The sequence below is a fragment of the Bubalus kerabau genome, chromosome 11, assembly GCF_029407905.1.
Source record: "Bubalus kerabau isolate K-KA32 ecotype Philippines breed swamp buffalo chromosome 11, PCC_UOA_SB_1v2, whole genome shotgun sequence".
In the NCBI taxonomy this organism is placed as follows: Eukaryota; Metazoa; Chordata; class Mammalia; order Artiodactyla; family Bovidae; genus Bubalus; species Bubalus kerabau.
In genome coordinates, this window is record NC_073634.1 from 66,116,872 (window position 1) to 66,188,960 (window position 72,089).

Consider the following 72,089-nt stretch of genomic DNA (forward strand, 5'->3'; position numbering starts at 1 on the left):
GAAAAGAAAGGGCAGGGCTACAGACCATCTAGATGGCCTTTGCTGCAGCACGACTGTTGGGCTGGGGAGGGAGTGGAGGGTGTGTCTAACCTGATTTTTCACTGGCCATTCTGACCAGGCTGACCTCGAGGAGTTCTGTTTCCATAACTTTCTAGAAGGACAGCAAAACCCGGGGACTGACAGGTCATGGCACACTCCTCCTGGGCCAAGAGAAGGCAGTGGGCAGTGGTTAAGAGCAGAGTTTTGGAGTCAGCTCTCCCTTGGTTCAAATTCTGGCCTCCTCTTTTGGTAGCTATGTGATTTAGGGCAGTTATTTAATCATTCCTGGCTTCAGTTTTCTCATCTATAAAACGAGGACAAAAATACTTATTTCGCAGGATTGAGAGCTAAGCCATGTGAGAAGCTTAGCGTGGTGTCTGGCCATGTCTGACTCACAGCTGAAGTGGCCACACTTATATGTTTTATTTGGGTCTCAGCTATCCTGATATTTTTATCAGAAGGATCTATTTTCGTTTGATGACTGCAGATAATGAATACATTTTGGCTTGAAACTTTTGGATAAATTGGATCCTTTGGATAGGCTGCCAACCTGTTCCATAGTCTTATTTTTAATGCTCGAACCATAGAAAAAACATTTTATTCTCTAGTCCTATTCAGGGATGGCCTTGAACGGTACTTGATAGTGAGTTAAATTGTCATGTCTGGGTTTTAGTTCTTATGTTTTTAGACAATACAACACGACTCACTCTCCCACCCTGAACACTTATATAATCTGTCCTGGTTTGATTTTCTTACTTCTCTCTCCACAGAGGACCTCCCCTCATGCTTCCCTGAGAAAACAGAAGCCCTTAGGAAGGGACTGCCTCAACTTCCTGCTTCCAGATGTCCAGTCTCCTGTGCCCAGATCTCCCACCGGCCATTCCCCTTGTCTGAGTGGAGTGGTGTCCCTCCCACCATCAGGGCCAGCCCCTCCAGCCGGGCCCTGCGCCCTCTTCACACCTGCCTTCTCGGGACCCTTGCACTTAACCGTCATCCTGGATCACTCTCTTCTTCTCCTGGTTTCTTCCGATTGACCTTGGAACATATTCAAAATTCTTTAAACGCAAAAAAGTGAAGACCCCTCTCCCCCCTTTATTATTAGAAAATAGGCTTGACTGCTATGAAGTTACCAAATTATGGAAGCTTATAAGATGAGCATTTATTCAACTGTCCGGTCAATGTTCAGGCCTTACCAGCCCAGGGCTGGCGGGGCAACCTCACCCAGAGAGGTGTCATGACCTCAGCCTCTCCAGGCTCCTTGCTCCCCTGTCCCCAGGGTGTGGTCCTTGTCTGCAAAGTCCTGCTGGCAAAGTGGGGAAAGAGGGTCAGAGAACACAGAAAGCTTGTCCTTATAAAAGGATAAACCTCTACTCACATCCCAATGGCCTAGAGCTAGCAATATGGCAACACTTAGCTGCAAGGAAGACTGGGAAATGGAGCCATTATTCTGGTACCCAGTTCAACACAGAGGCTCTATGACTATAGAAAAGGAGGTTCAGTTCAGTTCAGTCTTTTAGTTGTGTCCAACTCTTTGTGACCCTATGAACTGCAGCACGCCAGGCCCCCCTGTCCATCACCAACTCCCAGAGTCCACCCAAACCCATGTCCATCGAGTCGGTGATGCCATCCAACCATCTCATCCTCTGTCGTCCCCTTCTCCTCCTGCCCTCAACCTTTCCCAGCATCAGGGTCTTTTCAAATGAGTCAGCTCTTTGCATCAGGTGGCCAAAGTATTGGAGTTTCAGCTTCAACATCAGTCCTACCAATGTTACTGAGTTGGTATAAAGGTGACCGCTTTAATATTATATATTAAAACATTTTGTCCAACTTGAAAACTCACTGTTTTCCTCCTAATTTAAAAAAGAAATGAAATTTCTCCTCTGGTTAAAGTTGCTTCAGGAATCTTGGGCTTCTGGTGCAGACATGGCTGAGGCCAGGACCCACATCATGTACCAACCAGATGGCACAGATGGCATCAGGTAACCCTGGTCACAAAGATGTGAATCTCTTAAGGGGGTGGACACAATTTCCTGAGAAACACATGCTTTGCTAAGAAGCACAACAAGAAAGCTCAGAAGAAGATATAGGTCAACAACACCAAGGCCCTGGGTGTGGTGCCCAGGTTGTTAGTTCAGTTCAGTCCAGTCGCTCAGTCGTGTCCAACTCTTTGCGACCCCATGAATCGCAGCATGCCAGGCCTCCCTGTCCACCACCAACTCCCAGAGTTCACTCAGACTCACGTCCATCGAGTCAGTGATGCCATCCAGCCATCTCATCCTCTGTCGTCCCCTTCTCCTCTTGCCCCCAATCCCTCCCAGCATCAGAGACTTTTCCAATGAGTCAACTCTTCGCATGAGGTGGCCAAAGTACTGGAGTTTCAGCTTCAGCATCATTCCCTCCAAAGAAATCCCAGGGCTGATCTCCTTCAGAATGGACTGGTTGGATCTCCTTGCAGTCCAAGGGACTCTCAAGAGTCTTCTCCAACACCACAGTTCAAAAGCATCAATTCTTTGGCGCTCAGTCTTCTTCACAGTCCAACTCTCACATCCACACATTACCACTGGAAAAACCAAAGCTTTGACTAGACGGACCTTTGTCGGCAATGTCTCTGCTTTTTAATATGCTGTCTAGGTTGGTCATAACTTTTCTTCCAAGGAGTAAGCGTCTTTTAATTTCATGGCTGCAGTCACCATCTGCAGTGATTTTGGAGCCCCCAAAAAGGCCCATATAAAGCCCGAGGGGAGAATGGGAAAACAGAATTCTGCCAGGGCCACACATTTCACAGGCAACAAGGAGGACTGGCAGAGTTGTCCTCAAAATAATTAACTGGACTCACCCAAGGGTGGAAAAGAGAGTATTCTGTACAATGTCCCTGTCACTGAGCGAGCAATGGGTGAGAACCCTGAAATGGACTAGCTTGTCTGCATCATCGCCCCTCCTGTTTTAATATTAAGCCTCTGTAACCTTGAGTAGGTTCATCCTTTAAAAAAAAAATTAACCAGTTAGTGTATGCTGTGGTAACAAACAACGTCCAGATCTCAGTGCTCAGAACATCAAAGATTTGCGGGTTTTCATTTCTGTTTTGTTTTTTTAATTGGAGGATAACTGCTTTACAGTGTGGTCTCTGCCGTACATCTACATGAATCAGTCATATATATATATGTATATTCTCTCTCTCAAGCCACTCCCCCCAACCCACCATTCCACCCCTCCAGGTGGTCACAGGGCGCCAGCCTGCGCTCCCTGTGTTACACAGCAGCTTCCCGCCAGTTCATCTGTTTTACACACGAGAGTATATATATGTGTGTGTGTCAATGCTACTTTCTCAATTTCTCCTAGCCTCTCCTTCCCCCACTGTGTCCGCAAGTCCAACCTGTTTGTATCTCCATTTCTTCTCCGTGAATAGGTTCATCGGTGCTATTTTCCTAGATTCCATATATGCGCTTTAATACACAATATTTGTTTTTCTCTTTCTGACTTACTTCACCCTGTATAACCGCCTCTAGGTTCATCCACCTCACTACAACTGACAAAGATTTTTTTTTTTAATTCATTCCAGTCGCCCATCTTGGGGTGGCGGCGGGCCTCCTCTGTGGGCCTTATGCAGGGACCGGAGCTGATGGACTAGGCACCGTGTGGAGCGGGGACAGCAGTGGTAGCAAGAAGAAGGAAAATGTGGCAAGTTATGGATTGGCTCATAGGGTCTGCCACCTGATAGTGACCCATGTCACTTTCACCCACCTTCTTTGGACTCCCGAATCTCATTGAGAGACCTCACTGAGAGGGCGGGGAAGTGCAGTTCCACCACGTTTCCAGCAGGGGGAGAATGAGAACGTGGGTATCAGCCTTTTTTTTTTTTTTTTAATTGAATTCACATAAAACCTGTAATGGTAACTAATTGTCCATTTCAGGGTTGAGGAAACAGCCTGGGTCGCTGCCATCCCTGAGCACAGGAAATGCATCCACCTGCCAAGCTGCTGGTGACATCTTGTGGTAGCCAAGAAGCAGCTACCTCCTCCCGGGGGAGGAACAGGTGTCCCTGCCTCCAGGTGAGTCACCGGAACTGGTCCCGCCTGCTGGGTGAGAGGCACAGCGTTGAGGGGTTGAAGTTATGATAGATTAAAATAGGGCCAAGGGCTCCTGGGGAGAGGAGATGGCTTCCCTTGATAGATTCCCTGGGGCATGGGGTCTTAAGACGAGTGAAAGGAATGTGGCCTTGAGCTTTGTAGGTGAAGCAGAACACGCAGAGATGTGTGGCCCTCTCCACAGGAACTTTGTGGACGTTTTGGGAGTGTCAATGATGTTATTGAATCATGTTCATAATATAAGGCAAGTGAAAAGCAGGATACAGAGGTATGACTAGTCTACTTTTAAAAATTTTGCTTATTAAATTTTTATTTGGCAGCACTGGGTCTCAGATGCGGCACACGGGATCTTAAATCTTTGTTGTGGCATGCAGGATCTTTACTTGCAGCATGTGGGATCTAGTCCCCCCCGACCAGGGATCAAAGCCGGCCACTCTGTGAGGGGAGCTCCAAATTTTAGCCACTGGACCACGAGGGAAGTCCCCTAGACTACAGTTTAAAAAGTGTGTGTAGCAGGTGTGAATCCCAGCCTGCAAGCTATATGAACAAGAAATATTTAAGTCCTTTTTTTTTTTTAAACTCAACTTGATTCTACCTCCAAACCCACACTCCTCTTGGTGGGAATTTACCCTCAGTGATTCTCAGGTCTTCCCTTTACCACAGTTGTGCTGGGGTCCCCTGGACCATAGCAGCAAAACATCAGCAGGCTCCTATGATCTGTGACCATATGGGGCGTCCCAGGTGGCGCAGTGGTAAAGAACTTGCCTGCCACTGCAGGAGATGCAAGAGATGCGGGTTCAATTCCTGGGCTGGGAAGACTGCCTGGAGGAGAAGATGACAACCCACTCCAGTATTCTTGCCTGGAAAATCCCATGGACAGAGGAGCCTTGATGGCTACAGACTGGGGTCACAAAGAGTCGGACAGGACTGAGCACATATTCACCTCCCCTCATAAGCCCACCTACCAGTGCAGCCTTCCTCTCCCCTGTGTGCTCAGTCCCTGTGGGCTTAATTTTTTTTAAGTGTTTTAAAAATATTTATTTGGCTGCTTCGGGCCTTTGTTGTGGCACGCAGGATCGCTCATTGGGACACGAGAACCCTTTAGTTCTGGTGCACCAGCTTAGCTGCCCCTCAGCACCTGGGATCTTCAAGGACCAGGGATCTAGCCCACGTCCCCTGCATTGGCAAGTGGATTCATAACACTGGATCACCAGGGAAGTCTCCCTGTGAGCCTTAGTGCCCAGTCTGGATGCAAGAATCTTGGAGAGCTTGGAGAATTGCTTCCTCACACCCACCCTCTGAAGCATCACTGCTGAGATCTTGCCACTTCTTTCCTCTCATCCCTCCCTTTCCTTTCTCCCTTCATCTCTAACTCCTTGCCACCTCAAGACCTCTCTCCCATCTTCCTTTTTCAGGACACATAACCTCATCAGTGGGTTTAAGTTTTTCAAAAGGAAGAAGTATATTAGCTCTGCTACAAAACTTGAATATAGGGATTACCAGCAACATGGGAATTACATGTTTTGAAAATCCTCTTACTACAAACTCCTAGAAATGCTGAGCTTTCAAGAACAAAAAAAAAAAAGAAAGAAACCTTTAGGTACCAAGTCTAGAGCCAAGATTTTGTCTTGCTCTGGGATACAAGAAGCATCCATGAGTAAAGAAACAGGTAAACCAGGGGATAAATCTAAAAATAATACTTTATAAAGCTAACTTAGGATATGCAAAAGTGAGACAGGACTAAAACACTAGGAAACCCACTCCAGTACTTTTGCCTGGAAAATCCCATGGATGGAGGCGCCTGGTAGCCTGTAGTCCATGGGGTCGCTAAGAGTCGGATACGACTGAGCAACTTCACTTTCACTTTTCACTTTCATGCATTGGAGGAGGAACTGGCAACCCACTCCAGTGTTCTTGCCTGGAGAATCCCAGGGACTGGGGAGCCTGGTGGGCTGCCGTCTATGGGGTCGCACAGAGTGGGACACAACTGAAGTGACTTAGCAGCAGCAGCAGCAAAACACTAGGAAATAGTCAGATATAAAATGGAAGTGTAATGATCTGGTTTAATGTTTCAATGTCATTGAATTGTTTAGGAGGAGAATAAAGAAATTGATTCACTTTATATTTTGTGGCATCAAAGAAGCATGTTCAAAATTTAGGGTATTCAGTAAAATGATAAAAATTGAGTGTATATCTTCCATGCAGGAAGGAGGTTAAACAAAGCCTGGATTTCCAGCTGAAAGGAAGCTGGAGGGAAAATACAGAAACTAATATATATGTTAAGAGTCAGAAAAAAAATTCTGCCATTTATATATACACAGGAATTACCTCCCAGTGCAACAGTGACCAAACGGAGAGTGAGGGTTCAGGTGAATTTTATCTTCTTTTTTCCTGTTTGGATGGGTAATCTCCAAGATGACCCCCAATGGCCTTCACCTGGTACTCACACCTGGGCAATTCTTCTCACGATGTAACAGGGTTACTCTGTGTGACCAAAAGACTGCAGCAGAATGGATGGTCCAGCACATTGTGCTGAGGTTACAGAAGTTTGCAGTTTCCATCTTGGGCTCTCTCTTTTTTGTTCTCTCATCATTTGCTTTTGAGGGCAGCCTTGTCATGAGCAGCGCTATGGAGAGGCCCACTGTGGCCTCTTGCCAACAGTCATGTGTATGACTTTGGAAGCAAATCCTCCAGCCTCAGTCAAGCCCTCAGCCACCTCCCTAGAGTTCCTGAGTCAGAACCACCCAGCTAGGCCGCTTCTGGGAGCTGTGAGATGACAAGAGCTTGTTGGTTTAAGCTGCTTAGGTTTTGGAAATAATTAGATATATTTATATAGATAGATAACTTATCTGTATGCAGCAATAGGTAAGTTGTACAATACTTTTGGTGCAAGTTTTAAACTGTACACAATGGACATATATTCCTTTTCAATCAGAAAAGATTTTTTGAATGAACAATCAATTAAATCATTCATTTTGGTGTGATAAAAGACAACCTGTTTAGGCATCTTGTCACCCAGTTGGTGCCTGGCACACTTGTACCAACTGAAACAGCCACATCACCTGTGCAAAGACACTGGTTCCGCCAGGGCACCTAAACAGGGGCTATCCTTAATTTTGACTTGGCCAAGGACCCTGGCCTTGCAAAGTATCCCATAAAAGGGGATGATTCTTTTTGTGTGATCCAGGTCTTATAAATATAACCAAAAATCAGTTAATTGACTTGCCAAGTTGGATATCTTTTAAACTTGGTTAACTGATTCATAGTGAAGTGAAGTTGCTCAGTCGTGTCCAACTCTTTGCGACCCCATGGACTGTGGCCTACCAGGCTCCTCTCTTCATGGGATTTTCCAGGCAAGAATACTGGAGTGGGTTGCCATTTCCTTCCCCAGGAGATCTCTGTGACCCAGGGATTGAACCCGAGTCTCCCGCATTGTAGGCAGATGCTTTACCGTCTGAGCCACCAGGGAAAATGTTGTATAAAATAATAAATAACATTTGATTTCAGTATATTATTTATGTTGTTGTACCCACAGAGAAGTGTCTCAAGTTGGGACTATAGCAGTAGAAAGAATGCTGGACCAGCTCTGTGACTCTGGGACAAGTCACTGAGTCTCTGGGCCTCCATTTCCTCACGTGCAAGATGGTAATGTCAGAGTAAGTATATATAAACATATATATTTTTTTCCCTCTTTTTTTTTTAAGAAGTATAGTTGGTTTACAATGTTTAGTTTAAGGTATACAACAAAGTGATTCAGTTATACATACATACGTCTATCTTTTTCAGAATCCTTTCCCTTTTAGATTATTATAAGATATTGAGCATAGTTTGCTGTGCTATATATAGTGGGTCTTTGTTGGCTGTCTATTTTATATATAGTAGTGGTATACTTTAATCCAAAAATCCTAATTGATCCCTGTCCCCCTTTCCCCTTTGGTAGCCTTAAGTTGTTTTGTTTTTTTTTTTTTTTTTCTGTGAATCTATTTCTGTTTTGTTCATAAGTTCATTTGTGTCGCTTTTTAGGTTCCACATATAAGCGATAGTGTGTGACATTTGTCTTCACCTGGCCTACTTCACTTAGTATGATAATCTCTAAATCCATCCATGTTGCTGCAAATGACATTTCAATTTTTTTGATCTAGTAATATTGTATGTGTGTGTATATATATATATATCTCACATCTTCAAGGATTGGAGTATGTTAATTTCCCCCACTTCCTTGTGGCTCAGTGGTAAAGAGATATGGGGTCAATCCCTGGGTCGGGAATATCCCTTAGAGTAGGAAATGGCAACCCACTCCAGTATTCTCGTCTGGGAAATCCCATGGACAGGGGAACCTGGCTGGCTACCATCCGTGGGGTCACAAAAGAGTCGTACATGACTTAGCAACTAAACGACAACAAATATTAATCTCCCATGGCTCTAAACGTCTGCTAATCAATCGTACCAGCTTAACTGTGGAATTTTGGCTCTTCCATTACAAGCTATTTGAAGCCCCCTCCATGAGGGACCCTGCTCTGGCCAGTATGGAAGATACTAGCCACGGAGGGACTATTTGAATTAGTTGAAATTAACGAAAACTTTAGTTTCTCACTTGCAGTGGACGTATTTCAAGTGCTTGATGATCACAGGTGGCTAGCGGCCAGTGTGTTGGACAGTACAGAGTCAGACCTTTCTGTGTTCTACCGGATCTTGCTCTGGGTCTTGCCTTTTAGTGTGGTCCATGGCCCAGCATCAGCATTATCTGAGAGCCCTTAGAAATATAGGATCTTGGGCGCCTACCCAGATCTGCTGAATCAGGGTGTGCATTGTAACAGGATCCCCAGGTGCTGCCTGCACAGGAGGTTGAGGAGCCGGACTATAAAGAGCATTCCTCACTAGAATCTGAAAGAGCCTGAAAGGACAAAGTGATACTTAGCTGTGTGGCCTCGGTATAGACTCTGGGGACTCATCGCCAGACTCTCTTTTAGCAGCTGTGTGACCTTATCTACCGCGTAGGTAAATCTGAAGCTATAGCAAGATAAAGCAGTGACCACCGAGCTCAGTTCAGTTCAGTTCAGTCGCTCAGTCGTGTCTGACTCTTTGCAACCCCATGAATTGCAGCACGCAACTGTCCATCACCAACTCTTGGAGTTCAATCAGACTCACATCCATCGAGTCAGTGATGCCATCCAGCCATCTCATCCTCTGTCGTCCCCTTCTCCTCCTGCCCCCAATCCCTCCCAGCATCAGAGTCTTTTCCAATGAGTCAACTCTTCGCATGAGGTGGCCAAAGTCCTGGAGTTTCAGCTTCAGCATCATTCCCTCCAAAGAAATCCCAGGGCTGATCTCCTTCAGAATGGACTGGTTGGATCTCCTTGCAGTCCAAGGGACTCTCAAGAGTCTTCTCCAACACCACACTTCAAAAGCATCAATTCTTCGGCGCTCAGCTTTCTTTACAGTCCAACTCTCACATCCATACATGACCACTGGAAAAACCATAGCCTTGACTAGACGGACCTTTGTTGGCAAAGTAATGTCTCTGCTTTTCAATATGCTATCTAGGTTGATCATAACTTTCCTTCCAAGGAGTAAGCATCTTTTAATTTCATGGCTGCAGTCACCATCTGCAGTGATTTTGGAGCCCCAAAAAATAAAGTCTGCCACTGTTTCCACTGTTTCCCCATCTATTTCCCATGAAGTGATGGGACCAGATGCCATGATCTTCGTTTTCTGAATGTTGAGCTTTTAGCCAACTTTTTCACTCTCCACTTTCACTTTCATCAAGAGGCTTTTGAGTTCCTCTTCACTTTCTGCCATAAGGGTGGTGTCATCTGCATATCTGAGGTTATTGATATTTCTCCTGGCAATCTTGATTCCAGCTTGTGCTTCTTCCAGTCCAGCATTTCTCATGATGTACTCTGCATATAAGTTAAATAAGCAGGGTGACAATATACAGCCTTGACATACTCCTTTTCCTATTTGGAACCAGTCTGTTGTTCCATGTCCAGTTCTAACTGTTGCTTCCTGACCTGCATATAGGTTTCTCAAGAGGCAGGTCAGGTGGTCTGGTATTCCCATCTCTTTCAGAATTTTCCACAGTTTATTGTGATCCACACAGTCAAAGGCTTTGGCATAGTCAATAAAGCAGAAATAGATGTTTTTCTGGAACTCTCTTGCTTTTTTGATGATCCAGCAGATGTTGGCAATTTGATCTCTGGTTCCTCTGCCTTTTCTAAAACCAGCTTGAACATCTGGAAGTTCGTGGTTCACATATTGCTGAAGCCTGGCTTGGAGAATTTTGAGCATTACTTTACTAGTGAGAGTCAGTTCCTAGGCAAGTTGATAGGGAGTCTAGAGGTCCCCAAGGAGAGAGGGGTCTGGAATTCTCAAGGAGGAAGAAAGGACAAGCTTTTTTTCTTTCTCCACATTCCTTAGGATTATTTAACAATAATGTATCCTGCCTAAGGACAGTCTTTGGATTCAACCTTTTGTTATCTTAAAATGTTAATTATGGGAGTAGACCTGGTCTTTACAAGGATGTATCTTGCCCGAGGACAGTGTTACCTTAAGATGTAAATTATGGGAGTGGGTCTGATGAGGTCTTTGCAACCTCCAGACATTCTTTGGATTATATAACCTCATTGTTAACACTAGCAAGCGGGTACTCTTTCTGCCCCCTTCTGATGCCTATGTCAGAAGCTTTCTCTATCTCCTTTATACTTTAATAAAACTTTATTACACAAAAGCTCTGAGCGATCAAGCCTCATCTCTGGCCCCGGATTGAATTCTTCTCAATTCACAATTCTTCTCAATACACCGGGGGCCAAGAATCCTGGTGTAGTCGCGTGATTCAACAACAACCTTTCACTAGCTTGTGAGATGAGTGCAATTGCGCGGTAGTTTGAGCATTCTTTGGCATTGCCTTTCTTTGGGATTGGAATGAAAACTGACCTTTTCCAGTCCTGTGGCCACTGATGAGTTTTCCAAATTTGCTGGCATATTGAGTGCAGCACTTTCACAGCATCATCTTTCAGGATTTGAAAAAGCTCAACTGGAATTCCATTACCTCCACTAGCTTTGTTCGTAGTGATGCTTTCTAAGGCCCACTTGACTTCACATTCCAGGATGTCTGGCTCTAGGTGAGTGATCATACCATCGTGATTATCTGGGTCGTGAAGGTCTTTTTCATACAGTTCTTCTGTGTATTCTTGCCACCTCTTCTTAATATCTTCTGCTTCTGTTAGGTCCATACCATTTCTGTCCTTTATCGAGCCCATCTTTGCATGAAATGTTCCCTTGGTATGTCTAATTTTCTTGAAGAGATCTCTAGTCTTTCCCATTCTGTTGTTTTCCTCTATTTCTTTGCATTGATTGCTAAGTAAGGCTTTCTTATCTCTTCTTGCTTTTCTTTGGAACTCTGCATTCAGATGCTTATATCTTTCCTTTTCCTGTTTGTTTTTCGCTTCTCTTCTTTTCACAGCTATTTGTAAGGCCTCCCCAGACTGCCATTTTGCTTTTTTGCATTTCTTTTCCATGGGGATGGTCTTGATCCCTGTCTCCTGTACAAAATCATGAACCTCTGTCCATAGTTCATCAGGTACTCTATCAGATCTAATCCCTTAAATCTATTTCTCACTTCCACTGTATAATCATAAGGGATTTGATTTAGGTCATACATGAATGGTCTAGTGGTTTTCCCTACTTTCTTCAATTTAAGTCTGAATTTGGTAATAAGGAGTTCATGATCTGAGCCACAGTCAGCTCCTGGTCTTGTTTTTGTTGACTGTATAGAGCTTCTCCATCTTTGGCTGCAAAGAATATAATCAATCTGATTTCGGTGTTTACCATCTGGTGATGTCCATGTGTAGAGTCTTCTCTTGTGTTGTTGGAAGAGGGTGTTTGCCACCGTGCTCAACACCCAGTAGATGCTCTTTAAATGGGCATTTCGTTGTGTTTGTACTTGATAAGGTTTAAGGTCCCTGCCAACCCCAAGCTCAACGCACAGACCGCGGGGCCGAGCGGTTATTTCACTTGCCGCCACAGGGTGGCGCTGTGCCACCAACGTCCTTTCGTCTCCAACAGGCTTCCTGCCGGCTCCGCTGCAAGAAGCCCGAACAGGGCCCTGAAACATCCAGGTCTCTGTTTCGGATTACCAGGCACGCTCGGGCCGCCGGACACCGATCCAAGCATTCATCTGAAAGATAATGGGAAAACAGGCCTCAGCTTTGTGCAAAGTTGGAATGCAAAAGCAAGGTCGGCATAAAGAGTTGAATAAGGACTGTGTGAACGTCGTGGCGGAAGCAAGGGGGTTCCTGTTGGAAGGCTAGGGGGAGGGACGGCTTCTGATTGTGCAAGTCAGCTTCCGACTGACCCGGCTCCTCGGTCCACAGATGAACGCTCTGGCTCTTTGCCAGTGGAGTGTGTATATGTGTGTGTGTGAGAGAGAGAGAGAGAGAGAGAGAGAGAGAGAGAGAGAGAGAGCGAGAGAGCGAGAGCGAGAGAGAGAGCGAGAGCGAGAGAGGGAGGGATGAGGTGATCAGGAGTGGGCTGGTGGGCGATTTTTTTAAGGAGTCGTTATCTAAGCTTTCTCAAACTTTAGCCTACATCACCATCACCCAGAAGGCTGTTTAAAACGCAGATGCTGGCCTCCACCTCAGAGGTCTGGGGTGGCTTGAAAGTTGGCATTTCGATCAAGTTTCCAGGTGGCTGGGAGACGGCTGACCCAGAGACTGCCCTCTGAGAACCAGTCAGCCCTCAATCCCTGGGTCAGAAAGACCCCTGGAGAAGGAAATGGCAACCCACTCCTGTATTCTTGCCTGAAGAATCCCATGGACAGAGGAGCCTGGGGGCTACAGTCCATAGGGTCACAAAGAATCTGACCCAACTGAAGGGACTTAGCACTCACTCATGGGCCCTAAAATCCTGAAAAGCTCACGTGCAACAAAGTATCTGAGCCCAGTTCTAGAGAAGGACTGTGACTTCAAAGGATATTAGTCCAAATCCCCACTGCCGTCTCCCCACTGCCTCCTCCATGGCCCCCCACCACATCCCATGATGAGGCCTCAGCTGTGGCAGTAACTTTTCAAAGTACCCTCAGGCTGTGGCAGGTACTGTCTAGTCAGAACCTGGTGTGGTCTGGAAGGCAGGCTGGGACCTGGGAGCCAGAATTCTTCACAGGTGATCACCCCCCCTCCCTCTTCTGCTACAGGCTCATAACTCAATCCATGCTCTGTCCCAGGAAGGGTGATTCAGACTCTCAAAGCAAGCTTAGACCCACTTCAAGCACAAAACCTATGGAGACCACACTCCTTGCATGGTGCCATCAAGGCAGGGTCACTTCCCCCTAGAAATAGGTGGAACTGTCAGGGGCCTAGATTTTGATGGAGGTGTTGGATATCTCAGAGGAAGTGCAGAGAAATCCTTTGGGCCCCTCCAGTGGTTGATACAGGCTGACTGCAATTCTTATCACTAGAGGAAGAGTCATAGGAAAAAAGCCTGGGTCCCTCCTCTGAGTTCCTACAGCACCCGGGCCTCTGCAGAGGTTCATTCTCTTCCAGGAAGCCAGCCACTCTGAGTTCATTCTCTTTCTTCTTTTTTTTTTTTTCCCATTCTCTTTCAAGAGCTGGGCCGGCCTTTCCCTGGAAGTCCAGTGGTTAAGAATCCTCCTGCCAGTTCAGGGAACATGGGTTTGATCCCTGATCCAAGAGGATTCCACATGCTGTGGGACAACTGGGCCCATACAACCACAAGTACTGAAGCCCGTGTGCCCTAGAGCCTGCACTCCACAAGAGAAGCCAATGCAGTGAGAAGCCCACACACCACAGCTTGAGAGTGGGCCTTGCTCGGTACAACTAGAGGGCCTGAATGCAGCAGCAGACTCGGTGCTGCCCAAAATGTAGCCTTTCCCTTCTCCAGGTGATCTTCCCAACCTAGGGATCAAACCCAGGTCTCCCGCATTGCAGGCTGAGCCACAAGAGAAGCCCAAGAATACTGGACTGGGTAGCCTATCCCTTCTCCAGAGGATCTTCCCAACCCAGGATCAAACTGGGGTCTCCTGCATCGCAGATGGATTCTTTACCAACTAAGCCATCAAGGAAGCCCCAAAAAATACTTTTTTAAAAAGACCTAGGCCAATCTGTTTGGAGGCTTCCATCTGGGAGAGGAAGTGGAATTTTTAGACTACACCTCTTCTGATTTTCTGTCTGTGCAACCATACCTTATTTGTTGTTTGTGTTTTTCTATGTATCATTTTGGGATGAACCACTCTGTCTCTTGTGGGATGGGAAAATTCTACTTGCTTCATCTGGACTCACTTCCCTTTCAGGCTTTGCTTATTGCAAACCACTCTGGGTCCTTTCTCTTTCAAGAGCCAGACCACGTTGGAAGCCTGTTTGTCCATAATAACTAAGTAAGAGTGACCAGAGCAAAACGGTAAGATTGCTATGTCCATGTAGATACATGAACATGCGTGCATGCTTAGTTGCTTGTCGTGTCTGACACTTTGGAACTCTGTGGACTATAGCCCGCCAGGCTCCTCTTCCATGAGATTCTCCAGGCAAGAATACTAGAGTGAGTTGCCACGCCCTCCTCCAGGGGATCTTCCTGACCCAGGGACTGAACCTGCGTCTCCTGTATCCCCTGCATTACAGGTATATTCTTTACCACTGAGCCACCACGGTAGCCCCATAGATGTATGTATGTACCTTATAAATATGAGATGTCTCTGCCTTCTAATGGCATTGTCAAAACTGGTTTGTGGATGAGCTCTGTTTAATTGGCTTAAGAGAAATTAAGTGCTTATATGAATTCTCAGGAATATAAAAGAAACTGATCAGAATGAATTTCAGGTTCAAGTGATCTGGGAAATATTCAGTACTGAGTCGATATCTGGTATTGAAGCTAGCTGAAGCTTGTTGGTTTGACTAATACTGACATGTCTTTAGCATCATCAGTGTTAAGTAGTACTGTTGTACCTAGGTTTGCTGAAGATCAAATAAGACCTTATTATATTTGTTGAAACTGTCAGCGAGGAAAATAACTTGATAACTTGAAACTAAATTTTTATTATCTGATTTTAATTTTTTTAAAAAGGAATGACCTGTTGATGCATACATGGATGGACGGCAGAGCAATTATGCTAAGTGAAAGAAGCCAGATTTTAAAAGTACCTACTGTATGATTCCATTTATATAAAATTCTGTAAAATGCAAACTAACTTATGGTGAGCAGATTACTAGTTGCCTGGGGAGTGGGTGTTGGCAGGAAGAGGAATGGAAAAAGGATTATTAAGTAGTGTGAGGAAACTTTGGGGGGCAATGGATATGTCCATTACCTTAATTGTGGCAATGGTTTCATGGGTGTAAGCTTATGCCAAATTTATCAAGCTATCCATTTTAAACATGCACAATATATTGTATGTCAGTTAGTATTAATAAAGCTCTTAAAAATAGTACTGCAACTCAACTATAACAAAACAAACAATCCAAAAAAATGTGCAAAAGATTGAATAGACACTTTACCAAGAAAAAGAGCAAAAACATTAAGTACATGAAATAATCCTTAATACCATTACTCAGTAGGGAAATGCAAATCAAAACGACAATGAGGTTTCACCATACACCTACTGGAATGGTTACTATCAACAACACTTACCATATCAAGTTCAAGTTCTGGAGAGGATGCAGAGCTGCTGGAACTCTCGTACATTTCTTTATCTCATCATGCAAGATGGTCAGTCAGTCCAGTTCAGCTGCTCAATCGTGTTTTGACTCTTGGCGACCCCATGGACTGCAGCACGCCAGGCTTCCCTGTCCATCACCAACTCCTGGAGCTTGCTTAAACTCCTGTCCATCGAGTCGGTGACGCCATCCAACCATCTCATCCTCTGTTGTCCCCTTCTTCTCTTGCTTAAAATCTTTCCCAGCATCAGGGTCTTTTCCAATGAGTCATTTCTTCGCATCAGGTGGCCAAAATATTGGACCTTCACCTTCAACATTAGTCCTTCCAATGAATATTCAGGACTGATTTCCTTTAGGATTGACTGGTTTGATCTTCTTGCAGTCCAAAGGACTCTCAAGAGTCTTCTTAAACACCACAGTTCAAAAGCATCAATTCTTCAGCATTTAGCTTTCTTTATTGTCCAACTCCCACATCCATACATAACTATGGAAAAACCATAGCTTTGACTCAGTTCAGTTCAGTTCAGTTGCTCAGTCGTGTCCGACTCTTTGCGACCCCATGAATCGTAGCACACCAGGCCTCCCTGTCCATCACAAACTCCTGGAGTCCACCCAAACCCATGTCCATCAAGTCGGTGACACCATCCAACCATCTCATCCTTTGTCGTCCCCTTCTCCTCCTGCCCTCAATCTTTCCCAGCATCAGGGTCTTTTCAAATGAGTCAGCTCTTCGCATCAGGTGGCCAAAGTATTGGAGTTTCAGCTTCAACATCAGTCCTTCCAATGAACACCCAGGACTGATACCTTTAGGATGGACTGGTTGGATCTCCTTGCAGTCCCAGGGACTCTCAAGAGTCTTCTCCAACACCACAGTTCAAAAACATCAATTCTTCAGTGCTCAGATTTCTTTATAGTTCAACTCTCACATCCATACATGACCACTGGAAAAACCATAGCCTTGACTAGACGGACCTTTGTTGGCAAAGTAGTGTCTGTTTTTTAATATGCTGTCTAGGTTTGTCATAGGTTTTCTTCCAAAGAGCAAGCATCTTTTAATTTCATGGCTGCAGTCACCATCTGCAGTGATTTTGGAACCCCCCAAAATAAAGTCTGTCACTGTTTCCATTGTTTCTCCATCTGTTTGCCATGAAGTGATGGGAGCAGATGCCATGATCTTATTTTTTCGAATGTTGAGTTTTAAGACAGCTTTTTCACTCTCCTCTTTCACTTTCATCAAGAGGCTCTTTAGTTCCTCTACACCTTCTACCATAAGGGTGGTGTCATCTGCATATCTGAGGTTATTGATATTTCTCCCGGCAATCTTGATTCCAGCTTGTGCTTTATCCGACCCGGCATTTTGCATGATGTACTCTGCATATAAGTTAAATAAGCAGGGTGACAATATACAGCCTTGACATACTCCTTTCCCAGTTTGGAACCAGTCCATTGTTCCATGTCCAGTTCTAATTGTTGCTTCTTGATCTGCATACAGATTTCTGAGGAGGCAGGTCAGGTGGTCTGGTATTGCCATCTCCTTAAGAATTTTCCACAGTTTGTTGTGATCCACACAGTCAAAGGCTTTGGCGTAGTCAATAAAGCAGAAGTAGATATTTTTCTGGAACTCTCTTGCTTTTTCGATGACCCAACGGATGTTGGCAATTTGATCTCTGGTTCCTCTGCTTTTTCTAAATCCAGCTTGAACATTTGGAAGTTCTTGGTTCACATACTGTTGAAGCCTCACCTGGAGAATTTTGAGCTTTAGTTTGCTAACATGTGAGATGAGGGCAATTGTGCAGGACTTCTCTGGGGGCTCAGACAGTAAAGTGTCTACAATGTGGGAGACCTGGGTTCGATCCCTGGGTCAGGAAGTTCCCTGGAAAAGGAAATGGCAACCCATTCTTGCCTAGAAAATCCCATGGATGGAGGAGCCTGGTGTCCATGGGGTCACAAAGAGTCGGACACGACTGAGTGACTTCACTTTCACTTGAACATTCTTTGGCATTACCTTTCTTTGGGATTGGAATGAAAACTGACCTTTTTCAGTCCTGTGGCCACTGCTGAGTTTTACAAATTTGCTGGGATAATGAATACAACGCTTTCACAGTATCATCTTTTAGGATTTGAAATAGTTCAACTGAAATTCCATCACCTCTACTAGCTTTGTTCATAGTGATGCTAAGGCCCACTTGACTCCGGATTCCAGAATGTCTGATCCTAGGTGAGTGATCACACCATTGTAGTTATCTGGGTCATGAAGATCTTTTTTGTACAGTTCTTCTGTGTATTCTAGGTATCTTTTCTTAATATCTTCTGCTTCTGTTAGATCCATACCATTTCTGTCCTTTATTGTGCCCATCTTTGCATGAAATGTTCCCTTGGTATCTCTAATTTTCTTGAAGGGATCTCTAGTCTTACCCATTCTTTTGTTTTCCTCTGTTTCTTTGTATTGATCACTGAGGAAGGTTTTCTATCTCTCCTTGCTATTCTCTGGAACTCTGCATTCAGATGGGTATTCTGATGGGAACCTGTACGGTACAAGATGGTATAGCTATTTAATATCTCATCAAATTAAACATACACTTAATATATGATCCAGCAATCCTATTCCTAGGTATCTACCCAAAATAAATACATGTGTGTGTGTGTACACACACATATATCCCACCTCTTCTTTATCCATTCACACTTAGGTTTCTTCTATATCTTGGCTGCTGTAAATAATGCTACAATGAACAGAGGGATGTATATAACTTTTTGAATTAGTGTTTTTGTTTTCTTCAGGCAAATACCCAGAAGTGAAAATGCTGGATCATATGGCAGGGATGGAACTATGTTCTAATTGGTGGTGGTGATTACACTGATCTATACATTTGTTAAAGCTCATGGAACTGTACACCTAAAAGAGTGAATTTTACTGTATATACATTTTAAAATAATTTATATTGTTATAAAAATATGGAACAATATAGAAGTATGAGACGGAAGAAGTGTAAGGGCCTTCACACACACACAGCAGAGCCATGAACCTGCTCCCTGAAGCTAACCATGGTTGCAGTCTACCAAGCATCCTCTCAGACAGTTTTCTATGAAAGTGCATGAAATTATACAGAGATTTTAAAAAATAGAAACAGTATTATACCATACATTGGTTCAACAACTGCTTTCTTTGTGCAATGTTGTTTGAAGAAATAGAGCATAACTCCAAAGCACAACTGGATGTAACTTAGAATTGTTGCATCATTTTCAAGGTTACACAAACAATTATGCTATACCAGTGGTACCAGTTTTGGAAGACGTTAGTCTAAGTCAAACCAGGAAACACTTAGGAAAATGTAGAATTAACAACCCGGCCCCCTACTTTGTTAGAAAATTCCTTGGTTGATCTTCCATTTGGAGGGAGGCATAACCTCCCCCCAGAATTGGGGGTGCGAGACTATTCTTTGGGGGAATCTGATGAGCCATGGCAGGGGCTGACTCTGTCAGGGTGGATAGAACCAATGCCAGTCTTCCAAGTTGAGGAAGAGAACTGTCATGAACACAGCAGATTGTATGAAATCTGTTCCTATGCATTTATCTTTTAAAGCTCTCTTTGTCTGATAACAGAGTCTAAATCATGTTCTCATCATTGGACATTGGCATTGTGGGAAGAACCAAGCTCTGTAGTGGGGCAGGTGGGCTGGAAGCACAGCTACCAACTTGACCATCTGGTTGAACCCGGGCAAGTCACAACCTTCCCCTATTGGATTCACAGGCTTGTTGTGGGGATTAATACTATAGAAGCCAATGCCTGATAATCCGTAGCCACTCAGTACCATCAGTAATTTTACTATTTAAATCCTGTAGAGGTCATTGACCTCAGACCTAAGGAAAATTAAATTCTTCTCTTAGGGGGCTTCCCTGAATGGTTACTAAATGTATTCTGTCAACAACCTGCCCCCACCCCACCCTGCCCAAGGCAGCTGGGCCCCTCTCAACTCTTTCCAGTTCAGCACCAATAAACAGCTGAACCTTGCTGGGAAATCTTGGCTAACAAGGCCCGTTTTTTATTTTGTTCTCCAAGCCTTTCAAGTGGTTGCAGCCTCTGTGACTTCTTTGTAATGCCCAGTTACAAAACGTGGCAGCTTTCCTGAACCACTGCCAGAGACTCATGACCTTCTGGAAAGAAACCCAGACCCCTGGGCCTGCAGGCTCAGCCTTGCCTTTGTCTCAGAGCCCCCAGGTCTCAGGCTCAGCCCTTTCACTGGGTTATTTATTTAACAGCTGTAGAGATAATGGCGAAGGGACATGGCCAAGACACCTGTGACTTATCTTAAACTTCCTTCAATCAGCTAACAAATACTGATGATCCCTGCTCAGGGCAAGTGGGGAGCAGAACCCTAGCCGATGTTCTCAGGACTTTCACAGCCCAGCACCGTTCGTTTGCTAGGTCAGCGGTTAACAAAGAGAAGACAACCTTAGCTGAGCCCCCGCCACCCTTCCTGCCAATATTTAAACCAGGTCAATTCTTCCAGCCTAGCGCACAATTTAACTCTTGCTGTAGCTAAACCATTTGATAGTTCTGGTAGCTCAGCTCTCTAGTAGGGCCGAGAGAGCAGGAGGTTCTGAAAAGAAACCCAGATCCCTGGGCCACTGGGATCAGTCTTGTGTTTATCTCCAAACTCAAGTTCTGAGAACTAAATATACTGAGGCAAGGCAGGATAATAGTATAATATAATAATTTCAAATTATTTTGAAATGTGACTTTAGCAGTTTAATAAAATTCTGCAGGCAAAAGTGAAGGGAGGAGTCCGCAACCTAAAAGGGCTAACTACTTTTTCTCAGTGTTTAACCCAGAATTTTATGAATGCTCATTTATATAAAAGGGCCCCCCAAGGCTCTAAACAGACACCCGCAGCCCTCATACCCACTTCCAGAAATCATGTTGAGATTCATGCAGGAGGGAAGTCTTGTGTGTGCGTGTGTGTGTAGTTACTTCAGTTGTGTCTGCCTCTTTGGGACCCTGTGGACTGTAGCCTGCCAGGCTCCTCTGTCTGTGGGATTCTCCAGGAAAGAATACTGGAGTGGGTTGCCATTTCCTCCTCCAGGGAATCTTCTCAACCCAGGGACCAAACCCAGGTCTCCCACACTGCTGGTGGATTATTTACCACTGAACCATCAGGAAAGCTCTGGGAAGTCTTGTACTTATAAGTAAACAAACTTTTATTTGACATTTTAAAGACAAGTTTCAACAGATATTTTGAAATTAGGTGGAGTAATTCTAAATGAAACTAGGAGAATCTCAGTAAACAAGGTAAAGTGAAAGTGTTAGTTGCTCAGTCGTGTCCGACTCTTTGTGACCCATGGGTCATAGCCCTCCAGCTCCTCTGTCCATGGAATTCTCCAGGCAAGAATACTGGTGTGAGTAGCCATTCCCTTCTCCAGGGGATCTTCCTAACCCAGGGATCAAACCTGGGTCTCCCACATTGCAGACAGATTCTTTACCACCTGAGCCACCAGGGAAACCCCAAAGAAGGTAAAGCAAACATCTAAAGAGTTAAGAGACACAAGTCTAAATTTAACTTAAAAAAAAAAAAATGTGGCCATACCCCACAGCATGTGGAATCTTAGTTCCCCTGCCAGGGATCAAATTCATGCCCCCTGCATTGGAAGGTGAAATCTTAACCCCTGGACTGCTGGGGAAGTCCCTATAAATTTAATTTTTAGAAGGGGTCATAATCAATTAAATAAGCAAATTAAGCCAAGATACTACTACACATCTCTTAGAGTCCAAAGCATTGACAACACCAAATGTTGGTGAGGATGTAGAGCAACAAGAACTCTCATTCATGCTGATGGGAATGCAAAGCAACACAGCCACTTTGAAAGACAGCTCGGAGGTTTCTTGCAAAACTAAACATACTCTTACCACATGATCCAGCAATTCTGTTCCTTGGTATTTACCCAAATTAGCTCATAGTAAGATTTACACAAAAAGTGCACACAGATATTCATAGCACCTTTATTCATAATTGACCAGTTGGAAGCAACCAAGGTGTCCTTCAGTAGGTGAAAGGTTAAAAAAAAATTGTGGTACATGCAGTCAGTGGAATATTATTCAGCTCTAAAAAGAATTGTGCTAGCAAGCCATGAGAAGACATGAAGGAATCTTGAATGCATATTATTAAGTAAAAGAAGCCAATTGGAAAGTGCTACATAGTGTAAGATTACAACTATATGACATTCTTAAAAAAGTAAAGGTTTCGAGGCATCAGAGGGAAGTGAGGGTGAATATGAGGAGCAGAGAGGATTTTTAGGGCGGCAAAACTACTTTGCTATGTGTGATCCTATAATGGTGGATACATGTTGTCACACATTTGTCAAAAGCCTTTGGATGTACAGCACCAAGACTGAATTGTGATGTCAACTATGGACTTTGGGTGATAGTGATGTCAGTGTGTAACAAATGCATCGCTCTGTTGGGGAATGTTGATAGTGAATGAGGCTATGCATGAGTGGGGGCAGGGAGTATATGGGAACTCTGTGGTTTCTGCTCAATTTTGCTATAAACCTAAAACTGCTCTAAAATAAAGTCTGTTAAAAAAAGGAGATATTCATTCAAAGTTTTTAACTTTTCTAACATCTGACATAAAGTTCTTTTCATTATGGCGGGGAGGCTTATTTTCATCATCACCATGTCTTGAAATACTCTTTTAAAATACTCTTTCAGTGCCTGCATAAAATGCTATAAATGTTCTATAATTTATTTGTTTTCCTAACATGGGATATTTAATTTACTGCCTTTATATGTGTATGTTGTTATCATAGATAACACTGCCTGCCTGCCTACTAAGTCACTTCAGTCAGTCCCACTCTTTGCGATCCTGTGGACTGTAACCCACCAGGCTCCTCTGTCCATGGGATTCTCCAGACAAGAATCCCAGAGTGGGTTGCATAACACTGCATTTATAGCAATACACAGCACTCGTTACGTGCCAGGCACTGTTGTAAGTGCTCTGCAAGTATTAACAAATATTTAATCTAGATAACAGCCCTGAAACATCTTACAATCCCCATGTAAACAGCTGGGGAAATTGAGACCCAGAGACGTCAAACAGCAGAGCCAGAATATGAACCAGGTAGTCTAGTTCTGGGGCTTCTCCAGTGGCTCAGTGGTAAAGAATCTGCCTGCAATGCAGGAGATGCAACAGACGTGGGTTCGATCCCTGGTTAGGGAAGATTCCCCTGGAGGAGGGTGTGGGAACCCACTCCAGTATTCTTGCCTGGAGAATCTCATGGACAGAGAAGCCTGGCGGACCACAGTCTATAGGGTCGTAAAGAGTCAGACACAACTGAAGGGACTGATCCCACCCACACACAGTCTGGTTCTAGCTTCTGTGCTCCAATCAAGTGCGCAAGTTTAAATGCATTGTTAGTTATTCCTTCTTTTCTAAGAGAGGAATTTCCTGGATCCACAGGTCCTCAAAACCACACTAAACTAACCCACATGTCTCCTTCAGAAGTTTCCATGGCAGCCTATGGGCTGGAGGCTCCCTTACAAGCCATGTTTGTAAGCTGGGAGCTGCTGATGTTCTAGAAGCGATTTAATAGGGACTGTTAAAACAAAAGGCATTCTCATCCTCCAAGGACCTGGACAGGCTTGAGCCTCAACCACCGTTCTCACTGTGAGAGAAGCTGGAGGAGGCCATGACCTCAGTGGTGGTCTTTGCATTCCTCCCAGTGGTCTTTGCCTCCGCCTCATGTTGGATGGGATTTCCCAAACCAAAGAAGGTAGTTCAGAGGCTGGGCGGCCAGAAAGTCAACGAATGTCTCTTAGATCGGAAAGCCAGCCAATCAGTCTCTGGGGCTGTGCTCACTGAATGGAGGTAGAAGGTGTTCATGGGGCAACTGCTGCTGCTGCCAAGTCGCTTCAGTCGTGTTCGACTCTGTGTGACCCCATGGACTACAGCCTACCAGGCTTCTCTGTCCATGGGATTCTCCAGGCAAGAACACTGGAGTGGGTTGCCATTTCCTTCTCCTCATGGGGCAACAGGGGGCTGCAACCGAGAGTCACAACAGGGGGCTCCAGGAGGAGGTCAGGGGAGCTTTACCCTGCGATTCTTAATTGGAGACAATTCGGGCAATGTCTGAAGGTTGTCACAATCCGGGGGAGGGGAGCATCTAGTGGGTAGAGGCCAGGGATGCTACTAAACACCCTGCAATGCTAATCGCTCCGCCCCCGCCCCCCCCAAACACAGAAAGAGTTATCTGAACTCAAATATCAACAGTGCTGAGATTGAGAAACCTGCTTTATACAAAGGTCCTCAAACTTCACATCAGTTCACCAGGCACGTCTGCTCACAGAGGACAACAGCCTGGGCACTGGGTCAGACTTACTCCACCCTGGTGGCTAGGACAGAGAAGTGAACAGCGTCTGGAAATCAAAGCGTTGCAAAGCGCCCATCCCAAGAGCCTGGAGCTCCCGGATGATTTATGATGACTGAGACTCAGGAACAAGACTGGGTAGGAATTTGCTTGCTAACTTAAAATACAGGATGCTGGTATATATAGACAGATGCTAGAGATGGGATGGCTCAGTAGGTTAAGCATCCACCTGCAATGCAGGAGACCCGTGTTCAGTCCCTGGGTCGGGAAGATCCCCTGGAGAAGGAAATGGCAACCAATCCTGTATTCTTGCCTGGAAAATCCCATGGACAGAGGAGCCAGGCAGGTTATAGTCCATGGGGTCGCAAGAGTCAGATGTGACTGAGAGATGGGGCAGGATGGCCTAAGGGCTGCAATTGGCTGGGACCAGAGGTGGGGGCTGACACGTAAGATCTGGGGAGGAAATGAGACAAGGCGTAAGCACTCAAGTGGGACTGCCAGTTTCCAGACAAACCTTAACACCAACCACAATTCAGTCCTTGAGTCCAGGCTCAGTTAGATTAGAATCTACTCAAACACATCAGAAGGCTAGGGCCAGGGAAATAGATTGAGATCTCTAGAGGGGCAGGAGTATGTATAATTGGTGAAACAAGACAAATATCTGTTTCTTTACATAAAGCTACAGCAGAAAATGAAGGCTCAGCCTTCTTGGTTGGTAGGATATTGTTTAAAAAGTATGGAGAAGCTTGGTATCAACTTAATTTCTCCAAGTTCCCTCTGGTTTCTGATAGGTACGCAAATAGTGCTAATTTGTAAAATGTTTTTAAAAAAACACTTTCAAGGACTTCTCTGGGGGCCCAGTGGCTAAGACTCTGCACTCCTAATACAGGGGGCCCAGGTTCAATGCCTGTTCAGGGACCTAGATTCCACACACTGCAGCTAAGAGTTCACATGCCACAGCTAAAGAGCTCACATGTCACAACTAAGACCCTGTGCAGCCAGACACATACACATTTCTTAAAAACCACTTTCAGAGTTCTCGCCAATTTTGAGCATCTCGTCAACCCTGTGAGGTAGGTGCCAGCATCCCCATTTGATGGGCAAGGAAACCAAGGCCGGGAAGGGCTGTGCAGCTCACCCACACCACAGGGCTGGCCGGTGACTGTGCTCTCGGCCCCTCACTGTCCTTCTATGGGAAATGTTTGTATCAGTTCCCGGGGGCTTCTGAGGACATTCAGGCCTGGGCACGTTTCCCTTATGGTTGTCTTGCTCTGTGGCGATCGCTCGCTCCTCTCCTGACTGCCCTTTCCTAACCAGGTTTGGCACACTTTCCACGTTGGGGAAAAACAACCTCTTAGCAGCCATCTACTTACAATTTGTCTCACGAGGCCAAGAGCTCCTTAGCAGCTGCTGCTTTTTGTGAAAGGCTGAATTAAATCAGAGAAGGAGTTTGCCTTAGAGGCCAAGATTCAAGTGCGGAAAGAAACCACAGGAAAACGGCTTCCATTCAAGGAGTCACAGACTATCCTTATCTTCATTTTACTCAACTGATGCTCATTGCTATTGTGAAAGTTTGTTTCATTTTTTTTTTTCTTTCTGAGATATATTTTTCCTAAAGTTATGTGAAAGTGTTAGTTTCTCAGTCATGTCCTACTCTTTGAGACCCCAGGGACTGTAGTCCACCAGGCTCCCCTGTCCATGGAATTCTCCAGGCAAGAATATTGGAGTAGGTTGCCATTCCCTTCTCCAGGGCATCTTTCCAAACCAGGGATTGAACCCCAAGTCTCCTGCATTGCAGACTGATTCTTTACTGTCTGAGCCACCAAGGAATTTTATATTTCTCTTAATCTCAGGTTTATTGTCAAACTGTGGCTTCCCAGGTGGCTCAGTGGTAAAGAATCTGCCTGCCAATGCAGGAGATACAAGAGATGCAGGTTTGATCCCTGGGTCAGGAAGATCCCCTGGAGGAGGAAATGGCAATCCAGTATCCTTGCCTGGAAAATTCCATGGACAGAGGAACATGGCAGGCTACAGTCCACGGGATCACAGAGTCGGAATCAACTGAGCATGCGCTCACATTGTTAAACTAATGTATAATTATCCTTTAGAAAAATAATCCATTCAAGCCTGTTCGAAGGGTGAATATTTTAGCATTGCAAAATATGTATCTTAGGGGTTTATTCTGGATGCAATTATAAGATCAGAACTATAAGAAATATTTTCCAAACAGTAATTCTACATTCTTATTGATTTTTGTCCGATCTCTTTATTTCACTTGTTTGGAGTGTTTAAGCAACAAGGTGGCACTCATTTTACATCCAAGGCAGCCAGGTTCCCTTTGTGCAACTGGTATTCCTAAAAGCTGAGACTCTTCATCTGCAAAAGTGAGTTTTTAATAGCTTTGTTAAGGTATAATTCTCACACAAAGTACATATCTTTAAAGTGTGCAATTTGACAAGTTTTGACAGATACATAGATGCATGAAACCACCACCACAATCAGGATAATGCATTCATCACCCTCAAAAGTTTTCTCAAGTCCATTTGTAATTACTTACTCCTGTCCCTCTTCACCTCCCTCCTTACTTACCAACAACCATTGACTTGTTTTCTGTCATTATAGGTTAGTTTGCATTTTCTATAGTTTTGTACAAATGGAATTGTGCAGTATGTACTCTTCTAGCTTCTTTCACTCAGCATAATAATTTTTTGAATTATCCATATTGTTGTATCAGTAGTCTATTCTTTTTTATCGCTGAAGATTAGATTCATAGCATGGATATACTCAAGTTGTTTGTGCATCCATGTCCCTTTTGAGGATCATTTGGGTTGTTTCCAGCTTTGGATTATTACAGTTAAAGCTGCTCTAGTCATCCGTGTACACATCTTTGGATGGGCACATGCTTCCTTTTCTCATGTCTAAATACCTAGGAGGGAATGGCTAGGTCTTATGGTAGATGTATGTTTAACATTTTAAGAAATTGCCAGAAAATGAAAATAGAAACTGTTTTTCTAAACATTTTACATTCCCACCAGCAGTGTATAAGAGATCTAATTCCTCCACATTCTTGCCCATCCTGGTAAGATCGGTTTTTAAACTTTTAGACATTCTAATATGTGTGTAGTGGAGACCATTGCAGTTTTAATTTGCATTTCCCTAATGACTAGTGATGTTGAGCCAGCCTCTCATGAGCTTATTTCTACCTTACTTGACAAAAGGTCTGTTTGAGTCTTTGCAAAAGTAAATTTTGCACAGTGATTTCGTGTCCTGTGACTGATTTGTTGAACACCACAGTGCTGTGACCTAGACTACTTGAGACAATGAATCAATCCGCCTAAGGGTGAAGTCAAACTCCTTGTGTGAGTAAAAGCTAACACTCCTGGGGGTACCTACCACATGCCAAGCACTGTGCTAAGCATTTTCTGCATGTTAATACAGAATCCTCACAACTGGCCTGGGGTCACGCAGCTATATCTGTGGTAGAGCAGCACTTGAAGAGTCATGTGGGGAAGTGGGAGAGAGGAAAAGAAAGACGCATTGATGGGTGGCATTGAGCATTCATCCAAGGTCTATCTACAGCCTTATGTAGAAGGGGGATAGATGCTGGAACTGATCCAGAGTCCAGAGTTTTGCCAAGGGCAGAGAACCAGAAGTATGACATGAACTGAGTTGGTTAGAGTGGTTGCTAGATAAAGAAGGAGGTGAAGACAGAAGGGAGAAAGAGGAGCGATGAAGATATTGGAGCGCTCTGAAAGAGCAAGAGAGTGCATAAGATATGAATGGTTTTGATTAAAGTAGGATGTGGAAATTTGGGAATTCATCACCTGGTGATGAAGGTATCCAGGGCACAGGGAAGCTGGATGGTAGGAGTCAAGAAGTCTCATTTAATTTTTTTTCCACAGAGAAACATTGAAAATTTGATGTATCTAGACTGTTTCCTATCTTTTAGGTCATATGTTATTTTTACTCAGTGAAATCTATCAGTCTTTTCCTTTATAGTTTCAGGTGATCAACCATCCCAATTTCCCTGACTCTGTCCCATGGTTAGCACTGCAAGTCCAACATCCCGGGAAATCCCTTGGTTCTGGGCAAATCAGGACCGTGGGCACCCTAGAAGCCATGGACTATCTTCCTTAGACGATTACAAATAGCCTCCCAAACAGTTCTCTTATTTCATTCTCATCTCTCTCTTTCACTGAATTCATTCTGAAACCCAACTTTGATTTTTCTACTCCTTGTTAACTACACACAGAAGAGCAAACTTCACAGACTGGTTGGCGACTGCGTCTTCAATCTAATTCCCATTACTCCCTCAGGTACCCACTGTTCCAGCCTATTTCCCTGAACACTCCTACCACAGGCTTGCCTGTCTTGGGCATCTGTTCAAGGTCTTTTTCTTGCCTGAATTGTCTCTCCCTTCCCACCATGTCTACAACCCATCTTCCTTTCAGATCTTTCTCTGATGTAACCTGGTCCAGGAAGGCTTTTACGATCTGAAATTTTCCTCCCTGGACCTTCATAGCACTTTGAGCCCCTCTGTTAATTATAATAAGACAGCAAGTGACAGAAGGGCTTCCCTGGTTAAAAATCTGCCTGCCAATGCAGGAGACGCCAGTTTGATCCCTGGGTCAGGAAGATCCCCTGGAGAAGGTAATGGCTACCCACTCCAGTATTCTTGCCTGGGAAATCTCACAGACAGAGGAACCTGGGGGCTATCGTCCATGGGGTCGTAAAGAGTCAGATATGACTTAGTGACTAAACAGCAGCAGCAGAAGCAGCAAGTAACAGAACGACTAACACTTACTGGCTCAAACAATTGAGCAGAAAGCAGTCTATGGGTGTAGATCTATGTTCAGGTAGGGCTACATTATGGGGCCGGAACAAAGCCACCTATCTTCTGTATCTCTTCTTCCACCTCTGGCCTGCAGATGACCTCTCTGCTCAGGCAGACTCTCCCTCTGTGGCTATACCACAGCTTCTTGGGCTTCATTATTCCAGGGAGTGGGGAAAATGTGGGAGTCAATATGCCAGCATCCCCAGAAGTGCTGAGATACCCTCTGAATGGACCACCTCACTCCATCACTGTGCCCAGGAGGACGTGAGGGCCGTGTGGCTGCACCGGTGACGGCTGTGACTGAACAACTCTAGGAGGCGCTGTCCACACAGGCTGTACTGCTAGCTCTGGGACCCTCACCTCTCTGGGTCTCAGTGTCTTCATGAGCCAGGTGAGAGTGACATTCTCTGTGGTCCCTTCCATTCCTGCCAATCGACCGTTCCAGTGTTCTGAGACTCGGTGGAAATAGTGTTTCATGGGCTTGGCTCTGTTTCTGCGAAGAACTCATGTGAAACCTCTTAATCTCTTTTTTGGTCTATGGTCATCCTCTTCTAGAAAAACAAGTGGGTGTGAGGCCCTTTTTAAAAGAGGAAGCGGAGAAACCCAAAGAAATTAAGATGTGAAAATAATACACTGAAAATTCTCGGTTCCACGGGGTCACTGGTTGTATTCTATGTTGGGCAACAAGTTTTGATGTGGCTTCCACTGCCTGCGTACTCCTTACGTGCCTGCTGCCACTGTTCCATGTGCATTATCTGATCTGGCTTCCCCTGGTGACCCCTGAGGAACAGGTAGTACTGTACTTGATGTTCCTACTTTAGAAATGAAGAAAAAAAAAAATCTGAGGCCACACATTTATTGAACGGCAGCACCTGGATTCAAACTTAATGTTTGTTGGGCTCCAACATTTCTCTCTGAATCAATATGCCAAATCACCTATTTGTCAGAGTCTATGCTGGAGTGCCCAGATTCTCAGGGTTTCTGTCCTTAGCGGGGAATACTTCTAATGCATGCGAAAACATGGGCATTTTTTAAAGGAATATTCAAGTTTACAGCATAATTTTTTAATCCTTTATTTTTTTTTTGCTGTGCTGGGCCTTCACTGCGTTGCGAGGGCTTTCTCTTGGTGTGGTGAGCAGGGGTTACTGTTTAGTGGCAGTGCTCAGCCTTTTCTCCGAGGTGGCTTATCTTATGGAGCACAGGCTCGAGGCATAAATGCTTCAGTAGCTGCAGTGCATGGGCTCATCTACCCCATGGCACGTGGGATCTTCCTGGACCAGGGATCAAACCTGTGTCCCCTGCATTGGCAGGCAGATTGTTAACCACTACACTACCAGGGGAGCCCATAATATAATTTTATATTTGGAGAATTTATCTTCAAAAGAATAGAAAATGAAATTCAATAAAATATTCTTGCAAAGTGGAAACACAGATGACAGATTCTCCTCAATGTATCAGAATCTTAGGTGGGGAGTGGCCTTGAGGTTTTTATGTTAATCTAAAGAAGGCAATGGCACCCCACTCCAGCACTCTTGCCTGGAAAATCCCATGGACGGAGGAGCCTGGTGGGCCGCAGTCCATGGGGTCGCTAAGAGTCAGACAAGACTCAACGACTTCACTTTCACTTTTCACTTTCATGCATTGGAGAAGGAAATGGCAACCTACTCCAGTGTTCTTGCCTGGAGAATCCCAGGGACGGGGGAACCTGATGGGCTGCCGTCTATGGGGTCGCACAGAGTCGGACACGACTGAAGTGACTTAGCAGCAAAGAAGACATAGTTTTTTAAAATGTAGGCAACACAGATCTATACAATTATTGCCAAGTTTTATTTCTATCACTGTATGTATTTCTCTTTAGTCTCCAAATGCTGCCCAGGGCTGTGTGTGCTCTATTAACCTTTCACAGAGAAGCCTGGTCAAACAGGAAAGCCAGCTGGAGACGACAAGGGAGCCCAGCCTCCAGAGGGGGCCGTACGTAGGCTGTGACACAGGCAGCCTCTTCTCCCAGCCTGGCTTTCTGGGTGTTTATTCAACCCTGATGTGACAGGAAGCACATAAGACAAAAGTAATCAAAGAGATCTGCCCCTGATCGCTGCAGGAAACAGGAGCTTTTCCACCTGAAAGTAACACGTTAACGAAGGAACATTTCCACTTAAAGGATGACCGTTTCCGTGGCAAAGAGGAAGCAAGTGAGTCCACGTCCCCTGAGTGGGATACCATCAATTGGTGGTGATAAAATCATGAATAGGGTTCTTGTATTCCAACTGAAGCGGCTGGTTCACAGACTTATTGATTTGTGGGCCGAGATTTTTCTGTGTAAAAATGGAGACTTTAATCTGGCCTTTGTTTCAGACCTGCTGCTGCTGCTAAATCACTTCAGTCATGTCCGACTCTGTGCGACCCCATAGACGGCAGCCCACCAGGCTCCGTCGTCCCTGGGATTCTTCAGGCAAGAGTACTGGAGTGGGTTGCCATTGCTTTCTCCCCTCCTATATTGCTAAGTGAATATAAAATTGTGCTGTAATTTTGGCAAACAGTTGGGCAGTTTCTCAATAAGTTAAATATAGGGTTACCATGAGACTCAGCAATTCCACTCATAGGTATGTTCATAGCAGAATTAGTCATAATAGCCAAGAAGCAGAAGCAACTGAAATATCCATCACCTGATGAATGGATAAATTAACTGTCATATATATCCATACAATGGGTCATTATTTGGCCATAAAATGTTCCAATACATGCTACAACATGGATAAACTTTGGAACATTATGCTAAATGAAAGAAGCCAGGTACAAAAGACTACATATTATATGATTTTATTGAAAAGAGATGTCCAGAACAGGCAGGTCCGTGGAGACAGAAAGTCAATTGCCAGAGGCTGGGGGATAAATGGGATTTCTTTATGGGGTGATGAAAATGTTCTGTGAATTAGTGGTGATGGTTACAGAACTCTATAAATATATTAAAAGCCACTAGACAGTATACTTTAAAAGGGTGAGCTATGATATATGAATTTTATCTCAATTAAAAAAAATCCTCATCCTCAAAAGCACAGATGGGCACGTCCGTGTGGGAGGCTTTTCTAGCTGCAGGACCTTTAGGTATTCATGTGTTATGTATCACTAGAAGCTGACAATGAGAGGAAGCAATGAATTCTGCAGACATGAGTGATAGGGAACATAGCCCTTCTCCAGAAGAACTGACCCCTCACCCATCCCCCCAACCCCCACCCCTCCACCCCACCCCCATTCAAAAGGCCCCTTGGAGCCTTTGGGAAGGTCTGCAGGGAGCAGCCCAGTCTGGGCCTCTCCAGGCACACGGGAGCTGGATTCAGAGGCTTTTCACCTGAAAGTCTTTGCAAACACACTCAGGCTTGACCAGAAGGCTCTGAAGGCATTTTCTTGTGTGGGTTGAAGAGGAAGGCAGGGGGGCTGCTAGAAACGGGAGGGTGGCAGGAAGCTCAAAGCCACACCAGCTGACAAGCTAGCCACAGTGAGGTTGTCTGGGAAAATAAATCAGTGGCTTTACCACTCTGAGGCTAAGCCAGTCAGTGTTCCGTGTAAACTCACCCCGCTCTGTGGATTTCACAGTGCTATGCCCCGAGGTGCCAGAAGTTCTCAAAGGACGTTCCCTGGTCACCAGCATCAACTGGGGAGCTGGTGGGGGAGGAGGGGAAGGACAAAAGTCTGGATTTTAACAAGCCCTCCAGGTGACCCTGAGACACACTCAAGTTTGAAAATCACCAGCTCATATACCATCTGGTCTGATCTTCCTCTTGACAGAATCCTGGTTTTGTCTGGAGTGACAGGTGCATGGACTCGCTTGCACCTGGGGTGACCACGTGACATAGTTCTGTCTAGTGAGATGCAAACTCAAGTCACTGAGTGGGGTTTCTGGGAAACCTCTGCTGGCCTTGTGGCTTTGATCCATTACCCTTCTCCCCCTTCTTCCCTGGACCATGGACAAATGCTGGAGGGCATGCAGCCATCTTGGGAGACAGGGCCACACACTCAGGGCAGGAGAACAGAAAGACAAAGGAGCCAGGGCCACTGAGAACATGAGGGTTGCAGCGCCTGCCCTGACCTGCATACCTCTCTCTAGCCTAGACTTGTGATAGTTGGAAACTTTAACCTTTAATTTGTGTAAGTCACTTTTGTCCATGTTAGCAACCAAATCCAAGCTCTAACTGGTGTACCTAGGAACTATGGTTTGTCCTGGCTGAAGGAGTGTTTCTTTTACTTAAACCAAGCATAAGGGTCATCATAGAGGTTAGGTGCCAAGGTGAAGAGCTAAATTTTCAGTTTCAGTTTCTCTGCGGGGGCTGGGGCTGGCTGGCCACACCAGGTCATGGTGAAGTGGGCAAGCTTTGCCCTGGCGCTCAGCACCCTGTCCCTTCTGCCTCTGTCTTGGCTTTCTCCTGCATCCTGGCAGTTGGCAACTTTCTTGTGTGATGAGAAGTATGGGCATGGGTGGCTTAAGGATCAGTGCAGTGGCTCAATAATAACCACCAAGGACCTCAGCTTTTTCTTTTAATTCATTCAATAAAGATTGATTGAACAACTACCAGGAGTCAGGCACTGTTCTAGGTGCTGGGGAATTGAACAGGGGCCTGGTCTCAGAAAGCTCACATTCGTGTGTGTGTGCATGAGTGCATAAAATTGAGCAAACAAGTCCATAAAGTGTGGGGTGCCAACATGTGCTCCAGAGAACAATAAAGCAGGAAAAGAGAATAGAGTGATGAAGGTGGGTAGATTTAGAAAGAGGGTGGCCAGAGACTATCTCTTTGATGAGGAAACATCTAAAGAGAGCTAAAGGAAGTGAAGGAACAAGCCAGGCATCTGACCTAAGAGCTTCCCAGGAAAAGCAGATCAGCCAGGGCAAAGGCTCAGACTGGAATGTGCCGGAAAGATTAAAAAATCAGCAAGGATGCCAAAGGAGGGCATGGAGGGAGGGAGGGAGCTAGTGGAAGAATGAAGTCAGAGAAGCAGCAGGAAGCTGGATCATGTGGGGCTTTATGGACTAAGGTAAAACCTTGGAACTTTTCTTGGAGAAGCAGAAAATCATTAAAGGACTTTAAGTAGAGGGGCAATGAGATCTGACTTATGAACAGAATCATCCCAATTACTGTGTGCCAGATACACTGGAGGATACAGTCAACCTCTGCTCTCCAGTCCTCAGTGTGTGGACTCAGCTCCAAGATTTGTGCTCTCCTGTTCACAGTCTGGCTGCCACAGATACAGGTGTTACACTCAAGCACCACTCATGTCCAGGGTGCTGAGATGTGCAGATAAAACTAGATAACACTGTAGATTAATGTCACTATGAATTCACTGACCCCAACCTCACCTGGTCCCTCAAGATTGCCTGGAAAACCCCCCCTTTTTCCCTAGAAAGATTTTCCCCCTTTCTCCATAGCAGCTCTTTTCAATCATCTTTATTCTCTTTAAACCTTAGAATTTTCTCCTTTGCCTCTCAGTAGGTGGCCAACATCTGACCTCACAGAGAAGATAGAAACCATCAGATGGGAATCCCCTTCATAGCCACCAAAACTACAATTATGATCGTGTGTGCATCTTTCCCACACCCTTCCCCTTCCCTCCGTGAGAGAGTTGTCCCCCCACCAGTGTGGAAGGCAGTTCACCCTGGGCTCCTCGCATCCCACCCCTCCAGCACCTTCTCAGGGTCACTTTCTGTTGATTGTGTCCTCTTTCTCTCCTGTATTATCAACATCTCCGATCTTAGCTGGCCCCTTTGCATCATCTCCTCAGTCTTAAAAAGAAACAAACAGATATTAAGCAAAAGAAACCAAACACAAAAGGTCGCATAAAGTATGATTCCTTATATATGAAATATTCAAGATAGGTGAATCTACAGAAAAAGAAAGTTGGTTAATGGATGCCAGGACCTGACGGGAGGGGGGAATAGGAAGTGACTACTTCTGTGGGTAATGAAAATGTTTGGAACTAGGTAGTGGTGACGGTTGCACAACATTGGCTTTTTTATGTTATCTTTTTAAATTGAAGTATAGTTAATTTACAATGTCATGTTAGTTTCTGGAGTACAACAGTGATTCAGTTTTACATATGTATATGTGTGTTTATATTCTTTTCCATTATTTGTTATTGGAAGATATTGAATATAGTTCCTGTGCTATATATTATGTTCTTATTGTTTATTTTATATATAATAGTGTACATCTGTGGAGAAGTCAATGAATGGCACCCCACTCCAGTACTCCGTCCAAGGAAAATCCACGGATGGAGGAGCCTGGAGGGCTGTAGTCCATGGGGTCGCTAAAAGTCAGACACGACTGAGCGACTTCACTTTCACTTTTCACTTTCATGCATTGGAGAAGGAAATGGCAACCCACTCCAGTGTTCTTGCCTGGAGAATCCCAGGGATGGGGGAGCCTGGTGGGCTGCCGTCTATGGGGTCTCACAGAGTTGGACACGACTGAAGCGACTTAGCAGCAGCAGCAGCAGCAGTGTATATCTGTTAATTTCAAGCTCCTAATTTATCCCTCCTTTCCCCTTTGGTAACCGTAAGTTCATTTTCTATATCTGTGAGTCTGTTTCTGTTGTGCAAATAAGTCCCTTTGTATTATATTTTAGATTCCACATAAAAGTGATATTGTATAGTATTTGTCTTTGTTTGACTTCACCTAGTATGATAATCTCTAGGTCCATCTGTGTTGCTACAAATGGCATTATTTCATTTTTATGGCTGAGTAATATTCCATTGTATATTGATACTGTATCTTCTTTATCCATTCATCTATTGGTGAATACTTACATTGCTTTCACGCCATGGTTATTGTGAATAGTGCTGCTACAAACATTGGGGTACATGTATCTCTTCAAATTAAAATTTTCTCCAGATATATGCCCAGGAATGGGATTGCTAGATCATGTGGTAACTCTATTTTTAGTTTTTTTAAGGACCTTCCATACTGTTTTCCACAGTGGCTGTTTTGATTTACATTCCCATCAGGAGTGTAGAAGAGTTCACTTTTCTCCGCACCCTCTCCAGCATTTATGGTCTGTGGACTTTTTAATGATGGCCACTCTGACTGGAGTGAGGTGATACCCTATTGTCATTTTGATTTGCATTTAATTTGCATTAATGATGTTGAGCATCTTTTCATGTGCTTTTTGGCCATCTGTATGTCTTCTTTGGAGAAATGTCTATTTAGATCTTCTACCCATTTTTTGATTGAGTTTTTTGGTTGTTATTGGGTTGTATGAGTTTCTTATGTATTTTGGAAATTAAGTCCTTGTCCGTCACATCATTGTTAGAACAACATTGTGAATGTACTCAATGTCACTGAATTATACACTTAAAAAGGGTTAATTTTATGATATGTGAGTTGGTTTTTTTAACCCTAATTAAAAAAAAAAGAAACAAAAAAGACTCTCAATCTCACTTTACCTTCAGACATTTCAAAAGCAACATGTTTAAAAATCATCACATCCGCTGGCCTCTCTGTCCCCTATCTTAGTCAACAGTGTCCAGATGACTGTGTGTGGCTGTGCAGGTTTTGCTGAGCCCCCAGACAGGAGGGAGTGTGGGAGATGGACCCAGATGTTCCACTCACAGGCCTTCACCTTGACAATGACTGCATCTGCCCAGAGGACTCTTTTTCCAGTTCTCAAAGATACTTGTTTTAGTCAGTGTCTCCAGAGAAACAGAACCAATAGGATGTAAATGTATACATAGAAAGAAATTTATCATAAGGAATTGGTTCACACAGTCATGGAGGGTGGGAAATCTCAAGAGGTACAGTTAACAAGCTGGAGACCCAGGAGAGCTGATAGTGTAAGTTCTAGTCTCAAAGTCAGCAGCCTGGAGACCGAAGAAGAACTGATGTTTCAGCTGGAGTCCAAAGGCAGGAGAAGATCCATGTCTCAGCTCAATCAGCCAGGCGGGAGGAGTTCCCTCTTACTCAGGGGCAGGTCAGGCTTTTTGTTTACTCAGGTCTTCAGCTGATTGGGTGAGGCCCACTCATATTAGGTACGGCAATCTGCCCTACTCAGTCAACTGGTTCAAATGTCAGTCTCAGCCAAAAACACCCTCATAAACACACCCAGAATAATGTCTGATCAAACATCTGGGCACACCATAGCCCATCTGAGCGCAGTCAAGTTGACACATGAAATTAATCATCATAATAAGTTATGGGCTGGAAGAGAACTAGAAGTGGAACTCAGTGGCCCCACCATTCTCCCACCCATCAAAAACCTGGGCCGCACCCTTGACCTCTCTGTGAACACCCAGAATCAGCACACAGACACACCACCCCCAGAGTCCACCCAGCTACTAAGTCCTGACCCTTCTCTCTGTCCTCCTGTCTCCAACTCCAACACCACTACCCTGGCCCAGGCCGCTACTTGTGACCATGGGGAAAACTGATTTCCCACCCTCATGCTTCTAAGACTAAAATCCATGGTCCTACCCCAACCTGTGGGTGCCAGATATCTGTTTCTCCATTGGGTGAGGCTACACAGTGAAAAGACCACAGTAAGTGCTGGGAGTTCAGCTTCTTCTTTCCCTCCACACCATGGACTACAGTGAGGCAGTAGAGGAAACCCAAACGGATGCCTGAGTGGGCTGTCTTAAGGCTGACTCTGGAGGACAACTGGGCAGCAAGTGCTAGGAAAACTGTTTGACCCGTATCACCAAGGCACATTCACTAACAGCTTCACCAGGAATCAAGGTGTGGTCTGACCTCTGCTAGTCGGCCTCCAGCGTCTGTTTCTCAAAGTACTTCAGAACAAGGATGGAGGGGGGAAAAGTCACTATGCTTTGATCCCCTAAAGCCCAACAGCTTGGACTACTGCTCTAGACAAGTAACAGGTTGTAGTTTTCATCTTCTCTGTGACCGAGGTGATCCTTCTGACATGCAAATCTAGTCATTCCATACTCCCTGCCTGTGAAAACCCATACTATGTCATCCTGCTGCCCTCAGGATGAAGCCCAACCTTCTGAGAGATTCTGGAGGACCCTTTAGGATCTGGGCCCTGCTTGATTCTCTAGACTCACCTCTCCCCACCGCCTCCCCTGCCCTCTCTGCTTGTTGTCAGTCATGTAATTGTGCCACAGAGATCTGTTGTGGCTGTGTGCAGTGTGTGCGTGCTCAGTCACGTCTGATTCTCTGCAACCCCAGGGACTGTAGCCTGCCAGGTTCCTCTGTCCATGGGCTTCTCCAGGCAAGAATACTGGAGTGAGTTACCATTTCCTTCTCCATGGGACCTTCCTGACCCAGGGATTGAACCCATGTCTCCTGAATCTACTGCATTGGTGAGCGGGTTCTTGACCACTGAGCCACCAGCTACAAATTTACTCAACTGAACTGCAGTCTGAGACTCTCCCCTCCAACCCTCCTTCTTTTCCCAGATCCTTTTACAGGTGCAGGCCTGCATCGTGGTTTGAAAACTCACCATGTCTCCTCCTGTTCCTTCCCCTTTATTTTTCACAGGAATTTTCTCCCAATAAACCTCTTGCATGCCTAATCCTGTCTTCGCCTCTGCTTCTCAGAGGACCTGAAGTAATAGACCTGCCATTTTGAATTACTTGCCACAATGTCCTGCTCTCTTCCCCAGCCTTTGCATGTGCTGTTCCCTCCATCTGAAAGATCTTCTCTTTCCTCCTTGACCCTTTCTTGGCCAACTCCTATTCATCCTTCAGGATCAAACTCAGAGATCCCCTCATTCATCAGAGACATTTACAAATGGTTCACTGTGGCCCAGGCATGGTTCCACACAATGGGGATACAGTTGGGAAGGAGAGGGCAGGCCAAGTCTCTGCTCTCATCAAGCTCACTTTATAATAAGTAAATGGTCAATAAACACATTTTTTGAAACAGATCCAGGGTATAGCGGTGGAGAGTGTATTATAAAGAAAGCAGGATAAGGGTATAGGATAATGAAGGTGCACTGGCTTATTTTAGACAGAAAGATCAGGGAAGGCTCCTTGGGCGGGGGGAGGTGACATTTGAGCAGAGTAATGACTAGCGGGGGCTTCCCAGGTGGCACTAGTGGTAAAGAACCCACCTGCCAACACAGGCAGATGTAAGAGTCATGGGTTCAATCCCTGGTGGGAAGATCCCCTGGAGGAGGGCATGTCAACCCACTCCAGCATTCTTGCCTGGAGAATCCCATGGACAGAGGAGACTGGTGGGCTGTAGTCCATAGGGTCGCAGAGACAGACACAACTGAAGTGACTTGGCATGCGTGCACTAACTAGTGGAGACAGTGAGCCATGTGACATGGAGGGAGGGTGTGGACTTTTCAGCCAGGGGAGATCATTCCAGACAGCAGGAGGGAGGCTGCTGGTGACTGGGAATCCAAACTCTGGGGCTGGTGCCACTCATATGAGCTCCTGAAGCACTCCCCTGCATTCCTAGCAGAGTGCACCCTGGTAGTTAAAGCATGCGGGTTAACCTGTCTGCCTCCCCTCCAGACAGCAACTCTGAGGATGGGGCCCAGCTCGCCAGGCTTTGTTAGTGCTATGTCCCCTGGCAGTCCATGGGGTTGCAAAGACTCGGACACGACTGAGCAACTGAACTGAAATGAACTGATGTCCCCTGGGGCTTCCCTGGTGGCTCAGTTGATAAAGAATCTGTCTGCAGTGCGGGAGACCCGGGTTCGATCCAGGGGTCAGGAAGATCCCCTGGAGAAGGGAATGGCAACCCACTCCAGTATTCTTTCTTGGAGAATCCCCATGGACAGAGGAGCCTGGTGGGCTACAGTCCATGGGGTTGCAAAGAGTTGGAAACTACTGAGCAACTAACACTTTCACTTTCTTCATGTCCCCCAAGCCTGGTATGGTGTTGAGTGCTCAGTAGGTACTGACAGTCAAAGCGTACTTGTGGTCATAGCTATTAGTAACTGCAAACCGAAGCGTGCCTGGCTCTGTGTTAAAGGTTCACTAATATTAATATTCCTAAGAGCAAAGTAGGTAGCATTATCATCCCCAGTGGAGAAGACTACTGTGGGCCCCATCAAGTTTTCTCTGCAGGCACAAGGAAACTGAGGCACAGCGAGTTTAAGGCACTTCCCACGGCCACACAGCTGGAAATAGGTAAAATGTGTATTGCCAGGCAGAGTGTTTATCCATCAGCCCAAACAGCCTCTCCCATTTCTGACATGAGGTAGCACCTGGAAAAGCACAAGACTCTCAGCTCAGAGAATGGGAGCGCCCTGCTCCCCATCCCCATTCTCAGCTCAGAGTGATTTCCAAGTCAGGGTCCTAAGCAGAGGCTCCTAGAACTGCAGGGTCAGGAGGGACTTTGAGAAGATCCACTCCACCCTTGACTCACGCCAAAAGACTGCGCCAGAGGGCTGGGAAAATTTTAAGGCCACCTTGCTTCGTGCTCTTTCCTGCTCCCTAGACCAGACTCAGACAGTCAGTAATTGCCAAAGCCATTCAATCAGATGCCTGGCACCACCCGACTGAGAAAACAAGTTGTTGTGAAGGCAGTTATGTAAAGAGAGGATGTGGTTCAAGGCCCAGCCCTGCCCATGCCTGGCTGGAGCCCTACCGTGATGACTTTGGTGTCCTGGTCACATGGGCCAGCCTGGCAGTGCTTGCTCACCCTTTGCCTCAGCATTGCCATTCTGCTTGCCAGGATGCCAACTGGCTCCTGGGAACCCACCACTCCCTGCTGCCTTGGCAGTTTCTCTGGCTCTCCTGTTGGTGCCAGGCACTAGGACCCAGAAGCATTGCAGTGGGAGAGGCTGCCTCTCCCCATCATTTTATAGAAGTGGAAACTGAGTCCCAAAGGGATGCTGTGACTTGTGCAAAGTCCTAAGGACTTTTGGTGGCTGATTGAAGCAAGAGCCCCTGTCTGTGATTTCCTCCTCCTTGTCTGACTGCTGCCTCCTACCAGCTCCTCTCTCCTGCAGTCCTCCATGCTGCCCAGACCTGGAGCCATCCCCCTTTGCCAAGGTCTCCACACTAGTCCTCCCCACCTTTGCTCATACCCAGTCAAAGCAGTGACCTCAAAGTTGCCTCTTAGACTCCACTCCTGCCCTTTCAATTCATCCTCTACCCTGAAGCCACAGGACTTTTCCTAAAACCAAGTCAGGTTTGGCACTGTGCTATTGGAAGCCCTGGATAGCTCCCGCTCACCTGGAGGATGGATCCTTAGCAAGATGTCTGGTCCTCCCTGGCCCAGTCCCTACCTCCCTCAGCAGGGTCATTCCCAATGGGTCGCTTGTGCACACCTGACCTGCCAGCCACAGAGCTTACCTAACTCAGAGCTGCTGTGAAGAGTAAACATCAGCTGATGTGCATGGCACCTGGAATGTAGGAAATGCTCAGCAAACTTTGACTGTCCTGGTGGGCTGGGGACTTCCTCTCCAGGAAGGCTGCTAGAGGCTGGTGGTGCTCTGGTCTCTGAGCCAAGGGACATGCTCTTAACTGTGACCCCAGTCAGGCCCTCAATTCCTTAGATCCAGGTTACACCATCTAAGAAAAGGGCAAAATGAAAAACACCTGCCCTACTATTTCTCAGAGACTATTTTTTGGGAGGGGGGAGCTGGGGAGGGATAAAAACCAAGGTAGTACATTTGAACCGCACAGATCATTATTATTTCCTGTCTCTGAGAGCAGGGGAACCACCGTCTCCTTGGGTCCCTACAGCCACAGCTGCAGGTCCTTATTCAGGACAGGGGAAAGACATGAGGAATGTTCACCCCCTGTCACCCTGCAACCCTGGCACAAGGGGGAAAATCAGTAGCAAGAGCTCTTTGTCTTCTAACTACTTATTACACATGTAGGTTCTTGTGGCCTGACAGGCAAAAGCATAAGGGTACCAATTTCATGAATGCATTGTATTAGAACCAGAGGTGAGCAGTGAGCAGTTCCACAGCCTCGGGGGACCTCCTCTGTGAGCCTTCATGAGGAAGGCAGATTCCAACTTGCACAGAGAACCTGGCAGCTGTTGCTTTATTAGTTGTCCATCCGTCCATCTGTACATCCATCCATTTAGCCAGAGGACATTAAATTTGCCTTTCTACCTCATTTGCTGCCAAATAAGGCCCTGTACAAGAACAGTATGGACTGAATATTTGTGTCCCCAAAGTCATATGTTGAAGCCCCAATCCTCAGTGTGATGGTATCAGAGGTGGGCCTTAAGGGAAGTAATTAGGTTTAGATGGGATCATGAAGGTGGAGCCCCTATGATGGGATTAGTGCCCTTATAAGAAGAGCTTACAGTAAGTTGGTGGCCATCTTACCAGGAGGAGGACTCTTACCAGACACAGATTCGTCTTGGACTTCCCAGAACTGTGAGAAAAAAATATTTGTTGTTTATGCCCCACCCAACCCCTCCCAGTCTATAGTACTTCATTACAGCAGCTTGAACTAAGACAAAGGATAAGGAAAATCAGAAAAGCAATCTAGCTCTCCCAGACTCATGATCCTTCCTTCCTCCTTCTTTTGGCTCTTTTTATATCTGGAGAATGCATAGCAAGTTGCTAAGACGATAAGTTATAAAGACAGTAAAAATAAATTTTAACCTTTATTGTGGTTAAAATTTTAGCTCATGAAGTATTTCAAACAGATGGAAAATGATGAAGAATACTATAACAGTTTCCCAAGTACCCATTCCCTACCCCCCTGAGCACTAACCTTCTGCTATATTCCCTTTGAGCGCTTCCCTGGTGGTTCAGAGGTAAAGAATCTGCCTGCCAATGCAGGAGACAGATTCAATCCCTGGGTTGGGAAGATGCCCTGGAGAAGGGAATGACAACGCATGCCAGGATTCAATGGACAGAAAAGCCTGACAGGCTACAGCCCATGGGTCGCAAAGAGTCAGATAAGACTGAGAGACTCAACGACAACAAATATTTGCCTGGAGATCTTTTTCGCTTTTTTAAGGAAACAAGCTGTCACAGATCCAGCTGAACTGTTCGGGCAGGTTTGGGGCTTTTACTACCAAGGTATAACTCCATAAGCAATGCATAGTTTTCATTGTTTGGGATTTTCCATAGATGATATAATATGACATGCAGCCTTTTGCAACTTGCTTTTTAATTTTATTGGATTTTTAAAAAAAATTGTACGTTTTATAGATGCTGGTTGTAACAAGTTGAGCCACATGGGCATGGATAAAGGAAAAGTTTAATCATGTCCACCTGCCCCCTTCAATTGCACTGCCCAAGAGGACCTCTGTTGACAGGTGATAACCATCTTTCTGCATCTTTGCTTCTGCTCACAACACACACAATGGCTCTGATACTGAGGGAAGAGCCAGGGGGAGTCTGGGATAGGCTGGAGCAGTCAGGGGTGCCATACGAACAGATCTTGGTGCTGTTGAGCGAGGGGAATGCAGTCAGAGGGTATGGAGGGAGATGTGCAACTTCCCTGACCGTTAGCCCACAGGCTGCTGGTTTCACCACCCATTCCCTCTCCTGACAGGCCCTGTGGTCTGCAGGGCATCCAGGGTCAGTTAACAAGCAGTGTCTTGAGCTGCAACATGGCGAGGATCTCCCCTTATCAGACTCGGTGACTATGGCGAGCCATGTGATGAAGGGACCATAAGACCTCTGCATCCCTTTCTGATTGATGATTGTCACTCAGATTGTTCTAGCGAAGAGCTGACATGCTGTGAGTCCCAGATGTTGGAGAAAACTTTGGGAGGCCAAGCTGGCTTTAGCTGTGACCCAGAAGGCATTCACAGATATGTGTTTTCGGTTCCTATGACCTCTCCATGAACCTGGGGTGAAGACATAGAATGCCAAGAAAATTTCCAATTTTTTTTTTTTTAATTTAACTTAAGAGTGAATAGGACCAGACATGTCATGCTTAGTGCTGGATTGGAATTTATTTTCCCTTGCCAAAAAGAAAGCTAATAATTAGAGCTTAAGTTATTTTGTTTTGTTTTTCAAAGTGAATTTCATGTTACAGCAAAGCAGACAGAGAATCTGAACGTGAGACTTAATCATTCTCATCATGAAGGCCTGCTCAACTTTTCCACCCTTGAGATTGCAATAGTCTGAAAAGAAGCATAAACCTCACTGGGGCTTGTAAACCAAGATTTGAGATTGACCCAAGAGATCCCTCCAGCTGTTAAACTCTAGAGTTCCGTGCTTTCCACTTTTTCTCATTTATTTATTCAACACAATTTTTTGAGTTCCTGCTGCGTTCAACCATTATTCTAAGAGTTGGGTCATTATAGAGTCAGACTAGACAAACCTCTGCCCTCCTGAGGAGCTAAGAACTCAACGGGTCTCAAAATGCAAAGACTCCCATTCTGCATCAATATTGAAATCATTCATTTATTCTTCAGAGTGAATCGATTCCCACAACACCCTCCTGCCAGTCGGTAGGACAGGTCTTTCTAGTCTCATTTTCCAAGTGGGCAGACCCAACAATAATAAATAGAATTCAGGAACATCAGCATGAATACTGTGGCCTTTAAGGAAACACAGAGGTGGAAATGCCTGCATCTTACTTCCCAGAATCTCTATCTAGCTCCTCTCACAGGCTGGGAAAGCTTGAACATGCACATCTTCTGAATTAATACCAAGAAGAAACCCCAGTTTCCAGACATGATGCAAGAAGCAGGTGATGAATTCTGGAAAATGATACTTGAGTAAGAGGGGCGAGAATTCCTGAAACTCCTTGAGCAAATAAATGCTCCCTACCCTGCTCCATTCTCCAACATGTTTGAATCCCCATTTGGCATCCTACAAGCTGAAAATGACAATCTCTCTCTTTATCTTTTGTTCTCTCCTTTTCCCTGGTCTGGTGTTGGCCCCGATGACATCAACTTGCATCCAGGCTGGGACCTGATGCCTCCTCAGGCCCCATGGTTGCTTCTGATAGCCAAGCCAGGGACTCTCTCAATTGCCCAGGGGGGCCTTTATAAGGTACTTAGTAACTTATGGCTCTAGTTCCCCCAGCTCCAGGCTCCTGGCCAACTTCTCCAAATTGTTTTCATTAGCAATGAAAGACCTTCTCAGCCTTGCAGCAGAATGCAGGGCTTTTTTCTCTTTTCCTTGCAGGGCTGTGAAGTCCCTTTCAGGCTGTTCTCTCCCAGCAAGGATCACTCAGAAGAAGGTGTTCAGCCCCAAATGTGGGCCTGCTGGGTGAGAAGGTGGCTCCCAACAAATTCCCCTAGAAGCTGCAAGTTGGCAGCGCAGGTGTGATGGATGACCTGAACGTATTCTGCCCCTAAAAATACCCTGGAGATTTAAAGGTAGCAAGTGTCTATATTTTGCGACTCAGTTAAATCTTTAATCAGATTCTTTTCTATAATGGGATGATTTTTAACTCACATAGTGAATTTTGAGTAAAAATGTTGCTAAATCTTTACAGCAAACATTCGGAGGGTGAGAGTTCACTTACTCTGGCTGGAAAGAAATGACGGGTCTCCCTCTTTGAGGAAACCATCTCCATCGGCTGGATGGATACTGGCCTCAGTTCTGGACCTGCCTGTGTCCAGTGGGCGCATTTCAGGAGCTAATTCCATACTCCCTGAAGGATTACAGACACTCCCCGCCCATCTGTTCATGGAATCCCCTGGCAGTTGTTTCCCCCACGCTCAACTCAGACACAGACATCACAAGTCCTTCCTTCCCACAGGTCCACAGGGAAATGGTGGGGAAGGTTTTCATTCTTTTATCTCCCCTTGGGCACTTAAATGAAAGGAGTTAACTCACTGAGTCATTATGGAGTCCTGCAGTGTCTGAGCATGGGAGGACGGAGGCGATTAAGACTGGAGTCAGTGACTTTTGTGGGCTTACAATTTAGAGGAGTTGGAATAGAAAATTTGAAAAGTCAAGTCTTTCATCTTCTGGGGAAGGCTGTATGCATCATGTAATGCCTCTCATTTAATATTATGAGTTAGAGCAAATGCTATGATTTAATACTTAATCATCATAGATAATCATTATAAAGAAAGCATTGCATTTTTAGGACACTTATACTTTGTCAAAAAACCGTCCCGTGCTCACCACTTCTGGTAGGAAGCGGCATGGTTCAGGGGTTCCTCACCCTGACAGTGCTGCTGTCAGGCGACTGCTGTAAGTGAGGTACCCTTCAGGGACCTCCCCATTCCCTTCTGTGGTTTGTGATCTGGGTGGACACTCTCCTCTCCTTTCTAGGGTAGGGAAACTGTGAGGGGCTGTGCAAATGAGTGGGCATATTTCTCTGCAGCTTCTCTTGATGAAGAAATCAACAGTGTCCAGTTTCCAAGACTCATAAAAGAATAAATGGTACCCACCTTTCTGCTTGTCCGAAATAAATGGTACCCACATTTCTGCCTGTTCATGTGCCACCCCATGCCTATATCCTGGAAGCAGAAGCTTTTCTTGTCTTTCTAAAGCTCAGGTTCAGGTCACAGGGGTGTGAGGTGAGGCCATAAAGCTTAAAGGATGGATTTGACCTTAACAGAGGAGAGACGTGTGCTCTGGAGTTGAAGGACCCAGGAGATGGAGGGACACCACAGTCTTGAGGCTGGCATATACCCCCTACAAAGCCCTGGGAGCCTTGAGACCTGTGGGAGTCCTTGTGACCCCACAAGTCAGGAAGGATTCCTCTGAACCCACTCAGGGCAGCAGGGCTGGGACCCGCTCAGCACTGCCTCCTGCAGCAAAGTGGGTAACTACACCACCAACCACTCCCCTGGACCAAGGATCAGGGTCCTCACAGCTTCCAGGCGTCACATAACCTCCAGGATCCCAGCTGGTCCCATGGAGATGCAGGCCAGCTCCAGTAATAGCCACATCAGACTTATCAGCTGGCAGGTAGGTCTCACAGCTGGATGAATTAGTTGAATTTTTTTTAAAAGAAGAAATACAATGTTTTTACACCTGAGTGTTGTTAAGAAAATTTATACCTATGAGAATCAACTATGGACAAAAGTGACCCTGTAACTTCCTGGCAACTCAGAGGCATTGCAGGAAAGGGACCCACAGAGGCTCAAAGAACAAAGCCCTCTGAAGAGGTGAAGAGACTCATGCCTTGGCCAGAAACAAAGAGAAACACACCCAGGAAATAGGCAAAATGGAAAGGATGCCCTTTACCAGAAGAAAGTCTGCTAGTACTGTGTGGGGTCTGTGAATTCAGAGAAAGCAGGGCAACTGGTCAGGACTGTGGACTCACGACTTAGCATGTGAGGGTCGAACCTGGAGCATCTACTGTGCTCCCTCAGGGCTGGAGCACGACAGCTGGAAACAAAACACTCCCCACCACCCCCCCTCACCCCCACCTCTCCAAAAAAAACCCACTCACGGCTTCAAGGCTCTCCCAAGATGAAGAATTTGGCTCCAGAAGAGGAGGAAGTGACCCTGACTCATCTACTAACCACATAATTCATACCACTGTATATTCTTCCATTTTAACTAAACTGAATGCAACTGTGCTGAGAACTGGAGGGAAGAATGTTACTTGGGTTAGTGGGGGTGGATATTTCCAAATATTAAGACACTATTTGAGATATGTGCTCAGTCACGGGTCTCTCAGAATTGGCCATGTTTATATTACTCCGTGACCAGGGCTGACTGGACCAGGGAAGGTCACCTGACCCAGGATGTGCCAATCAGCTTCACTTTCATGTTAAAACTGTTAGTCGCTCAGTTATGTCCAACTCTTTGCAACCCAACGGACTGGGGCTCACCAGGCTCTTCTGTCCGTGGGATTCTCCAGGCAAAAATACTGGAGTGGATTGCCATTTCCTTCTCCAGGGTATCTTCCTGACCCAGGGTTCGAACCTGGGTCTCCTGCATTGCAGGCAGACTCTTTACCATCTGAGCCACCAGGGAAGTTTCCCTTTTATGGGTATGTGGAATTAGGAGTGAGAGATGGCCAGTTATTCTCAACGCAAGAAAACAACAGGCCAAGTAAAGTTGGAAGTCATGAAGAGAGGAGGGCAGTGAGTACATTCCACCCTGTGAGCCAGAGAGACCGAGAAATCGGGCAGTTGAGAGAATGAGGATGTAGAAGAATCACAGAGAAAAGCAGAGACAAGGAAGAGTCCCAATGGCCTTAAAGTTCCTGACTCTAGTCCTCCGAGATCTCTTAGTATTCCTGCCCTTGATTTCTGAGATATGCCGTTGCATCCTTGCAATTCCCCTTTTTTGGCTCAAGCTAGCTACTATTGGTTCTATAGCAACCAAAGTGACTTAACTAACCATCAGGAATAATACACACCAAGCCAAGAAAGTCAGTGACTCACCATATTCTTTTTTTATTGTGGTCGAACATCCATAACATAAAATTTATCACTTCAGCCATTTTAAGTATACAATTCTATGACATTAAGTGATCCCCAGTGTTCTATGGTCATAACCACCATCCATCTCTAGAACTTCTTGCCATTTTCTTAATTGGCGTCCTCATGATATAAGTTTAGATCATCAATAGGATGTAAGTATAGTTGATGATCATGGACTGAAGTGGTGACCTATGCCAGTACTATGAATTGGTTTTGGGGTTCGTTCATTTTAGTTATATTCCTAATTGGGTTTACTGTCAGATGACTTGCTTTTCCCTCATAATTTTAGAGTTAAGAAAATCATGTTTACTTGAAGGTTCCAGCTAACCCAGTGTTCATTATAAAAACTTTGTTGTTTGATAAAATTAATTGACAATCACTTTGTTTGCTGTGAGTTGAACAAGTCCATAGTTTTCTTAGATGTGACATGATGATCATAAAGGTGTCTATCATTCAGAATTCTGGGAAAATTAAGTCATATAAAGCTTTGTCCTTTGTACAATGTAAGGACCTGGTGAAAACTAGTTATCATTATTCATATGTGATAACATATGAATATTCATTATTGACAAATATTCATTATTGATATGTGGGCCATATTGAAAAAATGGTTAAGAGTTCAAGGATTTGCTATTTTAGGCAACACCATGTCAATATGAAATAATTAAGGTGGTAAGAAAAATAGGTTAAGATGGACCTTTAATAAAATCTTAAATTATGATGGATAATAACTGGATAATAGTTGAAAAATATTTAACAAATGGTTCAGTAGAGGTTCCTCAGGGACCAACAACCAAAATATCAAAAGTGGAAGGAAATATAAGTAAAGGCCTGGTCAACATACCACTCCACTTGGAATCTCATCCCCTCATCAGAGAGTCTGACATGGTAACGCTTTATTTGAAACAAAACAGGAAGGTTTCTCTCCATTCCTGAACAAAGCCCCCATCACTGGGCAGGCTTCATTTGCCTGAACCAGGAAGCCGCACAAGCATCCAGAAGGCTCACAGAGTACAGAGCACCGGGGCTGAAGTAAAAACTTGATACGCCTTGAACCCCAAATGAGACTGAACTCACTGTTGTGCTGAGCCAACCCTCCTGCCACCATTCCTAATTTGCCTCTCATTTGGGGAGGGGATATGATGTGAGATGTAATTTGGGTGATCAAGTTTATTCCCTACAAAGCCCTAAAGCTTGAAAAGAAAATATGATCATTTTGGATGAATTTTCCCCCTCGACTCTCTTGCCTATTTCCTTGTCATCTTAAACACACCACAAAAACCTCATGCAGTTTCTCATTGATGCGCATGCGACATTACCTTGAATGCCCATGCCATCAATACCAGAAGTGAGATTATTCAACTATTTCCCATGCGTGAAATGGCCCCATTTCATGGTTCTGACATCTTTTTCCTTTGCTTCTGCTTCTTGCCATTTTACCGTGTCCTCCTTTGTTGCCACCCACCAGTTATTATTTTCTAATTTAACCAATACCCTGGCTTTCACTCCATCTTATTCTCATATTGCAATAAAATGGCAATGTCTTGTTTTATTCTTCTTCACTGAAGATGCATTGTTGGGATCACAATAGGCTCCTGGACCCTGGTGTAGAAATGAGATTTGATTTTGAATGCCATCTCATGATAACAACTCTGTGACATGTGTTAGCTATTTAGGGTTTGCCTTGTCTAGTGTTTGCCTTTTTGTTTGTTAAGGTTTGACTTGAAAGAGTATCTGAGGCTCCCAAATGTCCTTTTTTGCCTGAGTTGAAATGACATTCTTTCCCTGTATGTTTCCTGTTGCTGATGTCACAAATTACCAGGAAGTTAGTGACTTGAAAAACACAAATATGTTATTTAACAGTTCCGGAGGTCAGAAATCTGAAATGAATCTCTATGGACTAAAATCAAGGTTTCGGCAGGGCCATTATCCTTTCTGGAAGATTAAGGGGAGAATCCGTTTGTTTGTCTTTTGCAGCTTCTAAGAGGCACCTGCATTTCTTGCCTTATGACCCCTGTCCATAGCCAGCAATGACCAGTCAAGTCCTCACAGGATGTCACTCTGACACTGTCTTCTGCCTCCCTCTTCCCCATGGAAGGATGTTGTGATTACACTGGGCACACCTGGATAAGGGCTTCTCTGGTGACTCAGACAGTAAAGAATCTGCCTGCCACTCGAGAAACCTGGGTTCAATCCCTGGGTTGGGAAGATCCCCTGGATGAGGGAATGGGCTACCCACTCCTGTATTCTTGCCTGGAGAATCCCATGGAAAGAGGAGCCTGGTGGACAACAGTCGTGAGATTGCAGAGTTGGACATGACTGAGCAACCAACACTTTCACCTGGATAATCCAGGCTAATCTCCCTATTTTAAGGTGATCTGATTAGCAGCCTCGTTCCATCTGCTACAATTCCCCTTTGTCTTGTAATGTAACCTATTCACAGGTTCTGAGGATTTGGATTCAGACATATTTGGGGGCCATTATTCAGCCTACTATAGTCTCTATATTTTATGGTAAACATCCTAAGGTGAATCTCTTATTTTTTAAAAAAATGAGAAAATATAGTGATGGCCAAGTGGAGGGAAACAGTGACACAGCCCACATCAGACTCCAGAAGCCCCCATTCTTTGTGGCATCTGTGAAATAGATTTGATTTCCATGAGGCCTGTTTGCCCACCATCTTTCAGAAGGAACTTGAAAACAATAATATGCCTGTAAGCGCTGGCATAATTTCTAATTTTCTATTTTTATACAATTTTGTGCAGTTTTGGAAACCAGATAATTTATTTTGGAATTGTATCAAAAATGGAATAACAAATATTTATACAATGCTCACTAAGTGCCAGGAGTTATTCTAAGTGCTTTTAGGCATCATTTCCAGTCCTTCCAACACCTTTAGAGGATAGGTTTGTTTGGCCCATTTCACAGACAAAGGAACCAAGGCTTTGAGCCATGCATCTTGATTGAAAGGCTTGAATAATACCTTGAATTTTTTCAACAAAATAGAATTGTTTAGCAAAGAACAAGAGTGAATGAAGGGAAAGTAAGAGTTTGCGTGCTGCAATGAAGATCAAAGATCCTGTGTGCTGCAACTAAGACCCAGCGCCGCCAAATAAATAAATAAAAATAAATTTTTTTAAAGAAAGAAAAGTATGAAAGTATATATGTAAAAAATCAACTAAATAAAAATTATTTTAATCCTCTAGTAAGCTGTCTTTAACAGAAACAGTATCTTCTATCTGTATATTTTTACATATTAAAAATTAACATGCATTCAAAAACTCTGCAAGAATATAAATAATGTTAACAGCTATCTATGAGAGGGAACTTTGTGCCAGCTAAGACATACAAATTTGTGATTTTTTTGCAATGAGCTTGTATTATTTAAAAATAGTAACAGGCATTATTTTTTACATTTAAAAATGAAGTCATGCCATTGTAAATCAACTATACTTCAATCAAGAAAAGAAATGTTTTAAATGAAGTCATTCAGAATTGAGTGCAGGAAAGAAGGATTCATTTCACTCAGGAAGTGAGCCAGTGTCAGTAAAAAAGAGCAAAAGAAGACTTTGTAACAGTGGCAGGGAGTAGGGACCAAATCAATGAAGCAGGTACTAAACAGGTTCAGATTCACAAGTGAGCATTATTGTTTCTAGAAGTGTTAACCAGGAAGTGTACAGTGGGTTCCTATTCATCCATTTGGAATTTGGAAATGAAAATTTGTAGACCTAGGTAGTATACAATGTTTTATGCTGAAATACATACATCAATTTTTAAATCTTAATTACATTAAGAATTTTTTTTTTAACTAAGAGAAGATATGATTTAAAGGAATCTTAAAGTTTGGGGTTTTCTTAATGTAAAATGTATCTGTCATTTGGAATGGGTTATTTCTAGGACTTAGGCCAGAATTTCCTAAACTGTGCTCTGAAGAAATAGAGGATGTGTTCCATGAAAATAAGTGATGCTGATGTTATTTTTTTCTACAAAAATTTCTTCTAGAAAAACATGTGTGGGGACTTCCCTGGTGGTCCAGTGGCTAACACTCCATGCTCCCAATGCAGGGGGCCCAGGTTCGATCCTGAATTAGATCCCACTAAGGGAAAGTAAGAGTTTGCGTGCTGCAATGAAGATCAAAGATCCCGTGTGCTGCAACTAAGACCCAGCGCTGCCAAATAAATAAATAAAAATAAATTTTTTTTAAAGAAAGAAAAGTATGAAAGTATATATGTAAAAAATCAACTAAATAAATATTATTTTAATCCTCTAGTAAGCTGTCTTTAACAGAAACAGCTGGAGTAGTCCCTGGAGGACATTTGCTCTGTGCTTTGATGTATGGGCAGCAGTTACCACCAATTGACTTTCAAGCTCCCGGTGGCCAGCCCCGAAACCGCCTACACAATATCCACTCTCCTCGCCTTCCTTACCTGTAGAAACCTGATTTTGTTCAGGGTGCCCAAGGCCAGGTACAGACTTGATTTTTCTCAGCTTCTTCACAGCTAGTAGTGACCATGAGAAGTAAGGGGATGTCTGCTAAATTGACTTCCAGAAAGATGTTTTCCTGGTGAAAGGGAAAGACTCAGCTGCCTTTACCTTTTGCTGATTGTCTTTGTCCTCCTTTCTCCTGCATGAGATACAGATTTGACATCTGGAGCTGCAGCAGCCAACTTGTGACCCAGAGGACAAAAGTCACAAGCTAAAGGTAGTGACCCAAGGAGCCAGTCAAACTTGGGGTCCTTGATGACATCACAGAGTTACTGTACCAGTTTAGAGGTGTATTGCTCACCTCTAAATTCCCTGATATAAAGGGGGAAAAGCTATTTAGTTAAGCCATTGTTGTCAGATTCCTAGTGCTGCTGCTGCTAAGTTGCTTCAGTAGTGTCTGACTCTGTGCGACCCCATAGACAGTAGCCAACTAGGCTCCCCCGTCCCTGGGGTTCTCCAGGCAAGAACACTGGAGTGGGTTGCCATTGCCTTCTCCAATGCATGAAAGTGAAAAGTCAAAGTGAAGTCACTCAGTCGTGTCCAACTCTTTGCGACCCCATGGACTGCAGCCCACCAGGCTCCTCTGTCCGTGGGATTTTCCAGGCAAGAGTACTGGAGTGGGGTGCCATCACCTTCTCCAAGATTCCTACTACACATAGCCAAATATAATTCCTGTTACATGCAGCCAAATGCACCTGGGTTTGTATACCCATGTACATCATCTTTTGATTGATTGCCATAATGTCCCAAACCTAGTCACATAATTTCAGCAGATGTCCATGATGTTAAGCAATATTTGGTGAAACAGGAGAGTGAAAAACTGGCTTAAAACTCAGCATTCAAAAAAACTAAGATCATGGCATTCAGTCGCATCACTTCATGACAAATAGATGGGGGAAAAATGGAAATAGTGACAGACTGTATTTTCTTGGGCTCCAAAATCACTGCAGACTGTGACTGCAGCCATGAAATTAAAAGACGCTTGTTCTTTGGAATGGCACCCCACTCCGGTACTCTTGCCTGGAAAATCCCATGGACGGAGGAGCCTGGTAGGCTGCAGTCCATGGGATCGCTAAGAGTCAGACACGGCTGAGTGACTTCACTTTGACTTTTCACTTTCATGCATTGGAGAAGGCAATGGCAACCCACTCCAGTGTTCTTGCCTGGAGAATCCCTGGGACAGGGGCCTGGTGGGCTGCCGTCTATGGGGTAGCACAGAGTCGGACATGACTGAAGTGACTTAGCAAGCAGCAGCAGCAGTTCTTTGGAAGAAAAGCTATGAGAAACCTAGACAGCATATTAAAAAGCAGAGACTCCACTTTGCTGACAAAAGTCTGGATCGTCAAAGCTATGGTTTTTCCAGTAGTCATGTATGGATGTGAGAGTTCGACCAGAAAGGAGGCTGAGCACCGAAGAATTGATGTTTTCGACTGTGGTGCTGGAGAAGACTCTTGAGAATCCCTTGGACTGCAAGGAGATCAAACCACTCAATCCTAAAGGAAAGCAACCGTGAATATTTCTTGGAAGGACTGATGCTAAAGCTGAAGCTCCAATACTTTGGCCACCTGATGTGAAGAGCTGACTCATTAGAAAAGACCCTGATGCTGGGAAAGATTGAGGGGAAGAAAAGAAGGGGGACCGAGGATGAGAGGGTTGGATCATCAACTCAATGGACACGAATTTGAGCAAACTCCAGGAGACTGTGAAGGACAGGGAAGCCTGGCATGCTGCAGACCATGCAGCCACAAAGAGTTGGCATGATTGAGTGACTGAACCACAACAACAATCAATATTAAATAATTATCCAATACTAACGTGTTCTCTCCAGATCTATGGCTAAAGTGATAAGGATTTAAATGATAAGAAGTTCTTGGGGGTTCTAAATGATATCTGAACCAACACAAATTTAGAATACTTTAAAGTGAAGAAGAGTAATCTGAGCTTTAACTTTCAAAAAGGAAAAACAAAAAAAATCTAGGGGACTTTCCCAGCAATCCAGTGTTTAAGACTCCATGCTTCCACTTCGGGGATCACGAGTTTGGTTCCTGGTAGGGAACTAAGATCCTGCATGCTTCCTCGTGGCATGGCCAAAAAAACAAAAACCCTAGATATGTGCTGCCCAAGAAGAAACAATGACCACTCTATGGAGTAGCCTAAACTAAGAGGACACAAGTATCACACAGCATATAACTCATATCGTTTGCCTCTTTGCTCCAGTGTATATAGAATGTGGGACTTTTCACTACACACAGCACTGAATGAAAATGTAGTGCTGCATCTGATGTATCATGCTAATAATACCTCTCAGCCACAAGACTGTTTCCAATAGACAGGGGATTTTAAAAAGACAAAAATATTCAAAATACAAATATCTGAAAGACCAAAAATACACAAATATTTAAAAACACAGATATACAAGAGACATGGAATATGTACAAATGACTTTAAAAGTTTTATAAGAACATGTAAAACAAAAAGATGTTTTGCTTTCACGTTTTTCCTTAAGGAAATACATCTGTGAGACCCTTTACCTTTGCCTTTTTCAAACCAGCTTTCATTGTAGTGAATACACGTCTGCTAGTGTTCTGTCAGTGCACTTTCATTTTTAATATATACCTCGGTCAAGGTTAAGTAAGTGTGGGAAACACCATGCTAAACTGATCGATCTCTAATCTCACCAAAAAAACACTTAAAAAATCATAGTCCAATAATAGGAGTTGGTGTGGCCTAGGAAATCCAGGTTAACATTCTTAAGGAGAGTCTACTAATTATTACTTTTATTCAGCATCCTGTTGTATTGTTTTAATTCATAAGAAATCAGATTATGAAAGTATGTCACATCCATCGAGAGAAATTCCAACAGTGGGAAATGCACAAAGTCCCTCCCTGCTGGACTGCAGACTTTGGAAGATGAGCCATGCCTGTTTCATTGACTTCTGTCTCTCCAATCCCTTGCACACAGCAGGGCTAACCTTGCACACAGCAGGGCTTCAACATCCCTTTCTATGGTGAACAGGCTAAGGTGTTGCTCTGTAGACCTCTCCTACACAAAGTTTTAAAAATAAATTTTCATTTTAAAATAGTCTCAGATTTACAGAAAAATCATGAAGATGATAATACAGAGAATTTCAATATACACATACCCACTTTCCCCTGTTTTTAACAACTTACTACAGAATGGTACATTTGTCACAATAAATGAAAAATACTGACACTTTATTCAGATTTCCTTAGTTATTACCTAATGTCCTTTTCTGGTCAGGATCCCATCCAGGATCCACAACATTTTGCCATCATGTTTCTCTAAGTCCCTCTCAGCTGTGACGATTTCTCAGACCCTCCTTGTTTTTTGATGACTTTAGCAGTTTTCCGAAATACAGATCCAGAATTTTGTAGAATACCCCTCTATTGGAATTTGTCTGGCATTCTTTTCATGACTAGAGAGGGTAGTGAGTTTTTGAATGGAAAACCATAGAAGTAAAATGCCACCCCTCTTTACATCATGTTAAGGGTGAAAAAAGAGTGAAAGTGTTAGTCGCTCAGTCGTGTCCGACTCTGTGACCCCATGGACTATAGCCTGCCAGGTTCCTCTGTCCATGGAATTCTCCAGGCAAGAATACTGGAGTGGGCAGCTGTTCTGTTCTCCAGTAGAACTTCCGGACTCAGGGATGAAACCCAAGAATCCTGCATCTCCTGCATTGGCACGTGGATTCTTTACCGATGAAGCCACCAGGAATGAATTATCAGTATGACTTATCACTGTTGATATTAACCTTGGCTCCTAGTTAGACTTAACCATCCCTCACATTCCGCTAAATGGAATCACGCTGCCTTTCATGTCCAGACGGGGATCTGATTCCAATTCATAACAGTCAGTATCCCCAGTTAGCTTGGACTTGGGCAGCCTAAACACTGAAATGATTCACAAGACAAATGTGTGACCTTCACGCTGGCCCTGAGCATGGGAGGCGGGTGGAGAAGAGTCAGGTTGACCTGCCCACTTTGACAACATGCTAAACCCACCTAGGCTTGCTAAGGGCCAAGGTCAGCAGCCAAGTAGGGCCAAGTGCCCAGTCTTCTTCCTATCCATGGGCGTTGACCTTTCATGGTACAGCTTGGAATTTTCAACTTAGTCTCTTTGTAAATGCCTTCTGTGGGTGGTGACTCATTCCCCAGTACTCTTGGAGGCAGCAAGAGTCCAGAAAAGCTGGGCAAGAATACTAAGGGAAGACAAAAGAATAGAACAAAATAGATTTGACAAGTTCACCAGTCTGACCTGCCCCTCTGTTACACTGTGAGGTTTTTGCTGGACTCTTCCTTATTTCATTCAAACATATCATGAACAAGAATGCAGATTCTTTTATAGTCACTTTATAAATTCTTTTAAATTTTTTTAATGGAAGTATAGTTGATTCACAATGTGTCAATTTCTGCTGCACAGCAAAGTGACTTAGTCATACATATGTTCTTTAGGGGGGGCTTCCCAGGTGGCACAGCGGTAAAGAGTCCACCTGCCAATGCAGGAAGTACAAGAGTTGTGGTTGTGGGTTCAGTCCCTGGGTCAGAAAGATCCCCTGGAGTAGGAAATGGCAACCCCTCCAGTATTCTTGCCTGGAAAACTCCATGGACAGAGAAGCCTGGTGGGCTACAGTCCATGGGGTTGCAAAGAGTCAGACACTACTGAGCACATATACACACACACACATTCTTTTTCATATTATTTCCCATTATGGTTTATCACAGAATATTGCATATAGTTTCCTGTGTTACACAGTAGGATCTTCTTGTTTATCTATTCTTTATATAATAGTGTGCATCTGCTAATCCCAGACTCTCAATTCTTCCCTAGCTCTCCACCCTGGCAAACACAAGTCTGTCCTCTATGTCCGTGAGACAGTTTCTACTTCACAGATACATTCATTTGTGTTGTATTTTAGATGCCACATTTAAGTGGTATTGTATGATATTTGTCTTCCTCTTTCTTACTTGCTTTGCTTAGTATGAGAATGTCTAGGTCCATCCATGTGGCTGCAAATGGTATTCTTTCATTATTTTTTATGGCTGAGTAATATTCCACTGTATATAGATACCATATCTTCTTCATCCACACATCTGTCAATGCACATTTAGGCTGTCTCCATGTCTTGGCTATTGTGAATAATACTGCTATAAACATTGCATGAACATAGGGGTGTATGTATTTTTTCAAATAATAATTTTGTCTGGATATATGTCTAGGAGTGGGATTGCTGGATCACATGACAACTGTTAAAATTTTTAGTTGTTTTGAGGAAATTCCATATTGTTTTCCATAGTGGCTTATCAAATTACATTCCCATCAACAAAGTAGGATGATTCCCTTTTCTCCACACCCTCTCCAGTATTTGCTATTTGTATATTTTTTAATGACAGCTATTCTGACCAGTGTGAGGTGGTACTTCATTGCAGGTTTGATTTGAATTTCTCTGATAATTAGCAATGTTGAGCATCTTTTCAGTTGCCTGTTGGCCGTTCGTATGTCTTGTCTGGAGAAATGTCTGTTTAGGTCTTCTGCCCATTTTTCGATTGGGTTGTTTGTTTTTTGTTATTGAGTTATGTGATCTGTATATTTTGGAAATTAATCCCTTATCATTCACATCCTTGGCAGATATTTTCTTTCAGCCCATAGACTGTGTTTTTGTTCATGGTTTCCTTTGCTGTGCAAAAGCTTGTAAGTCCAACTGGGTCCCATTTGTTTATCTTTGCTTTTATTTTTACAGTGTTGCCTTAGGAGACTGACCTAAGAAAACATTGGTATGATTTATATCAGAGAATCATTTGCCTGCATTCTCTTCTAGGAGTTTTACTGTGTCATGTCTTATATTTAAGTCCTTAAGCCATTTTGAGTTTATTTTTGTGTTTGGGGAGAGGGTGTGTTCTAACTTCATTGATTTACATGCGGCTGTCTAACTTTTCCAACACTACTTGCTGCAGAGACTGTTTTTCCTCCATTGTATATTTTTGCCTCTTTTGTTGAAGACTAACTGACCGTAAGAATATGGGTTTACTTTTGGGCCCTCTATTCTGTTCCATTGATCCATATGTCTGTTTTTGTGCCAGTACTAGACTATTTTGATTACTGTAGCTTCGTGGTATTGTCTGAAGTCTGGGACATTTCCTCAGGATTGCTTTGGTGATTCTAGGTCTTTAATGGTTCCATATCAATTTTAGGATTATTTGTTTTAGTTCTGTGAAAAATGTCATGGGTAATTTCATAAGAATCACATTAAATGTAGACTGCTTTGGGTAGCATGGCCATTTTAACTATATTAATTCTTCCAATCCAAGAGCATGGGATATCTTTCCACTTCTTTGAATCATCTACGATTTCCTTTGTTAATGTTCTGTGAAAAGTGAAAGTGTAGTCCCTCAGTTATGTCTGACTCTTTGTGACCCGCCCCGCCAGACTCCTTTGCCCATGGAATTCTCCAGGCAAGAATCCTGGGGTGGGTAGTCATTACCTTCTCCAGGGAATCTTCCATGCCTAGAGACTGAACCTGTGTCTCCTGCACTGCAGGCAGATTCTTTACCATCTGAGCCACCAGGGAAGCCCTAATGTCTTGTAGTTCTCAGCATATAATTCTTTCACCTCCTTGGTGACGTTTATTCCTAAGTACTTTTTTATGTGATTTTAAAAGGAATGCTTTGCTTACATTCCCTTTCTGATGTTTCATTGTTAGTGTAAAGAAATGCAGCCAATTTCTATATGTTAATCTTGTTTACTGCTACCTTGCTGAATTCCTTCCTCAGTTCTAGTAGTTCTTGTGTGGAGTCTCTAGTGTTTTCTGTATATAATATCATCAAATTCTTTTTCATTGGGTACAATTAGGGTTTGGAACATTGTTTTTCTTCCCTCTCTTTATTCTGACATACTGACTAGTTCAAGTAACTGAATTAGATCACACAAAATAATAATAAAAGTATTAAGAAGAGATGGCAAGAATACACAGAAGAACTGTACAAAAAAGATCTTCACGACCCAGATAATCACGATGGTATGATCACTCACCTAGAGCCAGACATCCTGGAATGTGAAGTCAAGTGGGCCTTAGAAAGCATCACTACGAACAAAGCTAGTGGAGGTGATGGAATTCCAGTTGAGCTATTTAAAATCCTGAAAGATGATGCTGTGAAAGTGCTGCACTCAATATGCCAGCAAATTTGGAAAACTCAGCAGTGGCCACAGGACTGGAAAAAGTCAGTTTTCATTCCAATCCCAAAGAAAGGCAATGCCAAAGAATGCTCAAAGTACCGCACAATTGCACTCATCTCACACGCTAGCAAAGTAATGCTCAAAATTCTCCAAGCCAGGCTCCAGCAATATATGAACCGTGAACTTCCTGATGTTCAAGCTGGTTTTAGAAAAGGCAGAGGAATCAGAGATCAAATTGCCAACATCCGCTGGATCATGGAAAAAGCAAGAGAGTTCCAGAAAAACATCTACTTCTGCTTTATTGACTATGCCAAAGCCTTTGACTGTGTGGATCACAATAAACTGTGGAAAATTCTGAAAGAGATGGGAATACCAGACCACCTGATCTGCCTCTTGAGAAATTTGTGTGCAGGTCAGGAAGCAACAGTTAGAACTGGACATGGAACAACAGACTGGTTCCAGATAGGAAAAGGAGTATGTCAAGGCTGTATATTGTCACCCTGCTTATTTCACTTATATACAGAGTACATCATAAGAAACACTGGACTGGAGGAAGCACAAGCTGGAATCAAGATTGCCAGGAGAAATATCAATAACCTCAGATATGCAGATGACACCACCCTTATGGCAGAAAGTGAAGAGGAACTCAAAAGCCTCTTGATGAAAGTGAAAGTGGAGAGTGAAAAAGTTGGCTTAAAGCTCAACATTCAGAAAACGAAGATCATGGCATCTGGTCCCATCACTTCATGGAAAATAGATGGGGAAACAGTGTCAGACTTTATTTTTTGGGGCTCCAAAATCACTGCAGATGGTGACTGCAGCCATGAAATTAAAAGACACTTACTCCTTGGAAGGAAAGTTATGACCAACCTAGACAGCATATTTAAAAGCAGAGACATTACTTTGCCAACAAAGTTTCGTCTAGTCAAGGCTATGTTTTTTCCAGTAGTCACGTATGGATGTGAGAGCTGGACTATAAAGAAAGCTGAATGCCAAAGAATTGATGCTTTTGAACTGTGATGTTGGAGAAGACTCTTGAGAGTCCCTTGGACTGCAAGGAGATCCAACCAGCCCATTCTGAAGGAGATCAGCCCTGGGATTTCTTTGGAAGGAAGGATGCTAAAGCCGAAACTCCAGTACTTTGGCCACCTCATGCGCAGTGTTGACTCATTGGAAAAGACTCTGATGCTGGGAGGGATTGGGGGCAGGAGGAGAAGGGGACGACAGAGGATGAGATGGCTGGATGGCATCACTGACTCGATGGACGTGAGTCTGAGTGAACTCCGGGAGTTGGTGATGGACAGGGAGGCCTGGCGTGCTGCGATTTATGAGGTCGCAAAGAGTCGGACACAACTGAGCGACTGATCTGATCTGATCTGATGTTATATAACATTATTTCAGTTAACATTTATTTGCATTGTACCATGCATCCGGAATTGTGCTAATTATTTTATGTACATACCTCATTTAATTCTCAACAACTTGATGAGTTTGTTAGCTCCATATTCTAGAGGATAAAGTGAGCCATAGAAAAGTAACTTGCCCAAGATCACATAGCTAGTAACTGGCCAAGAAGGCTATGAACACAGTCTGACTTCTCACTCCATGCTGCTACACAGATGATCAGATCACTACACATTTCTATACTATTCAAAAACAACTACACCACTCCTCCAGTGTTCAGCTAACCACCCACCCTACTGCTACCCCACTTGGCAAGCCCATATGGCATACAATAGTGTCTTCAATACTCCCAGCAACTTGCAAGGTGCCAGCAGTAGAAAGATGAATAAAACGGAGTCCTGGCCAAAAGGATCTCACTGTTGGTTAACTTATCCCCAGAAGTGCTGGGGATTCCCCAGAAATTCCCACATGTCCATGTCCAGATTCAGTGGTACTGAGAGAGCTGGCTATCTAGAGGAGATCTCGATTCAGGTTATAGAATTTCAGCATGTGATGACTTTGAGACCAAAAAAAAAAAAAAAAGGGGATTGAACATGACCATAATCTCAAATAACTAACAATGTTCAAAATGTTGAAAATTAGTTCAGTTCCAGCCCATCAGAAAAGACATCCATCTATCATGACGGAGGACAGGCCAGTCAGAACAGTGTCAGTTGCGGAGGAGCTGGGATGGGCTGGACATTATTAGCCTTGAGAAATCCTCAGAGATGGAGTCACAGGGGCCCTTCACAGAAGACATCCACTTTTGTTGAGTTGACCCAGTGAGATTTTGTAGTTTTTGTTACCGCAGCCTAGCTTTGCCCATTCTAATATTTATCAGCCCACCTCTTTCTCCTGAACACCAGATGCAGATTCCAGATACTGACTCAATGGCATTGGGATGTCAAGAAAGAGATTTCAAACCCAAGAAGCCCACAGCTGAATTTCTTAACTCCCCCCTAAAAACTGTGCCCATTAGCCTTCCCCACCTCAGTGGGATGTCAATTCTATCCTAATTACTTAGGCCAGAAATCTCAGAGCCATCATGTCTCTTCTCTTTCTCTCACATCCTATGAGCAATCCATGAGAAAATACCTTTGCCCTACTTTCAAAGTATATTCAGAATTGAACCATTTCTCACCATGTCCTGTGCCACCCCATTGGCCTAAGTCACCATCATGTCTCACTGGGATAAATACAACAGCCTCCCAACAGGTCTCACGTCTTTCATTCAAGAATTTCCTTAGAGTCTTATTCTTAATGCAGCAGATCATATTAAACCATTCGAATTCCATCCCAAATCCTGCAGCAGCCCCCTATTTTACTCCTGACAAAAGCCACAGTCTTTTTATTTTTTTAACTTTTATATACTTATTTGGCTACATCCAGTCTTAGTTGCAGCATGTGGGATCTTTCTAGTTGTGGCATGCGAACTCTTGGTTGTGGCATATGGGATCTAAGTCCCTGACCAGGGGTTGAATCTGGGCCCCTGTATTGGGAGCATGGAGTCTGAGCCACTGAACCATTAAGGAAGTCTCTTCTTGTTCCTTTTCAGTTCAGTTCAGTCGCTCAGTCGTGTCACAGAATATTTTTTCCTTTTCAGTGCTCAGGTTCTCACAATCTGGCCAGTGGGAATCCCAGAGATCCTTGCAAGTGTTTTTGCTTTTTCAAATTAGTAAGATTTTCTAACATTTCTGCTTTCTCTGCTCTGAACATAGAATAATAGTCACTCTCCATGGAGCCCTGGTTCCTTTTAGTAGAAAGTAATAATAGAGACCAAAACCTGGCTGCTTTAGGGATGGATACCAGATTGTTCCCTAGGAACACAGATGGAGATAGCATCACTACTAGACACTATTGACAGGTAGATGTGTGTCTTTAAAAGATTTCATTAGTCAAGATCCAGTCAAGAAAACAGAAATCACACCAGCATTAGGAATTTCCGATAAGAAAGATATAAAATAGACAATTAATAACAAAAGTGTTAGTTGGGGGAAAAGCAAACAAGGAATGCTGAGGTAAACCAGAGATTAATAGCTGAGGACACAGCTGCCACTGGTCTGAGGAGCAGAAGGGAAGAGGAGGTATTACTAGAAACCAGAATTCCATAGGAGGCTGTGCAGGCCTGACACCCAGACCTGTCCTCACCCATGTGCGCTGAGTCCTGGATGAAAGCTCAGGAGGGTGGGACTCTGGATAATGAGGAAGTCTGGGGCTCCACTGATGGGGCACCTCCAAGCGGCTGCTGGAGGCTAGCGTTGGGGCTGCAGAAAGAAGTTAGAAGCTGAGCTACAGCTGTGCAGGGCTCCCGACAGAAGAGAGGAACAAGAAAACAGCCTGCTCTTCCCTACTTCCACCCTCCCAGTTCCCACCAGTGCCTCCAGACCCATAGGAAGCCAGCTGGCAAGGAAAAGTAGGAAGTATGGCTCAGCCCCAAGATCACAGAAAGAGGGGCCTGGAGGGGGTGATAATAGAGGATAACCAGCACAGAGTTCATGAGGTCACCCAGACCTTCCAGTGAAACTCCGACTTCTTTTTCTTTAATTGAATTGTAGTTGATCTACAATGTTGTGTTAGTTTCTGGCATATAGCAAAGCAACTCAGATATATTCTTCTTCGTGTTCTTTTCCATTATGGCTTATCAAAGATACTGAATATAGTTCCCTGTGCTATACAGTAGGAACTTATTATTTATTGACTTTATAGGTGGTAGTCTGTATCTGTTAATTTCAAGCTCCTAATTTATCTGTCCTCTTCACTCCTTTCCCCGTTGGTAACCATAAGTTTGTTTTCTGGGCCTGTATAAACTCCAACTTCTTTAAGTCCTCTTTAAAAAAAAAACAAAAACCTTGTTTTGGTATAAACAAATTACCGAGTTACTAGTTTCTCCAAATGTCATATCATTTCTTATCAATTTTATATATTAAATAAGTATGTACCCACATTCATACAAACCTATGTACTTAAATATCAATATAACATTAATGGACACTATTACTTACTAGTATCCATATATATTTTACTCAGAGTCTGACCTAGGCTGGAATTACATTCCCTTCTACTCTCTGTCTCTTTTATTGTGGTAAAATATACATAATATAAAATTTACCATCGTAACCATTTTTAAGTGTACACTTCAACAGTGTTAGGTATATTCACATTGTTCTGCAACCAACCTCCAGAAATCTTTTCATCTTGCAAAACCAAAACTCTATACTCACCAAACAATAATTCACAATCCTCCCCTGGCCCCAGCCCCTGGCAGCCACCCTCCTACTTTCTGTCTCTCCAAATTTGCCTACTCTAGCTACTTCATGTAAGTGGTAGCATACAATATTTGTCCTTTCGTGACTGGCTTATTTCATTTAGCATAATGTCTACAATGTTCATCCATGTTGTAGCACAGATCAGATTGTCCTTCCTTTTTAAGGCTTTTAAATATTCTGTTACATATGTATGTATACATACACACACACCACATTTTGTTTATCCATTCCTTTGTCAGTGGACATGGGTCACTTCCTCTTTGGCTATTGTGTGCGATCCTGCTGCGAACACAGTTGTATGTTTCCCTTCTCTCTCATAATCCTTCTGTACCCTTTCATTCTATAAGAGAGATTCTTAACCACGTCTGACCTAGCACTTTCTCTCATTCTAAAATGAAGTTCATAAGCAGTTTAGCCTGTCTACTGTACAGTTTCAGGAAAATCAGTACAATAAAAGATTCCATTGAGCAAATACCTGAGAACAATCATACAGGGCACAGAACAAAATCATCAAATGTTTTTGCACGTTGCTCACGGTGACCACAGCCACAAATGTACAATGTGTCAGGAGCGTTGTATTGGTGATTTGAATCGCACAAATAGTGTTGCTTGGTGGCATGACTTCCTCATGTGAGTAACCAACACAGTCAAGTTTGAAGCAAAGCAGTCAGTTTTCAACATCATGGCAATTGTAACCTTGGAAATACAGTGCATATTTATGCTGGGCAAAATATACTTTAAAAAAAATTTTTTTTTTTTTTTTTTTGGCTGCTCTTGGTCTTAGTTGTGGGATCTTCCATCTTCGTTGCAGCATGCAGCATCTTTAGCTGTGGCATATGAATTCTTGGTTGCAGCATGTGGGATCTAGTTCCCTGACCAGGGATTGAATCTGAGCCCCCTGCATCAGGATTGTGGAGTCTTAGCCCCCAATACTTGATGTTTCTGTGTAAAACAGTTAGATTCTTGGCTCAGATCATTTTAAACAGATTATTTCCCCATAGGTCACTGAAAATTAGTGAACACGTGGGATGCTTTGTCATGCAGGATGGTCCAGGGATTTGCAAGACATCTAGCTTCTTTGGCCCATGCCTACTAAATGCCAGTAGTACCTCCTCAGTCATGACACCAGTCAAGCAATGACCTCGGACATTTCCAAAATGCCCTCTAGGATGCAGTACCTCCCACATTAAGAACTGCTGTTCTGTAGGTCAGTAGTCTCCCTGCCTCTGTCGCTTAAGTCCTAACCAATAAATTTGTGTAACCGTAGCAAGCATGAGGAAAAAAACCCTGCAGACTTATTAATCTAGTTGGCTAACTAGTGTGCTCTGAAACCCACTGCCAAGTGTATGCCAAGGCCATGCATCCCACAGGTGCTCCAGCCAATGGCTGAGTACAGTGGGATATGAAGGCCAACTTGTTCCTAGAAGGCTTGAGATGCCTCTGACTGCTGACTTCACCTTGAGGTTCCCCAGTAGCTTTGCTGACTTTTCTTGGCTGCACGACAGGCTAGGATGTTTCCATCCAACCTGCTCCCCTCTTTCCTTCACTTGGGGTCAGACTCTCATCACCCTCTGACAGCTCTGCTAATTCTGCTCCTTCTCTATTTTCTCTCCTAAATGTCTCCCTAGTAAAATCTTTGTACATTTTGTCCTTTCTTGGCATGTGCTTCTTAGAGGACTTGGAGTCACACAGTAACAGAAAACCATAAGCCTCCATGACACACAACACTAGGTGTTTATGGCTCCTGTTTCTGGGGGCTGCTGACTAGACAGTTCACTGACCTTGGCTGGGTTTGTTCCTATATCGGGGTTGACTGGCCAGCGATCCTAGTGATCTAGGATCACTTCCTCTATGATGACTGGGGACTCAGCTGGACTCCACATATCTCTCATCCTCCAGTAGGCTAGGCCCAGTGTGTTCTGATGGCAATGGCGCAAGCACAAGGGAAAAGCCCAATGTATAAACCTATTTCAAATCTGTGTTTACCTAGGATCAGCTGGAGAAGGCAATGGCACCCCACTCCAGTCCTCTTGCCTGGAAAATCCCATGGATGGAGGAGCCTGGTAGGCTGTAGTCCATGGGGTTGCTAAGAGTCGGACACGACTGAGCGACTTCCCTTTCACTTTTCACTTTCATGCATTGGAGAAGGAAATGGCAACCCACTCCAGCGTTCTTGCCTGGAGAATCCCAGGGACGGGGGAGCCTGGTGGGCTTCCGTCTATGGGGTTGCACAGAGTCGGACACTCCTGAAGCGACTTAGCAGCAGCAGCAGCAGCAGAATCAGCTATCGGAGAAGGCAATGGCACCCCACTCCAGTACTCTTGCCTGGAAAATCCCATGGATGGAGGAGCCTGGTGGACTGCAGACCATGGGGTTGCGAAGAGTTGGAAACGACTGAAGTGACTTAGCAGCAGCAGGATCAGCTATGGGTTTCCCAGGTGTCTCAGTGGTAAAGAATCCATTGCCCAATGCAGGAGACTTGGGTTTGACCCCTGGGTCAGGAAGAGCCCCTGAAGCAGGAAATAGCAACCCATTCCAGTATTCTTGCCTGGAAAATCCCATGGACAGAGGAACCTGGTGGCCTACAGTCCATAGGGTCGCAAAGAGTTGGACATGACTTAGCAACTTAACAAAAAACAAAAGCAAAGGATAAGCTAAGGAAAATCATATAGTTGACCCCAGATGGAATCAGAGGACCCTGAAAAGCAACACGACAAAGGGTCAGGATTTGAGGAGAGGCGAAGAATGGGACTATTTTTAATAATCTACCACACTGTCCATGCATTTTCATTATTAGTGAACTACCACTCGAGTTTTTAAAAAATTATAACTGCATCATTGTAGAACCACTTATTGATAGAGAGGAAGTCTGAGTATTTACCACAAGACTCTGAATTATCCACACAAGGTTATTTAAACTAGAAAATATTTCCTGTACATTCATTGTCAAGTTGAAATTATTTTCTCCTCCCTGCAATGACCCAGGGCTGTGACTGCCCATGACAAAGATTACATCAGATATAGATAGCAAATAACTGACATTTTTTTGTAATTCAGAGTGATTTATTAAATTTTCAAACCTCTTCCACACAAAAGTAGAGATGGTTAGACAGTATTATTTTAAAAATAAATTTGAATAATTCAAAATTATATCTATGGTAATATCACTTACTTGCATTTTTTCTTAAGTAGGAAAACCTGTTGTGTTACAGGTCAGTAGCCAGGAATGACCTCTAAGCCTAGGTGCACCTGTGGCTGTGGGCATTGTGTATAAGCATCATTTTTCATGTGTGTTGTAGCAGAGAATGAGTGGAGAACCTGAGTGACTTCTCTGCTCTGAGCTCCTGTAAACCATACCTTCCTACTAAGGTTCTCAATCTGTGTACAAGAAAATCAAGAATGGAGCCTTCCCTTTCCATCGTTTATTCTCTCTTGTAAAAAAAACAAATTAATGTTTTGTAATTTTGAAAAAATTACCTCCTATACTACAGTGCTCTCTTTATATTTACACGTTTCCCCTTTACCGAGCCATTCAAGCGTGGTGTGCAGGCACCATGACACTTCACCCCTAAATAATTCTCCATCTTTTCCCAAGAATGAGGTCATTGTCCTGTTACTGAGGACACCATTGTCGCACCTGGGAAACTCAACATTAAGTCCAACATTCCATTCACATGAATTTTGCCTAATTGTATCAAAATTATGCTTTAGTTTTCTTTTAATCCAGATCCCACTGCATTTAGTTGTTTTTATTTATTTATTTTTTTTTTTGCATTTAGTTGTTATATCTCATTAATCTGTTAACAGGAAGAATAATAAATAGATGTCTGGGTCATACCCTAAGGCTACAGACACTAAATTTCCAGGGTTAGATCACATGAATCTTTTAGAAAAACTCTTTCTGAAGGAAAAAAAAAGAAAATTCTTTCTGGATGACTCTGATGAAAGTCAAGCTTGGGAATCACTGAGGTCTATTTGGAAGGTTAATTATCTTTTCAGCTGTCCGTGGCTGTTTTCCCAAACAGACTTCAGTGAATTCTTGTTCCAGGAGTAATAAACTGTTGGGAGAACTATACCTCATTATTATTGATATCCATCTCTTCTCTTTCCTAACCATTGCCCCTCTCCTCAAATCCCACCTGTTTCTCACCTCTTAACATTATACTCACAACTTGAGTGGCAGGTTTTGAAAGCCTGGCCCTAGACTTTATCTTAGACTTCCCTTTAATTCCAAATTCTGTTAATTCATTGCCCTTATAAGTACTTTTTAATCGAATAATCTAGCATGGGAGTAGAGGGGTGTGGAAGGGGAGGATTGGCTTGTTGCAAGGCAGATTCTTAGGTCTTCCCCTGGACACAGGAGTATGCATTTTAATCAGCTCCCTAGATAGTCCATACTCTCTTTTTTGTGCTTCACCGTATGGGCTGTTTAGAGTGATTTACTCTTGGTAAGCAACTTTGTAATATTTGTAAACCTCTGCTTATGTCGCTGAATTAAACCTCCATTCTCAGAACTCTTGTCCACAAAACACAGACACCAAACGAATTTACCTTCCCATCTTTTAACTCATCTCTTTCAATGCTCCTATTTCACCAGTTCTCTCAGAAGAAAATGTCCATTCACAGAGTCTTAGCTTTTCTCTAAAACCATAGAAATAGGCATCTTATTTCTGCTCTCCCTGCCTTTTACTCCCACTCTGACCAAATTCCCTTTTAGTGTTGACTCAAATTGTTTATCTGTGTCTGTGCCTGACCTTTTGGTTCTAGGGACATCTTTATGGCCCCCTTCCCCTCATCCCCCACTTTTTCTTTCCTTTTTGGTGAGTAGAGATGATGTAGAGGGGAGCCCAGAGGAATGATTACAGGTTGAGAAGTGACCCACACTTTGATTCCAGTATGCCACTTTGAACTAAGTTGTTCATCATGGGAGAAAAAGAATTTATTTATTATTTTGTTTTTTCAACTTGCTTGCTCTGTTTGCAAGGTAATCTGATCTATTCGAAAAGCAAATATTCTATTTTTGAAAATCACATTAGATTTTCCGCAAAGCTGTATTTTGCTACCGTAGAAAGAATTACACAGAAATTTAACCTTTTCAATATGGTTGTTAAAATACCTGGTGTCTCTTAGTAAATGAAAAGGAGCCCTCTAGAACCCAAATTTGCCTGTGATGAAGGATACAACTTTCCTTTATCATTCCATTCAGTAGATAATTCCTGCCAGGTGATGTGATTCTAGTGATGCCACTAGCAATTTTAGTGAAACAATGTGGAAAACATGATGCTGTTATCAGATACAAAGTTAAATATTTCTATTTATCAATTTCTATCAATTTATAATAAGTGTTCATTTATTTTAAAAAATATTTATTATTAGTTATTCTTATTTGGCTGCGTCAGGTCTTAGCTGTGGCATGCACAATCTTCATCGTGCAATATGGGGTCTTTAGTTGCGGCACGTGAACTCTTCGTTGCAGCATATGGAATCTAGTTCCCTGACCAGGGATTGAACCCAGGCCCCCTGCATTGGGAGTGTGGAGTCTTAGTCACTGGACCACCAGGGAAATCCCTCTATTGACTTATTGATACTAAATCCCTCAAGGAGGAGGAATGAAAAATTATGAAGAGGGACTTCCCTGTTGGTCCAGTGGCTAAGACTTCACACTCCCAATGCAGGGAAACCAAGTTCGAGCCCTGGTTTGGGAACTAGATACCATATGCCATAACTAAGGATTTAGCATGCTGCAACTAAGACCCAGCACAGCCAAATGAATAAATAAAATAAAATATAAAATAAATTTTAAAAAATTATGAAGAGACAAAATAAATGTAATAGGTGAACAAATGGAGGGGATTTTAAAAAGAAGTAAGGAGAGAAAAAGAAGGCAGAAAGTGAAACCCTTTATCAGCTGTTGGGGGACATGAGTGGACACCTGTTTCTCGGTTTACTTCATTTGTAGGCAGTACTACTGCTAGGCAACCAGTCTTTGTAGGAAGTCCCAACAGACCAGTTCCTCTTTAAAGGGACCTTTTGCTAGTTAAATGACAGATGCATGTGGCACAGTATAAGGCACCCACAAACACTGCTCTCTCACTCAGCACCACAGTTATACCCAAAGAAAGTGCTAACAGTGCAGGGAGCTCCCCATTCGCACTGGAGGGCTAACTATTAACACAGCTGTGAAGTGCATGGGGATAGCCCCCAAAGCTATGGGCAGCAGGCAGACTTAGAACACCAGGCATTAGGAAAGGCTTTGGGAGAGAAGTGGTATCTGAACTGGGACTGGGTACAGAAGCCAGAAAATGTGGAAGCATCACAGTCTGATTTTGTTGCATATACAGAGAGCACAGCAGTCAAGATTCTGCTTGCCAATGTAGGAGATGTGGGTTCAGTCCCTGGGTTGGGAATATCCACTGGAGAAGGAAATGGCTAACCATTCCAGTGTTCTTGCCTGGGAAATTGTATGCCCAGAAGAACCTGGCAGGCTACAGTTCATGGGGTTGCAAAGAGTCGGACATGACTGAGCAACTGAGCACGCACCTGTAGAGGGCACAAGGCTGCAGAGTGAGCTGAGGCCTGATCATGGTAAGTTTTGAACACAGGGTGGAAAGCATCTTCTTATTTCAGTGGGAGCTCTGAGAGCTTTTGAACAAGAAGTGATCTGAAGGAGTTGCCCTCCCAAATCATTCTTGCCTACTTCTTTGGTAACAGAAACCCCAGTTTTTAACTGGGTTTATGCCTGTGCAAATTACGATTGCTTTCCTAACTTCTCTTGAAACTAGGTGTGGTCATGTAACTAGATTCTGGTGAATTAAATAGAAATGAAATAGTGTGTGCAAATTTCAGGAAGTATTCTCAGAGGGAGAAGGCTTTGTTCCTTCTTATTTTTTCCTTCTGGATGGAAGCCCAGCCAGATCCTAATATGCATATTATTTATTAGGAAGATTGGCCTGGGGCAAGACAAAACACCTGATGGCTGGAACAGAGTAGCATTGGAGGTGGGAAGACTAATTAGGAGAACACCTTAACGGTGAAGATAAGAAGTGTGGAAATAAGAACTGAGCCAGAATGGCAGCTTTGGGAACAGATGGGAAGGGTGGATGGGCTAAATATTGCGAAAGGAGAGTCTGTGGGACTTGGCAATAGGTCAGGTGAGAGGAGACACCAGGAAGAATCAAAGGTCATTCTGAGGTTTCAAGCAGAGGTGACTGGGAAGTCAAAGATATTGGTAACAGAAATAGGGGGATCAGCAGGATAAGGCGGAGAAGGCAATGGCACCCTACTCCAGTACTCTTGCCTGGAAAATCCCATGGACAGAGGAGCCTGCTAGGCTACAGTCCATGGGGTCGCTAAGAGTCAGACACAACTGAGCAACTTCACTTTCACTTTTCACTTTTATGCATTGGAGAAGGAAATGGCAAGCCACTCCAGTGTTCTTGCCTGGAGAATCCCAGGGACGGGGGAACCTGGTGGGCTTCCGTCTATGGGGTTGCACAGAGTG

The 72,089-nt window shown here is 44.0% G+C and overlaps 3 long non-coding RNA genes across 5 annotated transcripts; 2 read left to right on the forward strand and 1 right to left on the reverse strand.

The window, feature by feature from the left end:
• The first annotated feature begins 3,950 nt into the window (after positions 1 to 3,950).
• LOC129622472 (uncharacterized) lies at positions 3,951 to 15,528 on the forward strand. 2 transcript variants are annotated; one of them, XR_008699999.1, is made up of 5 exons: positions 3,951 to 4,088; positions 7,660 to 7,780; positions 14,431 to 14,537; positions 14,629 to 14,755; positions 15,198 to 15,528. It is a non-coding gene; the product is annotated as an uncharacterized LOC129622472 (long non-coding RNA). The 2 variants fall into 2 exon arrangements; XR_008700000.1 differs by lacking the exon at positions 3,951 to 4,088 and adding an exon at positions 6,143 to 6,989.
• Positions 15,529 to 34,427: 18,899 nt separating this feature from the next.
• On the reverse strand, positions 34,428 to 43,000 carry LOC129623253 (uncharacterized). Its single transcript, XR_008700435.1, has 3 exons — positions 42,613 to 43,000; positions 42,219 to 42,267; positions 34,428 to 34,749 (listed from the first exon to the last, which is right to left on the reverse strand). It is a non-coding gene; the product is annotated as an uncharacterized LOC129623253 (long non-coding RNA).
• On the forward strand, positions 41,548 to 52,457 carry LOC129623252 (uncharacterized). Of its 2 annotated transcripts, none has more exons than XR_008700434.1 (3): positions 41,548 to 42,269; positions 43,056 to 43,162; positions 43,874 to 44,742. It is a non-coding gene; the product is annotated as an uncharacterized LOC129623252 (long non-coding RNA). The 2 variants fall into 2 exon arrangements; XR_008700433.1 differs by lacking the exon at positions 43,874 to 44,742 and adding an exon at positions 52,205 to 52,457 and having other exon boundaries at positions 41,549 to 42,269.
• The last annotated feature ends 19,632 nt before the right edge of the window (positions 52,458 to 72,089 follow it).